Source organism: Bos mutus, chromosome 29, assembly GCF_027580195.1.
Source record: "Bos mutus isolate GX-2022 chromosome 29, NWIPB_WYAK_1.1, whole genome shotgun sequence".
NCBI classification, from domain to species: Eukaryota; Metazoa; Chordata; class Mammalia; order Artiodactyla; family Bovidae; genus Bos; species Bos mutus.
Genome location: NC_091645.1, coordinates 4,779,691 through 4,851,779, shown reverse-complemented (window position 1 = coordinate 4,851,779; position 72,089 = coordinate 4,779,691). Strand labels below are relative to the sequence as shown.

General features: G+C 39.7%; 1 protein-coding gene across 4 annotated transcripts; it reads left to right on the top strand.

The window, feature by feature from the left end:
- Positions 1–16,506: 16,506 nt before the first annotated feature.
- Positions 16,507–68,474, top strand: NAALAD2 (N-acetylated alpha-linked acidic dipeptidase 2). Of its 4 annotated transcripts, XM_070365090.1 has the most exons (20): positions 16,507–16,612; positions 17,675–17,786; positions 26,322–26,508; positions 28,284–28,385; positions 29,358–29,483; positions 33,119–33,305; positions 38,787–38,880; positions 40,021–40,119; positions 44,782–44,867; positions 45,289–45,408; positions 45,513–45,595; positions 49,014–49,077; positions 50,490–50,557; positions 51,165–51,256; positions 54,124–54,214; positions 56,541–56,805; positions 59,220–59,301; positions 60,483–60,575; positions 67,145–67,345; positions 67,452–68,474. In XM_070365090.1, the coding sequence occupies exons 1-19, from the start codon at positions 16,531–16,533 to the stop codon at positions 67,332–67,334; spliced, it is 2,223 nt and encodes a 740-aa protein (XP_070221191.1). In that variant the 5' UTR covers positions 16,507–16,530; the 3' UTR covers positions 67,335–67,345; positions 67,452–68,474. The 4 variants fall into 4 exon arrangements, with proteins under 4 accessions (XP_070221191.1, XP_005908096.3, XP_070221192.1 ...); XM_005908034.3 differs by having other exon boundaries at positions 67,145–68,473; XM_070365092.1 differs by having other exon boundaries at positions 16,524–16,608; positions 67,145–68,473.
- Positions 68,475–72,089: the final 3,615 nt, after the last annotated feature.

Genomic DNA, 72,089 nt, shown 5'->3' with positions numbered 1-72,089 from the left:
AGCATATTCCTCATCAAACATTAAATCTATGCATTTATATCATTTCAATTTATTAATTCACTTATAACTGTTTGGACTCATGATTTCCAGTTCTATTCAGTAAGTTATAATTAGCTACAAGTATTATTTTTTCTTGTTAGTCTGTCCCAGGTTTGATCAATAGCATCCCTTCAAGATGTCCTCCTCCCTGTCCTTTTGATGTGTGTCCATTATCATTCTTTTTTTTCAAAATATTTATCTATTTGCTTGGCTGCATCAGGTCTTAGTTGCAGCATGTGGGATCTCTGCTGAGAGAGGAATCTTTCGCTGTGAGGTAGGGATTCTCCAGTTGTGGCTCTATGGCTCACCGATTTAGCTGACCCATGGCATGTGGGATCCTCCTCGACCAAGGATCAAACCTGTGTCCCCTTCATTGGCAGGCAGATTCTTATCCACTGTATCACCAGGGAAGTCCACAAAGCAAATTTTAAAGTAGAAGGTAAACAGGAATCACCTCACTCTAAACTCTGTATTTTTATACCAGTTTTAAATTTGATTTCCTCAAAACTAATACAATAAGGAAAGGTATAACATTTAGGAGAGTTGATTGGCCATGAAAGTTGAGTTTTTCTCCTTGATTATATTTTGCTCATCTCTCATCTGGACTTCTGCAATAGCCCCCATATAACTGTTGTTCCTGCACCAACACTCATCTCTCATCTGGACTTCTGCAATAGCCTATGGGGTCTATTACCTGAGGCCCTAAAACTACTTTATGGGGGCTGCTATATGGGGGCTATTACCTAAGGCCCTAAAACTACTTTATTTAGTTTTAGGGCCTTTGCAAGTAGGTTTAATTGCCACTCTAAGGAGTCTGAATTTTGTTTTTAAGTTTCATGAGAAAGCTTTGAAAGATTTTAATGATAACCTGATCTGACTGACTCTGTAGAGTCTTCTTCGTAAAGTAGCAAAAGAGTGTTGGTGCAGGAACAACAGTTATATGGGGGCTATTGCAGAAGTCCAGATGAGAATAAGCAGCAAACGATACAATCATAGGGCAGCAATGTCCAAAGAGAGCTTGTGCTGAATAATGATGTCAGAGCAAAGGCCCATCCTTCTTCTCTGATGAGTACCTATGAGGCCATTCCTACTTCTCATGAAGTAGGGGTGGAGTGGTGTCTCTTCAGGCCAATAAATTGCAAGGTCAGAATCTTTCTTTCCTAAGCAATACCAAAAACGCAACATACTGATGTTAGGATACTGGTTTTATAGTATTCTTGCTTACCACACAAAAAAGACAACAACAATTTCAGAATTATGGCCCTGGGATCTAGCTATCTTCTAAGTTGATGTTTTTTAATACTTTTGAAGAAAAACTTGTAACAATGTACAGTTGGCTATAATCATCCTTCAATATTTTTTTTAACACATTCAAAGTCCATCTTTACTTTTTTATTTAGTTTTAGGGCCTTTTATCCTATTTTCAATATGGAAGCTACACTAAAATATTTTGATCCAGCTTAAAGGAATTTTTTTAATTTTCAGTGTTAGTTGGATATTTATTTTTGCTGTGGAAGGACAACCCGTGTTTTAATAAATGGGATAGATGGACTGTTAAAATTTTGGTCTTTCTAAAAGCCAGAAAGTATTCACTGAACATTATTTCATGTCCCCTTGGACCTGTGGCTCTTCCCTTGATCTTATTACTATGAGCTTTCATGTAGAATGCCTTTTTTTCTCATAGTAAGGCTATTCATGAATAAGTTAAAGAGGTTTTCAGATGATTGAGTGGTGAAGTTATTGCAGACTCTGGTTCAAACATAGAAAGAGGGTGAAAGAGATCAAGGCTTAGTCAGGTCCGACTCTTTGTGACCCCATGGACTGTAGTCCACCAGGCTCCTCTGTCCATGGGATTTTCCAGGCAAGAATACTGGAGTAGGTTGCCATACCCTTCTCCAGGGGAGCTTCCTAACCTAGGGATTGAACCTGTATCCTGTGTCTCCTGCATTGCAGGCAGATTCTTTACCCACTGAGCCATTGGGGAAGTATTAATAGTAGTATTATTAAAAGTAATAATAATAGTGCCTGACAGCCTTTCTCAGGGTGGTCTGAGATTTAGAGAGCAGAGAATAAGCACTATATCATCAATACTGTCAATGCTGTTTAGAAAAATATCGAGCTGATCTTTATTAAGGATAGGGCTTGCAGAATATGAATTATACTGCAATTATTATAAATTGTCCTTGGTCACTCTAGCTGGTCAAGAAGTATCAGTTCACTGGAGGAAAAACATGAAATAATTTTAGCTTTTCCAATTATAAAATTGTTGACTACCCCCTTTTCTGCTGTTTTGTCTGGTTAGCAAACCTTGGGCAGTACTGTGGAAGAAGGCAAGGGATGCTCTTAGCCTCCGGCCATTGACCAAAGCCTTCATCTGTAGGCCTAGGCCATGCTACACTAGCACTGGGAGAGCACAGTACCACAGGCCCCGCTTTGGGATTGCCTGGACCTTTGTGATGCTGCAGTCTCTGTTGATGTGGTTGTTTCCTGGTCTCTCTGCATGTGGTCCATGTATGTTTCCTTAGTGTTTTCTTCCCTTAAAGGGAGGCAAGATCCAAAAGCTAGATCAAGTAGGTTTAATTGCCACTCTAAGGGGTCTGAATTTTGTTTTTAAGTTTCATGAGAAAGCTTTGAAGGATTTTAATGATAACCTGATCTGATTGACTCTGTAGAGTCTTCTTCATAAAGTAGCAAAAAGTGTTGGTACAGGAACAACAGTTATATGGGAGCTATTGCAGAAGTCCAGATGAGAGATGACTATGGCTGGGATTAGACAAATACTAGTGAAGCAGCTGAGTCATGATATATTTTGATTGCAGAACCCATAGAACCTAGTGGTGGATTTGGAAAAAGGTGTGAAAGAAGAGTATGCCAGAGGTATGCCATGATTTGGGGCCAGAGGTATGCCAAAAATCTATAAGACAGCCATTAAAACAACTGCAGAAAGCTGGGAGAGAACTGTGGTGTTCACTTGGGGACAAGGATGTGAATAATCAGCAAACGATACAATCACAGGGCAGCAACGTCCAAAGAGAGCTTGTGCTGAATAATGATGTCAGAGCAAAGGCCCATCCTTCTTCTCTGATGAGTACCTACGAGGCCATTCCTACTTCCCATGAAGTGAATTTTTTTATGGTTTTATGACAACGGGTGTCATCAAGTAAAAACAGATATCTGGTAAAATGGAATAGAGAAAGTGCTGTTAGAAGGAAGATCAAACGTCTAGAGAGCTTTGTTCATGATGTAAAGATACTGAAGCCACACAGGGACTGAGGATGTAAGTGAGGACAGAGGATGAGCATGTTGGAAGAAAAAGCATGAGGGGTCCTCTGATTCTAGCACTGTTATGTGAATGCTTCCATAGAAAATAGGCTAAGGTGCATGTTAATGATAAGGAATGAGAAAAGGAAAGCATGGCTTAAGGGCCAAATAATATAACTTACCAGTGTGAGGATTCCACCTGGAATGTAGCATTGTGGTACACACACTCTCTACTGACAGGATGGCGTGGGTGGTGGTCCGCTCTGTTTTACACTTTAACTTGGGTCTTTTCTGGATTCTGCATTTACTGCTAAGTACAGTAATTGTGACATCAGGAGGAAATCATCCAATCATGGTTTTCTGCTTTTCTTTTTAAATTTCTTCTCACTTATTTATATGAATCTTTTATACTTTTCATACTATATTCTTGTCTCACTTCTTACCCATTCTACAGGTTATGGTATACTGTACAAAATATTAGCATTCTCAAATTTTACTTTAAGTTTTAATCTACTTTAGGGCAGTTTTTTGACCCAGAATTTTAGAAATTATCAATAGGAATACATCTCTTATCAAGAATCTCAGCCATTGTGACATCAACTTACCACATTTTTAGAAAGGGAATGTTGCTATCTGGATGACCAGATTAACATATCACCCTGTGATGTCATCATATGGGCTCAATAAAGGACAGAAATAGTATGGACCTAACAGAAGCAGAAGATATTAAGAAAAGGTGGCAAGAACACACAGAAAAACTCTACAAAAAAAAAAAGATATTCACAGCCCAGATAATCACCATGGTGCAATCACTCACCTAGAGCCAGACAACCTGGAATGTGAAGTCAAGTGGGCCTTAGGAAGCATCACTATGAACAAAGCTAGTGGAGGTGATGGAATTCTAGAGAGCTCTTTCAAATCCTGGAAGATGATGCTGTGAAAGTGCTGCACTAAGTATGCCAGCAAATTTGGAAAACTCAGCAGTGGCCACAGGACTGGAAAAGGTCAGTTTTCATTCCAATCCCAAAGAAAGGCAATGCCAAATAATGTTCAAACTACTGCACAATTGCACTCATCTCACATGCTAGCAAAGTAATGCTCAAAATTCTCCAAGCCAGGCTTCAACAATACATGAACCATGAACTTCGAGATGTTGAAGTTGGATTAGAAAAGGCAAAGGAACCAGAGATGAAATTGTCAACATCTGCTGGATCATCGAAAAAGCAAGAGAGTTCCAGAAAAACATCTATTTCTGCTTTATTGATTATGCCAAAGCCTTTGACTGTGCGGATTACAACAAACTGTGGAAAATTCTGAAAGAGATGGGAATACCAGACCACCTGACTTGCCTCTTGAGAAATCTGTATGCAGGTCAGGAAGCAACAGTTAGAACTGGACAAGGAACAGACTGGTTCCAAATAAGAAAAGAACAGACTGGTTCGTCAAGGCTGTATATTGTCACCCTGCTTATTTAACTTCTATGCAGAGTACATGATGAGAAACGCTGGGCTGGAAGAAGCACAAGCTGGAATCAAGATTGCCAGGAGAAATATCAATAACCTCAGATATGCAGATGACACCACCCTTATGGCAGAAAGTGAAGAAGAACTAAAGAACTTCTTGATGAAAGTGAAAGATGAGAGTGAAAAAGTTGGCTTAAATCTCAATATTCAGAAAACTAAGATCATGGCATCCAGTCCCATCACTTCATGGCCAATAGATGGAGAAACAGTGACAGACTTTATTTTTCTGGGCTCCAAAATCACGGCAGATGGTGACTGCAGCTGTGAAATTAAAAGATGCTTACTCTTTGGAAGGAAAGTTATGACCAACCTAGACAGCATATTAAAAAGCCGAGACATTACTTTGCGAAGAAAGGTCTGTCTAGTTAAGGCTATGGTCTTTCCAGTAGTCATGTATGAATGTATAAAATATATATGTATATGAATATAAAGAAAGCTGAACACTGAAGATTTGATGCTTTTGAACTGTGGTGTTGGAGAAGACTCTTGAGAGTCCCTTGGAATGCAAGGAGATCCAACCAGTCCATCCTAAAGGAAATCAGTCCTGAATATTCATTAAAGGACTGATGCTGAAGCTGAAGCTCCAATACTTTGGCCACCTGATGAGAAGAACTGACTCATTGGAAAAAACCCTGATGCTGAGAAAGATTGAAGGTGGGAGGAGAAGGGGACAATGCAGGGTGAGATGGTTGGATAGCATCACTGACTCAACGGACACGAGTTTGAGTAAACTTCGGAAGTTGGTGATGGACAGGGAGGCCTGGCGTGCTACAGTCCATGGGGTTGTAAAGAGTCAGAGACACGATTCATCGAACTGAACGGATATTTGTACAGTGAGCATCTTGGTGATCCCTCTTCTATGAAAGATAAAGCAACATCTTCAGACAAAACATATAATTTGATGCTAAAAATTATTTATTTTCTATAGAATCCTAATTATTGGCATGTTTCTTAAGAAATTTACGTATAGTGTTTTATTAATACACAAGTCACACTTTTTCAAACCTTGCTGTGACCCATTTGATGGGATTTGGACTTTGAAGTTACAAGATTACCTCTTCTAGGTTGGTAGAAGAGGAGGAAAAATATTACATAGGAACAATTTACAGGTAGCTCAAGTGGTAAAAAATCCACCTGCCGAAGTAAGAGACACAGGCAGGAGACACAGGTTCAATCCCTGGGTTGAGAAGATACCCTTAAGAAGGAAATGGTGACCCACTCCAGTATTCTTGCCTGGGAAATCCCATGGACAGAGGAGCCTGGCCAGCCATAGTCCATGGGGTTACAAACAGCTGGACATGACTGAGAACACAGGAGTAATTAAACTTTATGAATGAAAAAGATACTGAGTTCTGCCTTGTTAGAGCCCCTGAATACTGAGCAGAACAAATGTGATAATGGTTTTACTGAGAGATTGATTTTTCAATATTTAAAATTTTCTATATTTTTTTCTCCATTTTTTAGCTGCAGGAAAGACCAAAAGGGGTTAGCATACACCAACAGTGTTGCTTTGTTAAGTGTGCTTTGTAAGAAGCAAATATCATCTAAGTTGCTAATAATTAGAAACGGTGATAGAAACATTCTTTTATATGCTTAATTAAGAAGATGGAATAATGAATCTCTATCTATATTTTAGAAAAGGCCAAAGCCCTGCTGAACTAGATAACTGGACTTTATACAATGAATTGCCAAGATAAAGCAGGCAGATGCCACCACTTAAGGCATCGACAACCTTCATATTTAAGGTAACACTGCTCCTTCTTAGAACTTTTTATGTTTAATTACGTATTCAATATTTGCCTTCTCACTGTTGTAGGCTTTCTAAAGGCAAGGACCATATTTAGAATTTTCACAATATCTGAAATGCTGTAGGCTCATCAAATGAGTGAATAATCTAATTTTAATTTGGGAAGATTAATTAAATTGGGAAACTGTTAATTAACACACTGATCTCTTTTATTAGTCAACATTTAATTAGCTATAAAAATTGGGATATGAGTAGGAAAAAACAATTTTCACAAATAACCTAGTAATTTTTTTTCTTAAAAATGAGAAAACCAAACAAAATTTAATAACATGTATATATGGGAGAGGGCTTCCCAGGGGGCTCAGTGGTAAAGAATCTGCCTGCTAATGCAGGAGATGCAGGAGACGCATGATATTTTCGATCCCTGGGTTGCAAAGATCCCCTGGAAGACGAAATGGCAACTCACTCCAGTATTCTTGCCTGTAGAATCCCATGGACAGAGGAGCCTGGTGGTCTAGTCCATGGGGTTGCAAAGAGTCAGACACACCTAAGCAGCCTAGCTCACATGCATAGATAAGAGAGACCCAGAGGAATTCAGTAACTCCCCAAAATGGTCAAAACCCTCACCTTGAACACCATCCTTAGCTAAAGCCATTGGGGGCAGTGGTTTGGGGACCTCAGAGTTGGGGAGGGGGGAAGGCCACTCACATGGAGATAGAAAGCAAAAGATTAGTAAAAAAAAAAAAAAAAAATGTCGGGCAGAGACAATGGGATATAGAGAGGAATTTTAACAGCCTCTCCCTGTCTACCATACCAAGGAGTTCATCCTATGGTTATCTATGGTGATGGCTGCATTCCTGGGTCAGCTCCTCTGTTTACATTCTTTTAGGAAGTTAGGGGAAGATCAAAGCTTATTCCTGAGCCTTTGGGGGCCTTGATATTCATCTAGAAATAGTGTAGGGGTCAATGTGAAAGTCAAAGTGAAGTTGCTCAGTCGTGTCCGACTCTTAGCGACCCCATGGACTGCAGCCTACCAAGGTCCTCCATCCATGGGATTTTCCAGGCAAGAGTACTGGAATGTGTTGCCATTTCCTTCTTCATAAGTGGCAAATTTTGCTCTCCTACAGTCCTACCTTCGAAATATTTTTAAAGACATTTCACAGTCCAGAAGTCGATAGATTGCTTTATCTCACTGAGTCAGTTTCTTAGTTTTGACAATAAAGTCATGTCAGTTACTCATTTCAGGAAGCACTGATGCAAGCAGGCTCTTAAAGTTAGGCCTATAGGATATAGGCAATCAAGTATTTAATAAGATGCATTTCTATGGAGACAAAAGTAAAACAAGGTTTAGTGATTAGCGGGAGGTGGTTTAGTGATTAGTGGGAGGTGGTTTAGTCACTCAGTCATGTTCGATTCTTACAACCCCATGGACTGTACCCCGCCAGGTTCCTCTGTCCATGGGATTCTCCAGGCAAAAATACTGGAGTCGGTTGCCATTTTCTTCTCCAGGGTATCTTCCCTACCCAGGAATCAAACCCAGGTCTCCTGCATTGTAGGCAGATTCTTTACCGACTGCACTGTGAGGGAATGATTGGAGCAAATTATAAACTCAATATCTGAGTCTTGAGAGTTTCTACTTGAGAAGATTTGGACAGGGAAGCCTGGCATGCTGCAGTCCATACAGTCGCAAAAAGCTGGACATGACTGAGTAACTGAACAACAACAAAAGCAAGGCGAATAGGCAGCTCACGCTCAGAAACACCAAATTCCCCATTTATCTGGGGAAGAAGTTTGTATGGATAACATTTGCGGTGAGGGCTACAGGTGTGTGGCTTTATGCTGATCAGTTGGTGGTGAGGTAACAGGGTGGGCTGCAGAAATCTGGCCCTCGGCCAGAAGTTGCCAACCTCCACCAGGGTGGGGGTCTCAGAAGAATGTAAAGGTATTGTTATGTATATAACATAGGTTCCAGGAGTTACCATCCTCCACCTGGGTGGGGGTCTCAGAAGAATGTAAAGGTATTGTTATGTATATAACATAGGCTCCAGGAGTTACCCTCCTCCACCCAGGTGGGGGTCTCAGAAGAATGTAAAGGTATTGTTATGTGTATAACATGGGTTCCAGGAGTTTCCATCCTCCACCTGGGTGGGGGTCTCAGAAGAATGTAAAGGTATTGTTATGTATATAACATAGGTTCCAGGAGTTACCATCCTCCACCTGGGTGAGGGTCTCAGAAGAATGTAAAGGTATTGTTATGTGTATAACATAGGTTCCAGGAGTTTCCATCCTCCACCTGGGTGGGGGTCTCAGAAGAATGTAAAGGTATTGTTATGTGTATAACATAGGCTCCAGGAGTTACCCTCCTCCACCCAGGTGGGGTCTCAGAAGAATGTAAAGGTATTGTTATGTGTATAACATAGGTTCCAGGAGTTACCATCCTCCACCTGGGTGGGGGTCTCAGAAGAATGTAAAGGTATTGTTATGTGTATAACATAGGTTCCAGGAGTTTCCATCCTCCACCTGAGTGAGGGTCTCAGAAGAATGTAAAGGTATTGTTATGTATATAACATAGGTTCCAGGAGTTACCCTCCTCCACCCAGGTGGGGGTCTCAGAAGAATGTAAAGGTATTGTTATGTGTATAACATAGGTTCCAGGAGTTTCCATCCTCCACCCGGGTGGGGGTCTCAGAAGAATGTAAAGGTATTGTTATGTATATAACATAGGTTCCAGGAGTTACCATCCTCCACCTGGGTGGGGGTCTCAGAAGAATGTAAAGGTATTGTTATGTATATAACATAGGTTCCAGGAGTTACCCTCCTCCACCCAGGTGGGGGTCTCAGAAGAATGTAAAGGTATTGTTATGTATATAACATAGGTTCCAGAGGAACCAGGAACCTACCCCAAGGCAGCACTGTTATTTCTAGACTGTCCTCCCTTGTTTCTGTATTCCCTCCCTTCCTTAGATTGCTGTTGTTCAGTCCTTGAGTTTTAGACTCTTTGCAACCCCCTGGACTGCAGCACGCCAGGCTTCCCTGTTCTCCACTATCTCCCAGAGCTTGCTCAAACTCATGTCCATCAAGTCGGTGATGCCATCCAACCATCTCATCCTCTGTCGTCCCCTTCTCCTCCTGCCCTCAATCTTTCCCAGCATGATGGTCTTTCCCAATGAGTCTGCTTTTCGCATCAGATGGCCAAAGTATTGGAGCCAACAGTTTGAACCTGCCCTTTGGAACTCAGGGAAGGTCACAGAGGCTGAATGAAACCGACTTCCTACAAATAAGAAATGGGGGCCACAGAAAGGGTTTGTACCCCGAAGCCCCACAGCATCCTGCTCTGTTTCATAACAGGAGATATACTATCCTTTTAATGTTCTACTCAGTGGACACCTTTGCTCTGACAGCAAAACTGCTTTGGATAGGAGGAATCCAGTCATGAATTGCTAAAGATTGCCTCAAGAATAAAAAAGGGTGGATTCAGGCATCCTGATTACAAGGAAGGCTGTTTTGCAAACCTTGATATCATTTTTTTATGCTATGCTAAGTCACTTCAGTCATGTCCGACTCTGTGAGACCCCATAGACGGCAGCCCACCAGGCTCCCCCGTCCCTGGGATTCTCCAGGCAAGAACACTGGAGTGGGTTGCCATTTCCTTCTCCAGTGCATGAAAGTGAAAAGTGAAAGTGAAGTCGCTCAGTCGTGTCCAACTCCTAGCGACCCCAAGGACTGCAGCCTACCCGGCTCCTCCGTCCATGGGATTTTCCAGGGAAGAGTACTGGAGTGGGGTGCCATTGCCTTCTCCGTTTAAAGAGATAAGCTAGGGTAAACAGGACTGGAGGGAGAGGTTAGGGAGGATGACAAAAAACTAGCATCAGTTAGGGTACAAGGCACTTTCTGTGGTTAATCTTATTAATTTGAACCTATAACATTCTTGACAACCCACTCCGGTATTCTTGCCTGGGAAATCCCTTGGACAGAGGAGCCTAACAGGCTACAGCCCATGGGGTCGTGAAAGAGCCAGACAGGAATTAGCAACTAAACAGCAACATTCTAGTGAGATGGGGGACACCCGCAGTTGCAGAAGAAGAAACTGACAGTTACAAACATTTGGAGACTTGTTCTGGTAAAGGAAAAGAAAAGAAAATCCCACCAGTTTCCATGTCGTATGTGGTTAAGAAACTGATGTGTTAAAATTACTTGAAAATTGCTAGTTTGTGCAGAATGTGAATATCAACTAAGGCCTCAATATAGATGAAAGTAAAAGTGAAAGTCGCTCAGTCATGTTCGACTCTTTGAGCCCCTAAGAACTGTAGTCCATGGAATTCTCCAGGCCAGAATACTGGAGTGGGTAGCCTTTTCCTGCTCCAGGGGATCTTCCCAACCCTGGGATCGAAACCAGGCCTCCCACATTACAGGTGGATCTTTACCAGTTGAACCGCAGATCAGATCAGTTGCTCAGTCATGTCCGACTCTTTGCGACCCCATGAATCGCAGCACGCCAGGCCTCCCTATCCATCACCAACTCCCGGAGTTCACTCAGACTCACGTCCATTGAGTCAGTGATGCCATCCAGCCTTCTCATCCTCTGTCGTCCCCTTCTCCTCTTGCCCTGTGAAAAGAAGAGAAGCGAAAAGCAAAGGAGAAAAGGAAAGATATAAACATCTGAATGCAGAGTTCCAAAGAATAGCAAGAAGAGATAAGAAAGCCTTCTTAAGCGATCAATGCAAAGAAATAGAGGAAAACAACAGAATGGGAAAGACTAGAGATCTCTTCAAGAAAATCAGAGCTACCAAGGGAACATTTCATGCAAAGATGAGCTCGATAAAGGACAGAAATGGTATGGACCTAACAGAAGCAGAAGATATTAAGAAGAGGTGGCAAGAATACACAGAAGAACTGTACAAAAAATATCTTCACGACCCAGATAATCACGATGATGTGATCACTGACCTAGAGCCAGACATCCTGGAAAGCATCACTACGAACAAAGCTAGTGGAGGTGATGGAATTCCAGCTGAGCTATTTCAAATCCTGAAAGATGATGCTGTGAAAGTGCTGCACTCAACATGCCAGCAAATTTGGAAAACTGAGCAGTGGCCACAGGACTGGAAAAGTTGAACTGCAAGGGAAGCCCAAAAAGGCATTCTGCATGAAAGCCTATAGGAGTGAGAGTGCCTAGTTGTGTGCGACTCTTTGTCACTCTTTGGACTGTAGCCTGCCAGGTTCCTCTGTCCATGGGATTTTTCAGGGAAGTATACTGGTTGTTACTCCTGCTAAGTCGCTTCAGTCGTGTCTGACTCTGTGCGACCCCATAGATGGCAGCCCACCAGGCTCCCCCGTCCCTGGGATTCTCCAGGCAAGAACACTGGAGTGGATTGCCATTTCCTTCTCCAATGCATGAAAGTGAAAAGTGAAAGTGAAGTCGCTCAGTTGTGTCCGACTCTTTGTGACCCCATGGACTGCAGCCCACCAGGCTCCTCCATCCATGGGATTTTCCAGGCAAGAGTACTGGAGTGGGGTGCCATCACCTACTCTGAAGTATACTGGAGTGGGTTGCAATTACCTTCTCCAGGGGAGCTTCCTGACCCAGGGACTGAACCTGTATATCCTGTGTCTCCAACATTGCAGGCAGATTCTTTATCCACTGAGCCATCGGGAAGATAACAGATAAATGTTATCAAAATGGAAAATACGAATACCAAACAAAGCACATCATAGTCAATTAGCCTATAAGGAAAAAAACAGTAGGACTTTTATTTTTGTTTAAATTTACCTCATCCTTGGACTGTAGCCTACCAGGCTTCTCCATCCATGGGATTCTCCAGGCAAGAACACTGGAGTGGGTTACCATTTCCTTCTCCAGGGGATTTTCCCAACCCAGGAATCGAACCTGTGTCTCCTACATTGGAGGCAGACGCTTTAATCTCTGAGCCACCAGGGAAACCCAAATTAAAATTTTAAAAAATGTTTATTTTTCTGACCATATACACGTTAGTACAGTTCAGTTCAGTCGCTCAGTCGTGTCCGACTCTTTGTGACCCCATGAATCACAGCACATCAGGCCTCCTTGTCCATCACCAACTCCCAGAGTTCACTCAAACTCACATCCATCAAGTCAGTGATGCCATCCAGCCATCTCATCCTCTGTCGTCCCCTTCTCCTCCTGTCCCCAATCACTCCCAGCATCAGAGTCTTTTCCAATGATTCAACTCTTCACATGAGGTGGTCAAAGTACTGGAGTTTCAGCTTCAGCATCATTCCTTCCAAAGAAATCCCAGAGCTGATCTCCTTCAGAATGGTCTGGTTGGATCTCCTTGCAGTCCAAGGGACTCTCAAGAGTCTTCTCCAACACCACAGTTCAAAAGCATCAATTCTTCGGTGCTCAGCCTTCTTCACAGTCCAACTCTCACATCCATACATGACCACAGGAAAAACCATAGCCTTGACTAGACGGAACTTTGTTGGCAAAGTGATGTCTCTGCTTTTGAATATGCTATCTAGGTTGGACATAACTTTCTTTCCAAGGAGTAAGCGTCTTTTAATTTCATGGCTGCAGTCACCATCTGCAGTGATTTTGCAGCCCAGAAAAATAAAGTCTGACACTGTTTCCACTGTTTCCCCATCTATTTCCCATGAAGTGATGGGACCGGATGCCATGATCTTCGTTTTCTGAATGTTGAGCTTTCAGCCAACTTTTTCACTCTCCTCTTTCACTTTCATCAAGAAGTTCTTTAGTTCTTCTTCACTTTCTGCCATAAGGGTGGTGTCATCTGCATATCTGAGATGATTGATATTTCTCCTGGCAATCTTGATTCCAGCTTGTGTTTCTTCCAGTCCAGCATTTCTCATGATGTATTCTGCATATAAGTTAAATAAGCAGGGTGATAATATACAGCCTTGACGTACTCGTTTTCCTATTTGGAACCAGTCTGTTGTTCCATGTCCAGTTCTAACTGTTGCTTCCTGACCTGCATACAAATTTCTCAAGAGGCAGATCAGGTGGTCTGGTATTCCCATCTCTTTCAGAATTTTCCACAGTTTATTGTGATCCACACAGTCAAAGGCTTTGGCATAGTCAATAAAGCAGAAATAGATGTTATTCTGGAACTCTCTTGCTTTTTCCATGATCCAGCAGATGTTGGCAATTTGATCTCTGGTTCCTCTGCCTTTTCTAAAACCAGCTTGAACATCTGGAAGTTCACGGTTCACATATTGCTGAAGCCTGGCTTGGAGAATTTTGAGCATTACTTTACTAGCATGCGAGATGAGTGCAATTGTGCGGTAGTTTGAGCATTCTTTGGCATTTCCTTTCTTTGGGATTGGAATGAAAACTGACCTTTTCCGGTCCTGTGGCCACTGCTGAGTTTTCCAGATTTGCTGGCATATTGAGTGCAGCACTTTCACAGCATCATCTTTCAGGATTTGAAATAGCTCAACTGAAATTCCATCACCTCCACTAGCTTTGTTCGTAGTGATGCTTTCTAAGGCCTACTTGACTTCACATTCCAGGATGTCTGGCTCTAGATGAGTTATCACAACATTGTGATCGTCTGGGTCGTGAAGATCTTTTTTGTACAGTTCTTCTGTGTATTCTTGTAAGATGTGATTGGTGTTGCAAATAAGATGGTAGGTGTTGCAAGTAAGATTGTAGGTGTTGCACGAGGGCATCAGAGGGGAGACACACTCAAACCATACTCACAGAAAACTAGTCAATCTAATCACACTAGGACCACAGCCTTGTCTAAGTCAATGAAACTAAGCCATGCCTGTGGGGCAACCCAAGACGGGCGAGTCATGGTGGAGAGATCTGACAGAATCTGGTCCACTGGAGAAGGGAATGGCAAACCATTTCAGTATTCTTGCCTTGAGAACCCCATGAACAGTATGAAAAGGTAAAATGATAGGATACTGAAAAAGGAACTCCCCAGGTCATTAGGGGCCCAATATGCTACTGGAGATTAGTGGAGAAATAACTGCAGAAAGAATGAAGGGCTGGAGCCAAAGCAAAAACAATACCCAGCTGTGGATGTGACTGGTGATAGAAGCAAGGTCTGATGCTGTAAAGAGCAATATTGCATAGGAACCTGGAATGTCAGGTCCATGAATCAAGGTAAATTGGAACTGGTCAAACAAGAGATGGCACGAGTCAATGTTAACATTCTAGGAATCAGTGAACTAAAATGGACTGGAATGGGTGAATTTAACTCAGATGACCATTATATCTACTACTGTGGGCAGGAATCCCTCGGAAGAAATGGAGTAGCCATCATGGTCAACAAAAGAGTCCAAAATGCAGTACTTGGATGCAATCTCAAAAACGACAGAATGATCTCTGTTCGTTTCCAAGGCAAACCATTCAATATCACAGTAATCCAAGTCTATGCCCCATCCAGTAATGCTGAAGAAGCTGAAGTTGAATGGTTCTATGAAGACGTACAAGACCTTTTAGAACTAACATCCAAAAAAGATGTCCTTTTCATTACAGAGGACTGGAATGCAAAAGTAGGAAGTCAAGAAACACCTGGAGTAACAGGCAAATTTGGCCTTGGAATACGGAATGAAGCAGGGCAAAGACTAATAGAGTTTTGCCAAGAAAATGCACTGGTCATAGCAAACACCCTCTCCCAACAACACAAGAGAAGACTCTACCCATGGACATCACCAGATGGTCAACACCGAAATCAGATTAATTATATTCTTTGCAGCCAAAGATGGAGAAGCTCTATAGAGTCAACAAAAACAAGACCAGGAGCTGACTGTGGCTCAGATCATGAACTCCTTATTGCCAAATTCAGACTGAAATTGAAGAAAGTAGGGAAAACCACTAGACCATTCAGGTATGACCTAAATCAAATCCCTTATGATTATACAGTGGAAGTGAGAAATAGATTTAAGGGCCTAAATCTGATAGATAGAGTGCCTGATGAACTATGGAATGAGGTTCGTGACATTGTTCAGGAGACAGGGATCAAGACCATCCCCATGGAAAAGAAATGCAAAAAAAGCAAAATGGCTGCCTGGGGAGGCCTTACAAATAGCTGTGAAAAGAAGAGAAGTGAAAAGCAAGGGAGAAAAGGAAAGATATAAGCATCTGACTGCAGAGTTCCAAAGAATAGCAAGAAGAGATAAGAAAGCCTTCTTCAGCAATCAATGCAAAGAAATAGAGGAAAACAACAGAATGGGAAAGACTAGAGATCTCTTCAAGAAAATTAGAGATACCAAGGGGACATTTCATGCAAAGATGGGCTCGATAAAGGACAGAAATGGTATGGACCTAACAGAAGCAGAAGATATTAAGAAGAGATGGCAAGAATACACAGAAGAACTGTACAAAAAATATCTTCACGACCCAGACAATCACGATGGTGTGATCACTCATGTTAGTACAGTGGTGCCTATATACAATATTCGAATGAATAAATATAAAATATAAGCATTAAAAAAAAAAAAAAATTGATGCGTTATCACGGAGCAGGCAGAACCAGAGATGCTTCCCAAGCTTGAGCAGTTAGAAATTAGATTTCGGCAGGGGGTAATCAACAGGGAAGACAGAGCTGTGGTTAAATATTATTGACTGCGGAAATTTGGCAGTTCCTGGAAAGAGGTTGGTAAGTAGAGTTTATTAGGGGCATTTTTCAGCGGCCTGCCCGCGAACGCAGACTTTGCCCGGGGTGGACAAGGTGGACGGAGCCTGCCACCAAGAAGCATGTCTCCTCCCCCGGCAGGGTCGTTTCTGCCTCGTCGAGGCCTCCGGGCGACCGCAGGGACCGGCAGCTAGGGGCCGGCGTCCCTCCGCCTCCGGAGCCGCGCGGAGGCTGGCGGGGCCCTGAGGACCCGCCCAGGGGACCGCGCTGGGCGGCCGCCTGGGGGGCCCTCGCGCGCCCGGCCGCGCGCCGCCGGCTCGCCCGCGCTCCCGCGGCGCGCCCCCGCGTCCGGCCCCTCCCGCTGCAGTCCGAGGAAGCCATGGCCACCAGCGGGCGCCGACCGTACCTGTGGATATTCCTGGCCGCAGCGCTGGCGTCCTTCCTGGCTGGATTTACGGTGGGTAAGTGTGCTGACCGCTGCCCCGGGCGCCAGGCGCCCCTCCACTCTGCGGCCTGCGTGGAGAGAAGAACGACAGCCTGCGGGAACGGCCGCGGCGCCGCGTCCCAGCCCGACTGGAAGCCGAACGCGATGCATTCCGGCATGCCGAGCTCGGGGCTTCCCTGGTGGCTCAGCGGATAAAGAATCCGCCTGCAATTCAGGAGATCCCATTTGATTCCTGGGTCGGGAAGATCCTCTGGAGAAGGGATAAGCTACCCACTCCAGTATTCTTGGGCTTCCCTGGTGGCTCAGCTGGTAAGGAATCCGCCTGCAATGCAGGAGACCGGTTCCATCCCTGGGTTGGGAAGATCTGCTGGAGAAGGGATAGGCTACCCACTCCAGGATTCTTGGGCTTCCCTGGTGGCTCAGACGGTAAGGAATCCACCTGCATGTGGGAGACCTGGGTTCGATCCCTGGGTTGGGAAGATCCCCTTTAGAAGGGAACGGCTACCCACTCCAGGTTCCTGGCCTGGAGAACTCCATGGACTGGACAGTCTATGGGGTCTCAAAGAGTCGGACACGACTGAGAGCCTTTCGCTTACTCAGGTTACTGTTAAGAGCCGTTGTAAAGAAAATTTAGAGTTGCCATTATTCGCAGGGGTCAAAGAGATTGTTTCGTTTCCAAGAGTCGAAACTTGTAACTGCCCTTCTGTGATCATTTATTGCAAAAATCTCTGGGGAATCCTCCCCGTGTGTCAGCCGCTGCGCTGTGAAGCAGACCTCCTTGGGAGAACAAGAAAGATAGAGGCCCGTGCTCTAATACATAACACGAGGAAAATGACAAGATTCTCTCTCATCTAAAACTCCTTTAACCAACTCAGAATTACACAGCGGAATTTGAAGGTTTTCTGCATTTAGTTTGAATTCTTCGCACCGCCGCCGGTGATCTGTTTCTCTGCTGAGGGCTCTTTGTGTTGTTGCTGTTTTTTGACTTTTGGGGTGGGGGGACTTTTAGTTTTTATAAAAGTCAAAAGCACTTATTGTGTATGTAATATGCATATGTCCCCACCCCCACCCCCCACAGGTTGGCTTAGTAAGCCCCTCAAAGATACGGCCACTTCAGCAGACAGTCACCAGAATTTAAGGTGGAAACTGATATCTGAGATGAAAGCTGATAATATAAAATCATTTCTTCGGTAAGTTTGTTTTGAATAAGTGATCTTAAAAATAAGAATTTTGACACAATGCAGAGTGAAAACTGTTTGAAAACTGATTATATTGATGTGGGTAACCTTTGTGTGAAATGATATAATATCATATTAATTCCTGGTAGTTTAAATGTCCCTTTATACCACTCTTAGAGTAAAATCTATTTGAATGATGCCGAAGTCTTTCTTCCCTGACTTCGTGTGCAAAAAAAGTCTTTGGTTTCTTTATTAAGAGATGTTCCAACTTCATGCACTTTGAAGGGCAGCTGAACGTTACTCTCTGTTCCCCAGGCCTGGGTCTAATCAGGGAATTTATTTAAATGTCACATTCTATCAGGAAGACTCAGATGGTGGTAAACTTTGATTTAGAGAGAAAGAGATTAAAGTTTCAGATTCCGTTCACCAAAGATTAAACCTTTGTCCCATCTACAAACTTAAGGGACATAAACAGGACAGAAAGAAAGCAGAAGGATCAGTGCAAAACCCCCAGTGTCTTAGCAAGAGAAAGAATGACATTCAGGGGAGTGATTATGAAGTTCTTGAAGACAGCTATTGTGACATTTATTTCACTAAAGAAAAAAAAAAAAAAAAAACAGTTTTATTGAGGTATAAGAAAATTAGAGACACCAAGGGAACATTTCAAGCAAAGATGGGCTCGATAAAGGACAGAAATGGTATGGACCTAACAGAAGCAGAAGATATTAAGAAGAGATGGCAAGAATACACAGAAGAACTATACAAAAAATATCTTCACGACCCAGATAATCACGATGGTGTGATCACTCATCTGGAGCCAGACATCCTGGAATATGAAGTCAAGTGGGCGTTAGGAAGCATCACTACAAAGCTAGTGGAGGTGATGGAATTTCAGTTGAGCTATTTCAGATACTAAAAGATGATGCTGTGAAAGTGCTGTACGCAATATGCCAGCAAATTTAGAAGACTCAGCAGTGGCCACAGGACTGGAAAAGATCAGTTTTCATTCCAATCCCAAAGAAAGGCAATGCCAAAGAATGCTCAAACTACCGCACAATTGTACTCATCTCACACGCTAGTAAAGTAATGCTCAAAATTCTCCAAGCCAGGCTTCAGTAATATGTGAACTGTGAACTTCCAGATGTTCAAGCTAACTTTAGAAAAGGTAGAGGAACCAGAGATCAAATTGCCAACATCTGCTGGATCATGGAAAAAGCAAGAGAGTTCCAGAATAACATCTATTTCTGCTTTATTGACTATGCCAAAGCCTTTGACTGTGTGGATCACAATAAACTGTGGAGAATTCTGAAAGAGATGGGAATATCAGACCACCTGACCTGCCTCTTGAGAAATCTGTATGCAGGTCAGGAAGTAACAGTTAGAACTGGACATGGAACAATAGACTGATTCCTAATAGGAAAAGGAGTACGTCAAGGCTGTATATTATCACCCTGCTTATTTAACTTATATGCAGAGTACATCATGAGAAACGCTGGACTGGATGAAGCACAAGCTGGAATCAAGATTGCCAGGAGAAATATCAATCACCTCAGATATGCAGATGACACCACCCTTATGGCAGAAAGTGAAGAAGAACTGAAGAGCCTCTTGATGAAAGTGAAAGAAGAGAGTGAAAAAGTTGGCTTAAAACTGAACATTCAAAAAACTAAGATCATGGCATCCAGTCCCATCACTTCATGGCAAATAGATGGGGAAACAGTGGAAACAGTGGCTGACTTTATTTTTGGGGGGCTCCAAAATCATTGCAGGTGGTGACTGCAGCCATGAAACTAAAAGATGCTTACTCCTTGAAAGGAAAGTTATGACCAACCTAGACAGCATATTAAAAAGCAGAGACATTACTTTGCCAACAAAGATCCATCTAGTCAAGGCTATGGTTTTTCCAGTAGTCATGTATGGATATGAGAGTTGGACTATAAAGAAAGCTGAGCGCTGAAGAATTGATACTTTTGAACTGTGGTGTTGGAGAAGACTCTTGAGAGTCCCTTGGACTGCAAGGAGAGCCAACCAGTCCATTCTAAAGGAAATCAGTCCGGAATATTCATTGGAAGGGCTGATGCTGAAGCTGAAACTCCAATACTTTGGCTACCTGATGCAAAGAGCTGACTCATTTGAAAAGACTCTTATGCTGGGAAAGGTTGAGAGCAGGAGAAGAAGGGGATGACAGAGGATGAGATGGTTGGATGATATCACCAACTCAATGGACATGAGTTTAGGTAAACTCCAGGAGTTGGTGATGGACAGGGAGGCCTGGCATGCTGTTGTCCATGGGGTCTCAAAGAGTTGGACACAACTGAGTGACTGAACTGAACTGAGCTGAATTTCCATAGAATATACGGCATCCATATAAAGCTTATAATTTGAGAGTGTTGACATATGAATAATACACTCAGCCAACCTCCTCCTCAATCAAAAGACAGAAAAATTATATCATGGCTTTGCAGTTTATTCCTCCTTCACTCTCTATGGATTCCTTTTTATTGTCTAATATTTTATTTAAATAGAATCATACAATATGTGCTCTTTTATGTCTTTCACTCAGCATAATGAATGATTTTGGAATTCAGCCAGGTTGTTGATTGTATCTGTGGAGTACATTGCTTTTTATTGTTGAGTATTATTCTGTTGTATCAGAGAAGGCAATGGCACCCCACTCCAGTACTCTTGCCTGGAAAATCCCAGGGGCAGAGGAGCCTGATAGGCTGCAGTCCATGGGGTCTCGAAGAGTCGGACATGACTGAGCAACTTCACTCTCGCTCTTCCCTTTCATGCATTGGAGAAGGCAATGGCAACCCACTCCAGTGTTCTTGCCTGGAGAATCCCAGGGACGGGGGAGCCTGGTGGGCTGCCGTCTATGGGGTCTCACAGAGTCGGACATGACTGAAGCGACTTAGCAGCAGCATTCTGTTGTATGGATGGATCAATTCAGTTCAGTCGCTCACTTGTGTCCAACACTGTGACCCTATGGACTGCTGCACGCCAGGCCTCCCTGTCCATCAGCAACTCCTGGAGTCTACTCAAACTCATGTCCATCGAGTCAGTGATACCATCCAGCCATCTCATCCTCCGTCGTCCGCTTCTCCTCCTGCCCCCAATCCCTCCCAGCATCAGAGTCTTTTCCAATGAGTCAACTTTTCAAATCAGGTGGCCAAAGTATTGGAGTTTCAGCTTCAACATCAGTCCTTCCAATGAACCCACAGGACTGATCTCCTTTAGAATGGACTGGTTGGATCTCCTTGCAGTCCAAGGGACTCTCAAGAGTCTTCTCGAACACCACAGTTCAAAAGCATCACTTCTTCGGTGCTCAGCTTCCTTCACAGTCCAACTCTCACATCCATACATGACTACTGGAAAAATCATAGCCTTGACTAGACGGACCTTTGTTGGCAAAGTAATGTCTCTGCTTTTGAGTATACTATCTAGGTTGGTCATAACTTTTCTTCCAAGGAGTAAGCGTCTTTTAATTTCATAGCTGCAATCACCATCTTCAGTGATTTTGGAGCCCAAAAAAATAAAGTCAGCCACTGTTTCCACTGTTTCCCCATCTATTTGCCATGAAGTGATGGGACCAGATGCCATGATCTTCGTTTTCTGAATGTTGAGCTTTAAGCCAATTTTTTTACTCTCCTTTTTCACTTGCAACAAGAGGCTTTTTAGTTCCTCTTCACTTTCTGCCACAAGGGTGGTGTCATCTGCATATCTGAGGTGATTGATATTTCTCCAGGCAATCTTGATTCCAGCTTGTGCTTCTTCCAGTCCAGCATTTCTCATGATGTACTCTGCATATAAGTTAAATAAGCAGGGTGACAATATACAGCCTTGACGTACTCCTTTTCCTATTTGGAACAAGTCTGTTGTTCCATGTCCAGTTCTAACTGTTGCTTCCTGACTTGCATATAGGTTTCTCAAGATGCAGGTGAAGTCGTCTGGTATTCTCATCTCTTTCAGAATTTTCCACAGTTTATTGTGATCCACACAGTTAAAGGCTTTGGCATAGTCAATAAAGCAGAAATGGGCTTTATATAGGGCAGGAATTTAAAATTTTGATAAAGTCCAGTTTTTGTCTTTTGTTTCATACTTTTGTGTTCTATCTAATTTAGCCTATGAGAAGTTGTGAAGATTATTTTTGAAGTTTTATGATTGTAGCTTGTGTATTTAGGTCAGTGGTCCACTTCAAGGTAATTTTTGTGTGTAGTTTGATATGAGTTGATGATTTTCTAAATACAAATATGTAATTATTCTTACAAGATTTTTTAAAAAACTTTCCTTTCCCTTTTGAATAGCTTTGATAGATTTGACTAAAATCACTTGACCATAATGGCTTGTTTTTGGATATTATATTTTCTTCTGTCATTGTGTCACTCAGTCATGTCTGACTCTTTCCAACCCACGTACTACAGCACACCATGCTTCCCTGTCCTTCACTATCTCCTGGAGTTTGCTCAGACTTGTGTCCATTGAGTCGATTATGCCATCCAACCATTTTATCCTCTGTCACCCACTTCTCCTCCTGCCTTCAATCTTTTCCAGCATCACAGTCTTTTCCAATGAGTCGGCTCTTTGCATTAGGTGGCCAAAATATTGTAGTTTCAGCTTCAGCATCAGTCCTTCCAGTGGATATTCAGGGTTGATTTCCTTTAAGATTTCCTTTTAGTCTTGCTGTCCAAGGGGCTCTCAAGAGTCTTCTCCAGCACCACAGTCTGAAAGCATCAATTCTTCATTGTCAGCCTTCTTTATGGTCCAACTCTCATGTTGGTACATGACTGCAAAAACCACAGCTTGGACTACATGGACCTTTGTCAGCAAAATATTTTCTTCTGTTGATCTATTAATCTCAGTACCATGTTGTCTTGTTTGGTATAGCTTAATAGTAAGTTGAGTAAAATGAGATAGAGTTAATCCTACATATTTTGCTTTTTAAAAATGGCTTTGACTATTTTATTTGCATTTTCAAATAAATTTTTTTTTAATTTTATTTTTAAACTTTACATAATTGTATTAGTTTTGCCAAATATCAAAATGAATCCATCACAGGTATACATGTGCTCCCCATCCTGAACCCTCCTCCCTCCTCCCTCCCCATACCATCCCTCTGGGTCGTCCCAGTGCACTAGCCCCAAGCATCCAGTATTGTGCATTGAACCTGGACTGGCATCAAATAAATTTTAAAATCAACTTCTCAATTCCTACCAAAGAAAAAAATACCTGCTGGAACTTTGATTAAAATTGCATTGAATTTGTGAACCAATTAGAAAGAGTAATTTAATCTCTTCATTCATTGTAGGGATGTACTGTGTGTGTTAGTCGCTCAGTCGTGTCCAGCTCTTTGTGACCTTGTGGACTGTGGTCCAGTCCCTGCTAGGCTCCTTTGTCTATGAAATCCTCCAAGCAAGAATACTGGAGTGGGTTGCCAATTCCTTCCCCTGGCGAGCTTCCCAATCCAGGGATCAAACCCAGGTCTCCTGCTTTGCAGGTGGATTCTTTACTATCTGAGCAAACAGGAAAGCCTTAGGGATGCACTACAGTTTACTCAGTAGATCCACCTGCCAATGCAGGAGACACAAGGGAAGCGGGTTCATTCTCTGGGTCAGGAAGATCCTCTGGAGGACGAAATGGCAACCCATTCCAGTATTCTTGCCTGGAAAATTCCATGGTCAGAGGAACCTGGTGGGCTGCAGTCCACCGGCTTGCAAAGAGTTGGACACAACTGAGCAAGCACACACACACGTGCATATGACCGTATTATGACTGATAAAACAGGGGAAAAATTTAGTTGAGATCCACTACAAAGTTTTCCCCTGTTCAAAGAAACACAAAAGAGGAAATAACTTCTCCTGAACATTGTAGCCTGAATATATGATGTGTGGAGCTGCAATGCCTATCTTGGGACCATAAGGAGAAATTCAGTAAAGTTGTTCCCTGATGCTTTTTTTTTTTTTTTTTTGCACTTCTTTCATTTTGGTGGGTTGATGAAAATGTGGGAGGCAAACCTTAATGATTAATCCTTCACCTTAAATGAAGGGAATATACTTACCTTACCCTCCCCCCCATTGTAAGAATATTATTTACTCACTAAAGGAAATAAAACAATAATGAATTATGTGAAGTAAAATTTTAAATATCCCCAAGCCCTGGTGGTTTTCTTGTGCACTCAAAAACTTCTGTCTACAAACACATTAATACTTCTTTAAAAAAGTTAGTTTATTTTGTTTGATTGCATCGGGTCTCGGTTGCAGCCCACAGGCTCTTTTTGTGGCATGGGGGCTTCTCTAGTTGGGGTGTGTGGGCTTAGTTGCCCCGTGGCATGTAGGATCTTAGTTCCCTGACCAGGAATCAAACTGGCATTACTGCATTGCAAAGTGGATTCTTTTTAGTTTTCTTGGCTTTCCCTTCATGGGTCTCTCTATTTAAGACCTTTGTTTTGGATTGTCAGCATCTGGCTTGGCCCTTTGAGGCTTCCTATCAGGAATGCTTTAAGTCAAAATGCACGTGTGGGAAGGTGGATTATTAATCACTGGACTAAAAGGGAAGTCCTGATACTTCCCTCCGCCCCCAAATATTGTATGGTATTAAATGTCAGTAACTTGCAGCTTTGATTTAATGATAATAGATGTGGAAAGCTTCACAGAAAAGAAAATGATTGAAGTATCGTAATGAATAGTTAACAGCTTACAGCTGGGGAATGTAAATAACTAGGAGTGGTGTACAGGGATATTTACGTAAGTAGGATGATACTTTTGTCTAAGAGAAGATCTTGTGCAGAGGCTAAAAAGGGTGGTGATTTTAGGAGACCAATTAGCATATTAAATGATAAGAGTGAAGAAGTTTATAAGGTGAGTGGTAAGAAATGAACCTGGAAAGTGGATCAGATTAAAAAAAGGGTCCAAATGCTATGTCCAATGTGAACTTTATAATGCAGAATATAAGGAGCCATAGAAGGATTTTAAGCAGTTGATCAGTATGATCAGATGAATGATTTAATTCCACAATGGATCTTCTGGACCCAGGAATCAAACCCAGGTCTCCTGCATTGCAGGCAGATTCTTTACCAACTGAGCTATGAGTGAAGCCCTACTAAATTATAAGCAACTTATTTAACTGCTCTCTGTTAATGTATTTGCAAAATGCAGATAATGGAAAAAGGGTGGTTAGGATTAAATCAGAAAGCCCATGTGAAATACCTCATCGGGTTACTGGCATATAGTAAGTTTTCAGTAAGTACTGATTTTGCTTTACTCTCTGTCTTTTTTGGTTGTTCTATGATTGACTAAAACACCAGTGTATAGAAGTATAATTGGGCTACTTACGGAGGGAGGGGGTTTGGGAAACTTTTAAAATATTTACCTCAAGCAAAGTGAATTTCATTTGAAACTATGTTTCTGAAGTTACTTAACTGTTGCAAATCATTTAGACTCAGAACCAAGAGATCATTGCCCAAACTCAGTTCAGCAAATCTGAATTATGTAATTCCTGGATAACAGGCAAGTACTGAGCATTTGGAAATATAAACATAAAGATGCATGAACTTGAATTTCATTGGGATAAATAAACAACTGTATACAGTAGGGTGAAAACAGTGCCAGAAGTGCAGGCTAGCACAGCTGCCCGGCTGGTGTCTGGCAAACATGATGATCTTAGTTTGAGAATATCTTCACTTTCTGATAAGCAGCAAGAAGTTAGCACCGGTGGCGTAGGGATGTGCCATCCTTCCCTCATGTTTGCTCATCCCCGAATCCCTGCTGACTGTGTTCAGCACCAGATGTGTTCTTTTCTGAGGAAGCACTGTCCGGACCAGCTCAACAACGAACTGACCCGAGGGAGCAGAGCCACAGAAGAATAAGGAAAAAGAAGACTCAGAAATGAAGTGGGGATCAGGAGGCTGATGCCATTCACAGGCAAAAGCGCAGATCCTAACCCTTGCAGGCCTTTTATTGTTAACTTCTCCTTCCTTGCTTGTGCTCTAGAGATATCTGTTCTTTAGTCTCAGATGTCAAACCTTCAGGCCTTTCATGCTTCTGTTTAGCCCTTTGGCTAGTGACTCCCTTTCTCAGCAACCCCCTCAAGGCTCTGGTGACTGGTTTTCCATCAGTCACATCAGTACTTCAGCATCTTGTTTTCAAGATATCTTTCCATGTTGTACATTTTACTGCTCCCAGCCCTTCACCTGGGGGTGATATAAGAATATATATAAGATATAAGAAAATATATATATATTTTATATATATATATAAGAATATATATAAGATATAAGAAAATAAGAAAGTCATTCTTATTTTTCAAAGAACACCTGTTAATTATAGTACAGGCCTGTGCATAGCATATTCCCTACAAGCACATGTGAAAACTGCAGTTACACACAAATATTTAAAAACTGGCATATCTAGAAATCCCTAGCTGTGTTTTTTATATCTCGGTTATAGAAATGATACTTAACATCTAAAATATGAGTTATGCATCTAGAAGCGTTCTTAGGACATTTTCTGAATATAGTCTTTGAATCCCACTTTAATTTTATTTTCATTTCAGTTCGTTTACAAAGCTACCTCATCTGGCAGGAACGGAACAAAATTTATTGCTTGCCAAGAAAATCCAAAACCAGTGGAAGAAGTCTGGACTGGATTCAGCTGAGTTGGTGCACTATGATGTTCTCCTGTCTTACCCTAATGAGACAAATGCCAGCTACATATCAGTCACGGATGAACATGGAATTGAGGTGACTGATGTACAATATTGTATTAGTTTCAGGTGTACAGCAAAGTGATTCTGTTTTATGTAAATTTTCTTCAGATTATTTCCCATTATAGATTATTATAAGTTATTGAATATTGTTCCCTGTGTTACATAGTAAAACTTCGTTACTTCCCTACCTAATGTATCTGTTAATATCTGTTAATGTATCTGTTAGTGTATCTGTTAATCCTGTAGTGCATGCTAAGTTGGTTCAGCTGTGTCTGACTCTTTTTGACCCCATGGATCATACCCTGGGAGGATACTCTGGCCATGGGATTCTCCAGGCAAGAACACTGGAGTGGGTTGCCATTTCCTTCTTCAGGGGATCTTCCCGACCCAGGGATCGAACCCAAGTCTCTTATGTCTCCTGCCTTGACAGGAGGTTCTTCACCACTAGCACCACTTGGGAAGCCCCAGAATACTGGAGTAGGTCTTCATTTCATTCTTAAGGGGATCCTCCCAACCCAGGGATCGAACCTGTGTCTCCTGCCTAAGTCTCTTGCGTTGTCAGGTAGATTCTTTACCACTTGAGCCACCTGGGAATTGTTAATCCTATACTCCTATTTTATTCCTTCCCCCATTACTTCCCTGGTGGCTCAGATGGTAAAGAATCTGCTTGCAACACGGGAGACCTGGGTTCGATCCCTGGGTTAGGAAGATTCCCTGGAGGAGGGCGTGGCAACCCACTCCAGTGTTCTTATCTGGAGAATCCCATGGACAGAGGAGCTTGGCGGGTTACAGTCCATGGGGTCACAAAGAGTTGGACACGACTGAGCACAGCACATCCCTTTCTTCTTTAGTAATGATGTTATTTTCTATGTCTGTAAACTTTCTCTTTTGTATATAGATGGATCCATGTTATTTTTTAGATTCCAAATAAAAGTGATGTATTTGTGTCTCTGACTTACTTCACTTAGTATGATATTCTCTAGGTCTACCCCTCTTGCTTGCAAATGGCAATATTTAATATGCTTTTATGGCTGAGTAACATTGCATTGTATATGTAAACCAAATCTTATTAAACCAGTTGTCTGTTAATGGGCACGTGGCTTGTTTCCATGTCTTAGCTATTGCAAATAGTGCTGTTTCAAATATTTGGGTGCATGTACCTTTTCAAATCAGAGCTTTTGTCATTTCTGTATATATGCCCACAAGTAGAATTGCTAGATCATACAGTAGCTCTATTTTTAGTTTTTTAAGGTGCCTCCATACTGTTAGGTCGGAGAAGGCAATGGCACTCCACTCCAGTACGCTTGCCTGGAAAATCCCATGGATGGAGGAGCCTGGTGGGCTGTAGTCCATGGGGTTGCTAAGAGTCGGACACGACTGAGTGACTTCCCTTTCACTTTTCACTTTCATGCATTGGAGAAGGAAATGGCAACCCACTCCAGTGTTCTTGCCTGGAGAATCCCAGGGACGGGGGTGCCTGGTGGGCTTCCGTCTATGGGGTCGCACAGAGTCGGACATGACTGAAGCGACTCAGCAGCAGCAGTAGCAGCATACTGTTAGGATAGTGGCTGTACCAATTTACACTCCCACTAACAGTGCAGGAGAGTTCCTTTTTCTCTACACCTTTTCTGGCATTTGTCTTACATTTCTCTGATGCTTAGCGATGTTGAGCATCTTTTCATGTGCCTGTTCACCATCTGTATGTCTTCTTTAAAGAAATATCCATTTAGGCCTTTTGCCCACAAAATGTATTATTCTTTAATAGCAATCTGAAATGTTTCTAACTTTATGTGTTTCAATTCTTGCTAGATTTTCAATACATCATACACTGAGCCACCACCAGTTGGATATGAGAATGTTAAGAATATTGTACCACCCTATAATGCCTTTTCACCTGCGGGCGTGCCAGAGGTAAGATAAAAGACATTCAGTTCTTTAAGCCTTTATTTAAAAATATCTATGTAAAGGAATAAAACCAAGAAAAGTAGGTGGATCATACATGTTAATTCATACTTTAAGACTCCATCCTCTACATAACCTCCCTAAAAACAATTTTTAGAAAAGAAATACTTGAGAACCAGACCCTGATAAGCACATGCCATTCTTTGAAATAACTCAGAAACTGCTGCACATGTCTTAATTCAGTAAGGGCAGTAGGTAGTTTTCAAACTTTTTTCCTTTGTCCATTGTCTGACTTTGTTATAGACTTGTAGATCTAAATTGATAAATCATACCACAGAAGTTCTAATAATAACTCCACCCATAAATACCATGGTTGGAAATAACGTAGCTACTTTTATTTATAGTATTCCCCATACTCAGTGTACACTAGTAATTTCTTCAAACATTTAAACACTGTTTAAATATTTTACATATTATCTCTCTTTTTTTTTTTAACTTTCAGGATACTGAAATATTTTAAAAGATTTCTCCAGAATTAGCATGGGTGTGTTTATTAAGCCCAAGACAAGAAAGATAACTTTTTATTATGATGCAGTATTATGGAGCAAGGAGAAGGCAATGGCACCCCACTCCAGTACTTTTGCCTGGAAAATCCCATGGATGGAGGAGCCTGGTAGGCTGCAGTCCATGGGGTCGCTAGAGTCGGACATGACTGAGCAACTTGACTTTCACTTTTCACTTTCATGCATTGGAGAAGGAAATGGCAGCCCACTCCAGTGTTCTTGCCTGGAGAATCCCAGGGACGGGGAAGCCTGGTGGGCTGCCGTCTATGGGGTCGCACAGAGTCGGACACGACTGAAGCGACTTAGCAGCAGCAGCAGCAGCAGCAGCATTATGGAGCAAACTTCTATTTTGGTTTTCTCTTTAGCAGTGTTTTGTATTTTTGCTGTTGTTGTTTGTTTTTATTTTTATTTCCAACAGGGGGAGCTTATATATGTGAACTACGCTCGTACTGAAGACTTTTTCAAACTAGAAAGAGAGATGAACATCAACTGCACTGGAAAGATTGTTATTGCCAGATACGGGAGAATCTTCAGAGGAAACAAAGTACTTTGTTATTTGCTTTTCTAAAGGGAAAAATAATATATAACCAGTAAATATAAATGATTTACATCATTTGCATTATGGTTTCCAAAAATTGCCATTGGTTGGTTTAGTCACTGAGCAGTGTCCGACTCTGTGTAACCCCTATGGACTGCAGCCCACCAGGCTCCTCTGTCCATGGGATTCTCCAGGCAGGAATACTGGAGCGGGTTGCCATTTCCTTCTCCAAAATTGCCATATATATATATATTTATAAATTTGTTATTTTCATGGTTGCACAGAAAAATCCTGGGGTTTTATGTGTTTGCTTGTCTTTTGTCATTGTTGTTTTTGCTACCTCGTCTATCTGGAAAGGGAAATTATTCTTCTTAGTTTTACTACCAAAGCTATGTTGTTTTTTTATTAAAATGATGAAATTTTATATAAACTAAAAAATGAAAATTCATATATTACTCAATTCATTCATTGCCCAGATGTAATCAATTCTTAATAGGTCTTTTCAGGCCTAATTTTGTGAAATATGAATGTATGTCTTTATATACTCATTTTACGTAATTTCTTCTTTTTTCTTAACAAAGAGGGCATCAGATACTACATATTGTATAAATTTATTTTTTTCACTCAATAATAACTCAGAGGTCAGCACATTGAGAGTTATATAATAAGATGGTTAAGAGTATAGGGTGCTATATCTGTGTAACCTGGCTTCTTGTCTGGTGCGGGTTCCCTATGCTCTAGATCTTTTCCTGTGAGCAAGTTACTTAACCTCTCTGTGCCAGTATCTCTTCTTACGTGAAATAGAAATGCTAATAATAACATTAATCTCCTAGAATCCACAGTAGGATTTATCAACCTTACATTTGAAAGCATTTAGGATAGTTACAAGTACTGAGTAATTTCTTGTAACTGCTTATTAAGTAAAACTTCATTTTGTAAAACTCTTTGTTTGGCTGTACTGAGTTTTAGTTGCAGCACACAGGATCTCTAGTCATGGTGCTTGAGCTCATAACCAGCATGTGGGATCTAGTTCCCTGACCAGGGATCACGCCTGGGCTCCCTGCATTGGGAGCTCCGAGTCTTGGCCACTGGACCATTAGGGAAGTTCCTCCCTCATCATTGTAGATGGCTATGTAATATTTTACAGAATTATTAAGCAATTTATTTAACTATTCCACTTGCCTTAAATTTGTTACTGTTACAAATATTTATATTGTGAGCATCATTGTCCATATGTACTTGAACATTTGTATGAGGATTTTGGTAATATAGATTCACTCCTAGAAGCTGAATGGCTAAATCATAGTGTACAGTTGAATCAAATCTATGGCAACATAGATTTGAACTGTGTGAGTCCACTTGTTCAGGGGTATTTTCAATGGTTAATAATAGTATTATACAGTTACTACATGGGCTTCCCAGGTGGCACAGCGGCCTGCTAATGCAGGAGACACACAGGAGGTATGGGTTCAGTCTCTGGGTCAAAATCTCCTGGAGTAGAAAAGGGCAACCAACTCCAGTATTCTTGCCTAAAAAGTCCCATGGACAAAGGAGCTTGGCAGGCTGCGGTCCATTGGGTTGCAAAGAGTTGAACAGGAATGGGGAACTATGCACATATTCAGTTTCTACAAGGTCAGAGGTTGGTTGAAACCACAGATGCAGACAAATGGAGAATACAGAGAGCCAAGCCTAAGTTATTCTTGGATTAACCCTGCATTGTTCAAGGATCAGTTGTACATTATTTCAAAAGTTTGATGGGCATCATAGATTTGTACTTCAAAAAAGTTGTATCAGATTTTACTTTTTCTAATCTTTGTCTGAATACTGGGAAGTGTTTTAGCTGATTGATGGTTATCTATCTTTCATTATACTACTTCTGGTAATCAAGAATTCAGTATCTTACAGGATACATTTTCCTATTTGTGGTCAGTTTGAATTGTTAGAAAAATATTTAAAAAACACTGGGCGATGTTTCAGACACTAAGTTCTGGGTAGCTTTTCTTCTTTTCTTTCTCTTCTCCTCTTCTGCCCTGGCTCTCTGCAGTGAGATGATGGAGTGTTAACCATTGGACCATCAGGGACTTCACCTGTGTAAAATTTTAAATTAGCTTTCTCAGCTCCACAGACATTTACATCATCTTAAGTGTGTGGTCTGGAGGAAGCACAAGCTGGAGTCAAGATTGCCGGGAGAAATATCAGTAATCTCAGATATGCAGATGACACCACCTTTATGGCAGAAAGTGAAGAAGAACTAAAGAGCCTCTTGAGGAAAATGAAAGAGGAGAGTGAAAAAGTTGGCTTAAAGCTCAACATTCAGCAAACGAAGATCATGGCATTTGTACCCATCACTTCATGGCAAATAGATGGGGAAACAGTGGCTGACTTTATTTTTCTGGGCTCCAAAATCACTGCAGATGGTGATTGCAGCCATGAAATTAAAAGACGCTTACTCCTTGGAAGGAAAGTTATGACCAAGCTAGACAGCATATTGAAAAGCAGAGACATTACTTTTCCAACCAAGGTCCATCTAGTCAAGGCTATGGCTTTTCCAGTGGTCATGTATGGATGTGATAGTTGGACTATAAAGAAAGCTGAGCACTGAAGAATTGATGGTTTTGAACTGTGGTGTTGAATAAGACTCTTGAGAGTCCCTTGGACTGCAAGGAGATCCAACCAGTCCATCTTAAAGGAGATCAATCCTGGGTGTTCATTGGTAGGACTGATGTTGAAGCTGAAACTCCAGTACTTTGGCCACCTGATGTGAAGAGCTGACTCATTTGAAAAGACCCTGATGCTGGGAAAGATTGAGGGCAGGAGAAGAAGGGGACAACAGAGGATGAGATGGTTGGGTGGCATCACCAACTCAATGGACATGGGTTTGGGCGGACTCCGGGAGTTGGTGATGAACAGGGAGGCCTGGCATGCTGCAGTTTATGGGGTCGCAAAGAGTTGGACACAACTGAGCGACTGAACTGAACTGAAGTCTGTTTTTCTAAATGTTGGAGAGTATGCATGCTCATTCGCCTTGGTCATGTCCAACTCTTTGTGATCCAATGGACTGTAGCCCAGCAAGCTTCTCTGTCCATGGGAGTTTCCAGGCAAGAATACTGGAGTGGGTTGCCATGCTCTCCTCCAGGGGACCTTCCCAACCTAGAAATAGAACCCACATCTCTGTTGCCTCCATTGCAGGCAGATTCTTTATCACTGAGCCACCTGGGAAGCCCCAAACACTGAGGGGTAGATAGTTAAAGTGAGTTAGACAAGGTCCTTGTTCTCAAAAAATAGTAGTAGAGAAGAAAGATATTTAAAAGTTATTTTACAATGCTTTGATCCATCTTGTAATATAGTCATATACAAAATATGGAAGATGTGTAGAAAAGAGAGACATTAATTTTGCAGTTTTAGGTATACTAGGAATGCTTCACAGAAAAGGTAATAACTTGTTTGGAGTTATGTTGAATAAATGTGAGTTGTTAAGTCTACCTGGGCAGAAATCGTATTGAAGCCTAAAAGAACTGATTGTTACCAGTGTGATAATAAAAGTGCGTAAGTTTCCTTATGTTATTAAATTGGTTTTATCTTACAAGGATAAGTCAGTCTTTTGCCATTTCTACATTATGGATTGCTTATTGCCCCTGCAGGTTAAAAATGCCATGTTGGCAGGAGCCAAGGGAATCATCTTGTACTCAGATCCAGCTGACTACTCTGCTCCTGGGGTGGAGCCATATCCCAAAGGGTGGAACCTTCCTGGAACTGTAGCCCAGAGAGGGAATGTGTTAAACCTGGACGGTGCTGGTGACCCCCTCACTCCAGGCTATCCAGCTAAAGGTAATAGATGAGCCTGTTATGGCCCACTCATTTTTGCAAAAATATTACTTGTCCTTACAGAAGGTGTAAAAGTAAGCATCTATAGAATACCATTAAAATTGTGCACAATTGTATTTTGGATTGCTACTGCTAGGAATTTAAAAGAATTTCCCTTTTATTATTTCAGCTTTAAGTTTCCATGAGGTGTGGACGTGGAGGGGGTAGTAGACAGTTCAGTTCCCTTCTGCCTTTAGTAGAGGTTGAAGAACACATGTCCAGAGTAATACTATTCTTACCAAACTAGAACTTAGGGTTTCTGAACTGTGTAATGATTTTATATTTCTACAGATCACATATTTTTATTTTTGAAAATATCAATGAGTTTTTTTGTGTGATTTAATATGTAAAATGTGAAAGGTTTTCACATTTGGGTAACCATATCCACAATCAAGATAATGAACGTGTCCATTACCCTGAAAAGTTTCATCTCATCTTTTTGTGATGCCTTCCTCTCAACCCCACTCCCTCCCTGCCAATCCCTAGGAACCATTGATTTGCCTTCTGTCTAGTATAATAATTTTGAACTTCAGCTATGTTGACGTCTGTGTCAATATTTCAGTTCTTTTTGTCGTGGTTGTTGAATGGTATTCCATTGAGTGGATACTCTACAGTTTGTTTGTTTACTTTTTCTTGGGAATTTAGATTGCTTTAAGTTTTGGAGATATTATGCATAAAACTTCTACGAACAGTTGTATGCAAGTCTTTATATGTATATATACTTTTGTCTCTCTTGAGTAAATGAATAGAAATGGCTTGGCTGGATAACATGATAGATGATTTTCAGATTGTTTCCAAAGTGCTTGTACCATTTTGCATTCTAGCAGCAGTGTGTGAGTGTTCCATTTGCTGCATCCTTGCCAGCACTTAGTATGGTTGATCTTTTTAACTTTACATTCTAATCGATACGAAAGTCTCCAGGTTACAATTCTTTTTTAAAGTTTTGGTAGCTATTCTGGTTCCTTCCCATGTGAATTTTAGAACTGGCTTATCAATTTCTACCAAAAAGTCTCCTGGGAGGTTGATTGAGGTTGAATTAAACCTATAAGTCAGTTTTGGGAAAATTGATATTTTAAAATATGGGATCTTCTGAGCCATAAACATGGTACAGCTCTCAATTTACTTAGGTATCTGTAACTTTCTCTCAGCCCATTTGTTGTTTCACTGTACAGACCATGTGTATCTTTTTTCACATTTATCCATAATAATTTCATAGTGTTATTCTTTTTTTAATTACATTTTAAATTTCGATTTCCAGTTGACCGTTGTTAGTAAATGGAAATGTTGTTTCTAGAGGAAACATACTGATCTTGTGTATTGATCTTGTATTCTGTAAACTTATCAATAATTAGTTCTGCTAGGTTTTTTTGGATTCCATCAGCTTTTGTATAGGTGATCATGTCATATGCACATAAAGAGAGTTTTATTTCTTTGTTTCTGTTCTGGATGCCTTTTCTTTTTCTTTCCTTATTGTAGTATCTGGTACTTCTAGAACATTGCTGTAAAAAGTTGTTAGAGCAGATATCCTTGCCATGTTCCTGTCCCCAAAGACTGTCCCTGTCTTTCTCTGTTAAGTAGGATCTTAGCCATAGGGTTTTTTTTTTTCTTTCAGATTTTATAGATTCTTTTAAATCTGATAAAGATTGAGGAAGTTCACTTCTATCTTAAAGTGCTATGAATTTTTATCTTAGCACATTTTTCTCATTTGACTAGCAATGTGTAGTGAATGTTGTCAGATTCTTTTACTGTACCTAATAAAATGATGTTAAATTGTTCTTATCTATGTTTTTCTTCAATTATACATATTGATTTGGTGGGGGGGTGCACCCCGTGAAGCTTACTGGATGTTCTCGAATAAGGTATTAAAGGCAGGCCATGCTTGTAAAGACAGAATCCTAATCACTAGGCTACCAGGAAATTCCCCAGATTGATTTTTGAGTGTTAAACCAAAACAACCTGGGATAAACTCTAATGGAACATTCTTTTTTTTTTTTTTTTAAATTATTTATGACTACAGTCTTCATGGCTGTGTGCAGGCTTTCTCTAGTTGCAGTGAGCGGGGGGTTCTCTCAAGTTGCAGTGCACAAGCTTCACACTGCAGTGCCTTCTCGTTGCAGAGCACAGACTCTAGGTGCACGAGCTTTAGCAATTGCGGCACTCAGGCTCAGTAGTGGTGACACAGGGGTGTAGCTGCAGCATTTTCGAACTTCCTGGACCAGGCACCGAACCCTTGCTGCTGCACTGGCAGGTGGATTCTTAACCACTGGACTGCCAGGGAAGTCCTCATTGTATTATTCTTCTATGTAATACTGGTATATTACTGGAATTGTGCTAACAATTTTGCTAAGAATCTGTCTTTAATAATAACGGATATTCTCCTATCAATTTACTGTCTTGTAATATCTCTGTCTCGTTTTGGTAGTAGTAACATTGACTTCATGGAATGAATTAAAAATTACTTCATAAGACTGTTCTATACATCAGTGTCTCTTTTGCTGTCTCGTACACAGGGTTATTGTTACCATCTTTCTAAATTCCATATATATGCGTTAGTATACTGTATTTATGTTTTTCCTTCTGGCTTACTTCACTCTGTATAATAGGCTCCAGTTTCATCCACCTCATTAGAACTGATTCAAATGTATTCTTTTTAATGGCTGAGTAATACTCCATTGTGTATATGTACCACAGCTTTCTTATCCATTCATCTGCTGATGGACATCTAGGTTGCTTCCATGTCCTGGCTATTATAAACAGTGCTGCGATGAACATTGGGGTACACGTGTCTCTTTCCCTTCTGGTTTCCTCAGTGTGTATGCCCAGCAGTGGGATTGCTGGATCATAAGGCAGTTCTATTTCCAGTTTTTTAAGGAATCTCCACACTGGACTCTGTGGGAGAGGGAGAGGGTGGGAAGATTTGGGAGAATGACATTGAAACATGTAAAATATCACGTAAGAAACGAGTTGCCAGTCCAGGTTCGATGCACGATACTGGATGCTTGGGGCTAGTGCACTGGGACGACCCAGAGGGATGGTATGGGGAGGGAGGAGGGAGGAGGGTTCAGGATGGGGAACACATGTATACCTGTGGCGGATTCATTTTGACATTTGGCAAAACTAATACAATTATGTAAAGTTTAAAAATAAAATAAAATTAGAAAAAATGCAATAAGGAAAAAAAAAATAAAATAAAAATAAAATTAAATTTAAAAAAAAGAAGAAAAAAAATCTGAATAAATAAATAAATAAATAAAAGGCCAAAAAAAAAAATTACTTCATCTTCTTCATTTTTCTGCAAGTGTTTATGTAGAATGAGTTTGATTTTATCTGAAAACATGGCTCAGTGGTAAAGAATCCACCTACTAATGTAAGAGATGCCAGAGATGCAGGTTTGATTCCTGGGTCAGGAAGATCCCCTGGAGGAGGAGATGGCAACCCACTCCAGTATTCTTGCCTGGAGAATCCCATGGAGAGAGAAGCCTGGTGGGCTGTAGTCCATGGGGTTGCAAAGAGTCAGATGTGACTGAGCAACTGAGTGTGACATGGCATGATGTAGAATCCTTCAGTGAATCGATATGGGCCTGGTATTTTGTTGGTAGGAATGTTTTTAATTGCAAATTAAATTTCTTCAGTAGGTATATGGCTGTTTACATTATGTATTTAATCTTGAGTGAGATTTGCTAGTTTAAGATTTTGTCCATTTCATCTAAGTTGTTAAATTTATGGGCATATAGTTCTTTGTAATATTCTTCCTTTCTTCTCTCTCTTTCTTTCTTTTCTCCAGGTACTGGAGTGCTATTCTCTTCTTTATTTCTGATATTGATGGTTTGTATCTCTTTTCTTTTCTTGATTTGTCTTGCAAGGGATTTATCAATTTTGTTAATCCACTCAGAGAACCAGCTTTGGATTTCGTTGATAATTTCTATCATTTGTCTGTTTTCTATTTCTAACATTTCTGCTGTGGTCTTTAGTAGGATATATCCTTTCTTCTGCTCATTTTTGCTTTATTTGCTCTTATTTTTTCAGTTTCTTAAAGTAGAATTTGATGTAACTTGTTTGAAACCTCTCTTTTTTCTAAGATAGTTGTTTTAATGCTCTAGAAAACTCTATTTTGGCTGAAACCACAAGTCTCAATTAGAATTTAAGCCTGACAATACTTTTCATCTTCCTTTAAGGAGAATATTGTTATTATTTGAGTAAGAAATTTTCACTTATTCCCAATACCACTTAGTTCAGTCACTCAGTTGTGTCTGACTCTTTGCAACCCCATGGACTGTAGCACACCAGGCTTCCCTGTCCATCATCAATCCAGAGTTTACTCAAATTCATGTCTGTCAAGTCAGTGATGCCATCCAACCATCTCATCCTCTGTCCTCCCCTTCTCCCTCTGCCTTCAGTCTTTCCCAGCATCAGGGTCTTTCTCAATGAGTCAGTTCTTTGCATCAGGTGGCCAAAGTATTGGTGCTCCAGCTTCAGCATCAGTCCTTCCAATGAATATTCAGGACTGATTTCCTTTAGGATGGACTGGTTGGATCTCCTTGCAGATCAAGGGACTCTCAAGAGTCTTCTCCAAAACTACAATTTAAGAGCATCAATTCTTTGGTGCTCAGCTTTCTTTATAATCCAACTCTCACATCCATATTTATCCACCAGAAAAACCATAGCCTTGACTAGATGGACCTTTGTTGGCAAAGAAATGTCTCTGCTTTTCAATATGCTGTCTAGGTTGGTCATAACTTTCCTTCCAAGGAGTAAGCGTCTTTTAATTTCACGGCTGCAGTCACCATCTGCAGTGATTTTGGAGCCCCCCAAAATAAAAGCCACTGTTTCCCCATCTATTTGCCAAGAAGTGATGGGACAGAATGCCATGATCTTAGTTTTCTGAATGTTGAGCTTTAAGCCAAATTTTTGACTCTCCTCTTTCACTTTCATCAAGAGGCTCTTTAGTTCCTCTTCATTTCTGCCATAAGGGTGGTGTCATCTACATATCTGAGGTTATTGATATTTCTCCCAGCAATCTTGATTCCAGCTTGTGCTTCATCCAGCCCAGCATTTTGCATTTCCTTCAGTTCTTATTTTACAGTTCTTTCTAGTTTCAGAATCTGGGACACATTTTCCAGGTATTTAGTTGACTGAAGCTTCTCTAAAAAGGATTCAAGATATCCTTAAGGAAATAAAATATTCATTACATGAAATGTCAAAGCAAATATAGGAATCTGTAATCCCTGTAATTGATTTTATATTAAAATGCAAATGATTTAATTTCTTACTGTCAAATTTAAATAGACCATATTAGATAAAACAGTCAGTCACTTTGGGGGAACTTTAAAAGTTTGGATGTAATATCAAACATATAGCAAATCTGCATTAGTAATAACAGGAATTCTTTTATACCCTTTGCTCAATTCTTCAGTTGTTTTCCTCTTATGCAATTGATTTCTGCAGAGTACACCTTCAGACTTGATGTTGAAGATGGAGTGGGAATTCCCCAAATCCCTGTACATCCCATTGGATATAATGATGCAGAAATATTTTTACGGTATAGTTTTCCAGTTGTATTTGAGAATAAGATCTATTACACTAAACATCTATTTTCTGTTCTAAAACCTACCTATGTTAAAAGTGAAGTCTTGTATCAGAATTGACTCCTAAAGTAGGGAATATAGAACACATCTTTTTTTCTGTAAGGAAAGAGCAGTTTATTAACTAAGAAATAATAAGAAAACAGTCCTGTATTTGCTACAAATGAAAGTCTCAAAAGGAAAAACTATGTCTAAAGATAAAAATATTGACTTGAGATTTTTGAAGTAGTTAGGTTATCTTAGGTATTTGTATTTGACCTGCATTTCAAAAATGTGCTGATACCCACAACTCACTGGATTTGTAAACTTATACCAGTTACCCAATCTTTCTCCAATTCAGGTTCCTTCTCTGAAATGAAGACAGAACTAGTTTCTACCTGATAGAGTGATTATGAGTAGGTGAAATCATTATATAAATATCATAGGAAAAACATTCAGTCAGTGTTTGCTATTACCGTATTGTGTAACTGTTGGTTCTTTTTCAGATTTCCTAATGTCTATTTTTTGTTTAATGTATGTGCAAATGCCATTCAGTAATGTTTTTTGAGTGGCTACTATGTAACCAGCAGCTTTTCTAGAAATTAATTTCTTCTTCTCCTTAATTTCATATGTTTAGGATTTCTTGAACCTAATGCTTTCCTATGTAAATAATTAAAGTCAGAAGCAGAGAGGCTGATGCACTGATGTTTCCCATTTCCCCTCACTATTTTGGTTGTTTTTTCCTTAGCTCTTTTTTTGGTGGGAGGCTGTGCTGTGAAGCACATGGGATCTTAGTTCCTCAACCAGGGCTTGAACGCAGGCCCAGGCAGTGAAAGGCCAACTCATAACCTCTGGACCGCCACGGAATTCCTCTCCTTAGCTCTTACCACTAGCATAGCAACATTTTACTTATGTTTCTCTTGCTAGTTATGGTTCTCTTGCTAGGATGTAAGCTCTGCAAGGGAAGGAAATTTTACAGTTCCCAGCACTTAGTAAATCCTCAATATATATTTGTTAAATGTTTGAATAAAACCTCATCAACTTACTTTGTGATTTCTTTTAGAAATTGTGATGCTCAGCCTTTTTTTTTTTCTGTCATTTTCATTTTCTCTTGACAGCTATTTGGGAGGAATTGCTTCACCAGATGAGAGCTGGAAGGGAGGTCTTAACGTGAGTTACAACATTGGGCCTGGCTTTGTAGGACACGATTCTTTCAGGTAGTTTTATGTTACTTTAGTATCCTACTAAAAGTTTACATATTTAGTGGAAAAATGTCAAGATAAGTGTTCTGCCAGTTTTGCTTTGCTTATATTTTTTTTTCTCATTTTTCATAGTGAATAATTATCGTTTAGAAATACTTAGAGCTTCCCTGATGGCTCAGATGGCAATGCAGAACCATCTGGGTTCAATCCCTGGGCTGGGAATATCCCCTGGAGAAGGAAATGGCAACCCACTCCAGTGTTCTTGTCTGGAAAACCCCATGGACACAGGAGGCTGGCAGCCTCCAGTCCAAGAGGTCTGCAAAGAGTTGGACACGACTGTGTGACTAAGCAAAAGAATTACTTATGGAATGATGTATTAAATTCTTCTTCCAACAGGGATATCACAACATTTGTTTTTTACATCTCAAAAATTGCTACATCTGAGTTACAGGTTTAACATTTTAAGTCTCCTCTCTTTTTTCTAAAGTATTTATTTGGCTGTGGCAGGTCTTGGTTGTAGCACGTGGTATCATCCCTGACGAGGGGCTGAGCTGGGCTCCCTCCACTGGGAGCGTGGAGTCTCAGCCACTGGAACACCAGGGGAGCCCCTTAACTTCCCTCTGTACCTAACGTTTTTAAAGAGCTCTTCAGATAGCTGTCAAAATGCTACACATGTGAAGCACTAGCTTAACCTAAGGGAAGGAGTAAAAGAGAAGACAGACAGGTTCCAGCCTTTTTAGTGATCACTTCCTGTGTGTGTGGGTTAAATAAGTTAAAATGGGTATGCACATAACTGTTATAAGGCTCAATACACTTATTTTAGTTATTATTGTTATCAACCCATGATAGCACTTTTGAGGAGGCATGATCACAGAATATGTTTCATTGAGCTTAATTTTACAGAAAGAATAAGTTTTCCAGTGGATCAAGTTAGGCAGGAAATGTCAGTGGCAGAGAACAGCTTGTCCAGAGTTGTACAACATCATGGCATGATCAGAACTTTAAGTACTTTGATTTGCTTGAAAGGTAGAGAGGAAGGGAAACTTAAAAATTGATGAATTGCAGAAAATATAGCTGTTTTTATTGAGACAAAATTATTAAGTCAGTCTTGTTTGCTAGAAATTTACTTAACAATATGAAATTATATTTTGAGAATGTCTTTTAATTTCTATTAAAAGTTTTATTTCAGAACTTTTAAATTATTGCTGCTGACAAGTGTTCAGCCAAGTCTGACTTTTTGCAACCCCATGGACTGTACCCTGCCAACCTCCTCTGTCCATGGGATTTTTCCAGGCAAGAATACTGGAGTGAGTTGCCATTTCCTTCTCCAGGGGATCTTCCCAACACAAGGATAGAACCTGTGTCTCTTGCATCTGCTACATTGGCAGACAGATTCTTTACCATTAGCACCACCTGGGAAGCCCTTTAAAGTATTAGGAGTTCTGTTTTATTTTATAGGAATTTTAGAAATATTTTTATGTAAGTGTTTATCTCTCTCAATTAGAATGGACTTTTTTTAATATAAGAGACTTCATTATCTAATTATTAATACTTTCGAGGTACACAATGAAAGATATATGCCTTTCTGATTTATAAACAGAAACATACAAACACGGAGAAATCAATAAACACATGGCTACAGTCACAGTTCAAGAGTAAGCTCAGAAACAGACCATCTCCCTGCTGAAGACATCAAAAAGCTGTCCATCTTCACCATAAGCAAAAATCCCTGTTTGATTTGAACTCAAAGTGGGCAAATACACTATTTAAAAAAAAATAAATTGCTAAAAACAAGACTCGGTATCATTTCTTATCTAAGAGATCTTTATAATAATGCATTGATCAACTTATAGAGATTACCAAATGGTAAGACCTGAAACCAAATTCTTTACCATTGCCACCACAAATGGGATGTAACTTATCTGCTATAAGCAAACTAGAAACATAAACAAAACACAGAATCAGTAGGAAAAAATAAGTTGGAGATACAGAGATTCAGGCAAGTTAAAATTTTATTGCTGCTTGGAATGTACATCTGAAAGTCAAGGAAGACGTGTCTGGGTTTAAGCTACCCATTCTTGGCTCTCCAAGAAGAATCCATTGTACATCTTGGTGGGACTTCCAGAAATGATAAAGGATTATTTTTTTTAAGTAAAACCATAATTCTCGTACGAATATAAAATGAGTTTGTGTAAAAATTTTATTTAATGCAACAAGGGAACCTGAAAGGAGTTAAAAGCTGGTTCAAAGGAGAATTCAAAGATGATACAAAAAATGAGCTCCTTAGGAATGCTGCAGTGAGTATGCTTAATAGCTGAAAAACTGATTTCTTCCACATTAGGAAAGGAAAGTTTATGAGAGAAATTGTGCATTTCAGTGGACATGAGTTATTTGTATTACCAGATTTCCACAAGTTAAATTCTGTCTCTGTAGAGTTTTTAAATAGTCTTATCAAAGACTTTGATAGGCAGAAGTAACTCTGATATGTGAGCTGAGTTTGTTCTCAGATTTCTCCAGTATTTCCCTATATAGGAGGATATTCATTCCTTTCACAAATATTTATTGAGCATTTACTGTACCCTGGCACCATTCTGGGCACTGGGGATTCAGCAGTGTACAAAACAGGCAAAAACCCCTGCCATCTGGAGTCTATATTCTTGAATTCAGTTTATTTGGAACGTAATGAATTTGAAGTGATAGCAGGACATTATGGGCCATTATGTGTAATTTAATCTTATAGGCAACATCCCTTTAGGAATTAACTTGTAATAAAATGCAACATGTTCTTCCCTGTTGCAAGGCGGGGAAGGTAAAGGCCCATCTGAGTCAAATTGCCCCCAGGGCAGGTCTTGTGATGGTGCCAGATTGGAGGCTCAGGTTTTGGAAGGCTCAGATAGAGCACAGGGGTTCCTTGTGTCTGTATGGCTACATCCCTGGCTGATGTCATTGTCATTCAGGTTCCTGGCAAGTCAAATTCCCTCAGCATAGAATCCCAAATTGAAGATCAAATTCCTCTGGAAATCATTTCTGTCGATGGTAAAGCAGGAGATGCCCCAAAGTCAATCTCCCAAGTTGTCCAGAATTTCAGGAACTTCATTTGCAGAGCCCACAACGTTCTTGCTGACCCACTGGAAACCATAGCAGTATTTCTCTAGGTAATTCTTTTAGGTACTTCTGGAGTCAGTGATACTAAAAACTAGAAAAATATAAAGATTAAAGATGTAGATGAGTTTCTTTGAGAATCTGAGCAGATAGCTAGTTTATTTTCCGTTTAGATTAAAATAGATTGTCTTCTCTCATTCCTCATTGTTGCAGCATTCTTTTATTTTCTTCATTTAATTACATATGTCAGTGAAGTTGGGTTTCTTACTAATAGATCTTAGGCTCATATATTTAGAAACATGCTAAAGAATACTTTTGCTTTTTGCTATTAATTTCTATCATTCAGAAGCAAAAATAAAATCTTTTACTAAATGTCTTAAAATGCAGAACAACACCCACTGATTAGTTTTCCCCTAAAGGCACTTTTTAGTTGAATACTATTCATGAATTGTATACACATTCAGAATCACAATGTACTTTTAGGGTGAGAAACACCAGAATCTACACTTAACAATATACAGGATTTGATGTATTAGTTCTTGCATTCAAAAATGAACTAAAAAGTAGAAAGTTCTGGGGTTCCCTGTGCACTTCCTATGAGCCTGCCATAGGTTAAAAATTTTTGTTCCCCTCTGATAAAGAGGCTCAACATTTTCCCATGTCAGTTTGGCTTTATAAAATGTAAATAGCATTTTTTTTTTTTATCATTTTCTGATCTTGATTGTACTTTCCTGTGAATTCTGATTTGGTTAATTACAACTGATGAATGAATATTTAAAAGGAAGGCCCAGATCAGAATCAACAGTGATGGCCTGGAACAGTTTCATCATATAGCTATCTTATACACTTTAGCAGGTGTTTCTCAAACTGCCATTTAACAATAAAGTTTATCATGTTTCTTGTAGGCAGCACTCAATCAGCTCTTTAACAGTATACTGATGGACCATTTTGATAATCTTGGAAAATGTTAACTGAATATCAGGAATTAATATTACTATAAAACAAATTAAAAATAAGCTTCTCCAGAGACTTCCCTGGGGGTCAGTGGCTAAGACTCTGAGCTTACAATGCAGGGGGCCCAGGTCCTGATCAGATCTCACATGCCACCACTAAGATCTGGTGCAGCCAAATGAATAAATACATATTTAAAAAATTAGGCTTCTTTGACCTTTAGTAGATAATAGGCTCTCTCCCTTATTTTTGTAATTGTGTAGCATGTATTTAAAAATTTTAGAATGAATATACAAGCTGTGTTTAATAATAGAATATTTTGAACTTTAAATATCAACAATAGAGCTATGAGGGAGGAAAAATATATTGATGTTTGATTTTTAAAATTTGAATTTAATGTGCATGCTTCAGTACACAGGAGTAAGATGTCATGATATCTGCAACTTACTTGCAAATGGCTCAACAGTATTACAGTTATTTCAGTTTGCATGGTGGGTATTTGGGAAGTTATTGCCCTGTTATACAATTTTCCGTACTTTTGATATTTCTTATAACAAAACAGTGGAAGAAAGCTGCTAGACATAATGCTCCTTGTGAAGTAATTTGTCCCCTTTGAAATTCTAGGAAGGTTAGAATGCATGTTTATAATATCAATAAAATTACACGGATTTACAATGTAATCGGAACTATCAGAGGATCTGTGGAACCTGGTAAGTTGATGGACTATTGTAGTTGTTTGGCTTTATAAGATTGCAAGAAGGTGTTAGTCCATGGCTAATTTTTTCCTGGCTGATGTGAAATGACTAACTTTGGAAGAAAAAAGTATAATTCTAAAAGAAGACTACTTTATGGTGTTCATTTCTATGGGGAAACTCAAGAGGAAGTTTTTTTTTCTGATTAGAACATAACATTTTTAATATGCTTTATTTTTAGTGTGATTTTAGTTTCAGAATAAAATTGAGTACTAGGTACAGAGAGCTCACATGTAACCCTTGCTCCCCTCAAACCCCATGTGTAACATCTTGTACTGTGGTGGTACGTTTATTAGAGGAAGTTTAATTTAAAATCATAAGTTGTACTCTTTATAAATGTATTCAAAGTTGAAGTTCTTTTGAACACATTTTTTCCCAGACAGGTATGTTATTCTGGGAGGTCATCGGGACTCCTGGGTATTTGGAGGCATTGACCCAACCAGTGGGGCTGCTACTTTGCAAGAAGTTGCCCAGAGTTTTGGGAAACTGCTCAGAAGTGGTAAGTAGTGTTTCTGTGGTAGGTGATGACAAAAACTGACGAACTGAAATTTCCTTAGCTTTTAGGCGGATATACCTAGTTATGTGTGTTAACAATGATTACAGGCTGGAGACCAAGAAGAACTATCATTTTTGCCAGCTGGGATGCAGAAGAATTTGGACTTCTGGGTTCTACAGAATGGGCTGAGGTAAATAAGACAGAAGAGTTCTTGTTTTCTTGGTCAACAGGCAACAAATATTTATATCTCATGACTGAAGTGACTTAGCCTGCATGCATGCATCAGAGAAGGAAATGGCAACCCACTCCAGTGTTCTTGCCTGGAGAATCCCAGGGACGGGGGAGCCTGGTGGGCTGCCGGCTATGGGGTCGCACCGAGTCAGACACGACTGAAGCGACTTAGCAGCAGCAGCAGGATAGTCACAAATAGGTTCCATTACCTAATATGGTTTTAATTTTGATAAATAGTCAAGAGAATTTAGGAATTAGAGTTTGTTTTTACTTTCGTAGCAGATTGGCAAAACAGAATATCCTCTTAATTACTGGACTGTGAACAAATTTATTACTGTCAAAATATTTTAGTTTGTATTATTTGTTTTGTAAAAAATATGTATGTTCAGAAAGTAGTTAAAACTAGCAGGCTGTTTCTGACAAATGACTTAACTTGTCTAAAAACTGATACAGATCCTTGGAGTTACTTTTCAAGTTTTTGAAGTTTCTTTGGATTTCTTCTATCTAAGAAAACATCAGATGTTCTATTATGGTGACTATATTATAATTTCACATTTATAGATTTGATACATAATTGTAAACATGGGTTTATTTTACCATTCATGAAAGTGCCTGATTGTGGAGTATAAGATGATAATTTTGTAAATTGACTTATTTTTTGCTTCAGCTATGATTAATTCTGTCACTGACTCTTGATGCTTTAAGTGTCTCTCCTAGGCTCCCCTCTGTCATCTTCTTCCCTTAGCCTCTCTGTCCAGTATCTCTAAGTTCTTAAATGTGCAAGGTAAGCTCAGAAGGCAAGTGTGCCGAAAACAATTTCCCTCACCATCCTCTACTTTATAAGTCCAGATTTTGTAGAATTGCTTTAAAGCATGTCATGTATTTCTTGCCATCTATTGTTTCCTTCTGACTCCTTTCCTCTTACTTTACTTAAAAAAAAAATGAATTAAATAAATACGGAAGTAAAATCACACACAGTTACTTGTATCACTTATGCTTTGTTCCATTTATATTGCAGAGTTTTATTATTACGCTGATATTGTGAATATGCATTTTGGAATAGACTTAACTGTAGATGAATAATTTCTTAGGAATACATGCATGTATAAATATATATTTCAGTTCCTATAATTTCAGCAGCTTAAAATGAAGATAAAACAAATCCAAGATATAATATGCCTTGCATTAATTTAAATACATGTGGGTTAAAAGACAGTTTCGATACTGTTTCTAGTTTTCTGCCAGATTCTTGATCACATTCCACAGCATCCTTACCTTCTTAAATATAGCTTAGGAATCTTCTTTATTTCTACTGTAAGTATGTTATAATGGGGACTCTGACTCTATTTATCTATAGCAAAGTCAGCTGTCACCTGACCTGTGGGGGCAGCTGCAGAGATAAGAATCCTCATTTGTGTAATAACCACTCACAGCTTTAAATGTTTTTATTGTGACGTATTCTTATATGGTAGCAAGCTAGAGAGAGTAGAGAGGTCTCAGCATATTCACATATGTGTGTGACACTAGCCTTCCTCTGCTTTATCTTATAGGGTGAGTGTATCAGACAGAGAGAAAGAATGTCTTCTCAGTCCTGTTGTCCATCCTCTCTCCCTCTAGTGTTTTTCTCTATTCTCTGCTTTTTTTTTGTTCTTTTTCTTCATCATACCTTAAAAAAGTTTTAGATAAACGCAAATTTTCAACTATTCACTTTAAATGATAAATTTACATGGGTATATCCAGTTTCAGTGGATCTCACACTTCTATGTATATGTAATGATTGCTAGAGATTCAGTTCAGTTCAGTCTGACTCATTGCGACCCTATGGACTGCAGCACGCCAGGCCTCCCTGCCATCACCAACTCCCAGAGTCCACCCAAAGCCATGTCCATCGAGTCGGTGATGCCATCCAACCATATCATCCTCTGTTGTCCCTTTCTCCTCCTGCCTTCAATCTTTCCCAGCATCAGGGTCTTTTCAAATGAGTCAGTTCTTCACATCATTTGACCAAAGTATTGGAGCTTCAACTTCAGCATCAGTCTTTCCAGTGAATAATTCAAGACTGATTTCCTTTAGAATGGACTGGTTGGATCTCCTTGCAGTCCAAGGGACTCTCAAGAGTCTTCTCCAACACCACAGTTCAAAACCATCAGTATTTCAGCACTCAGCCTTCTTTATAGTCCAACTCTCACATCCATACATGACTACTGGAAAAACCATAGCCTTGACTAGATGGACCATTGTTAGCAAAATTATATCTCTGCTTTGTAATATGCTGCCTAGCTTGGTGATAGCTTTACTTCCAAGGAGTAAGCGTCTTTTAATTTCATGGCTGCAGTCACCATCTGCAGTGATTTTGGAGCCCAGAAAAATAAAGTCTGACACTGTTTCCTCTGTTTCCCTATCTATCTGCCATGAAGTGATGGGACCAGGTGCCATGATCTTAGTTTTCTGAATGTTGAACTTTAAGCCAACTTTTTCACTCTCCTCTTTCACTTTCATCAAGAGGCTCTTTAGTTCTTCTTCACTTTCTGCCATAAGGGTAATGTCATCTGCATATCTGAGATGCAGGTTATTGATATTTCTCCCAGCAATCTTGATTCCAGCTTGTGCTTCTTCCAGCCCAGCGTTTCTCATGATATACTCTGCATACAAGTTAAATAAGTAGGGTGACAATGTATAGCCTTGATGTACTCCTTTTCCTATTTGGAACCAGTCTGTTGTTACATGTCCAGTTCTAACTGTTGCTTCCTGACCTGCATACAGGTTTCTCAAGAGGCAGATGAGGTGGTCTGGTATTCCCATCTCTTTCAGAATTTTCCACAGTTTATTGCGATCCACACAGTCAAAGGCTTTGGCATAGTCAATAAAGTACAAATAGATATTTTTCTGGAACTCTCTTGCTTTTTTGATGATCCAGCGGATGTTGGCAATTTGATCTCTGGTTCTTCTGCCTTTTCTAAAACTAGCTTGAACATCTGGAAGTTCACGGTTCACGTATTGTTGAAGCCTGGCTTGGAGAATTTTAAGCATTATGTACTAGCATGTGAGATGAGTGCAATTGTGAAGTAGATTGAGCATTCTTTGGCATTGCCCTTCTTTTATTCACTCACAGGGCATGGGAACTGCACTCTGATAATACTTTTGCCTCAGGGCTCACTGCTATTGCTATAAACAGTAACTAAGCATCATAATGTTTTTCTTGTTTAAATGTATCAATGTTGTCAACCAAGCAGTTAACAGCATTTTCTCAGAAATTATTGTCAAAGGTATGGGTTTTATAGAGGTATTTGTAGACCCCTCTTATACCCAATTAATCTATTTTGTTTATATTCCCACAAAATGCTGTGAGTGAAGTAACAACTTTGCTTCAACTATAGGAGAATGTAAAAACACTCCAGGAGCGAAGCGTTGCTTATATCAACTCAGATTCATCTATAGAAGGTAAATTTTATTTTTGATTGTTATTAAATAGTATACCATCATTTAAGTCTGTACATTCAGTTTGTAAACCAAGGTTTTCCTCTTCCTATGCGATACCTCAATACCTTCATTTTCCATTTTACTAGAGAGAAAATCATTATAATTCAAATGAATCAATGTGATTCGTAACTAAATGATTGATCCTAATTTCTTTATATTTGCCTATTTTGAATTACTAGTCTTTAGCAGCCTTGATGGGAGGGGAGTTTGGGGGAGAATGGATAAATGTATATGTATGGCTGACCGCATTTGCTGTCCACCTGAAACTGTCACAACATTGTTACTTGGCTTTAAAATAAGTTTTTTTTTTTTTAAAAAAGAATATTTTTATTAAACACACTATGTGTTTTGAAGATTCGAGATATTTTAGAGGGTGGTTAAACTTTGTATTGAATAACATTGAACTACCTGAGGTGCCAAAAAAAGGAGAAGAAAATCTCTAGTATGTCATTACATTCTTCATGTGGAGATAGTAAAAGGATTGGACTAAAATATTTCAGAAGAAATATTTTACAGAATATTTTATACAGAAATACCTCCTGAATGTAATGAAACAGATTTGAAGGGAGCAAAATCTACACACTTCCTTTGACTCTAATATGTGACATTTGTATCTCCAGGCTTTGTATTATTATTTCTAGATACATGTCAGAGCACACTTACTAGCCACTGACATGCTCTGGTCTAATGTCTGCTGTATACTATTGTATTAAATGAGTGAGGGAATTCCCTGGGGTGGTCCAGTGGTTAGGATGCCACGCTTACGCTGCTGTGGGCCTGGGTTTGATCCCTGGTTGGGAAACTATGAATGAAGAGAATGAATACTGTGGCCTTATTCCTTCCTTTGCCGAAGTCCCCCTGAGTGATACTGCCTTAGTGAAGAATGACTCACTGGTACTGTGGGAGCTGCCGCCTTAGCAAACTCCAGTGTCCTAAGTGTGTCCTGCAGCCTCTCTCGCCACTGAAGAATTATTTCCATCCTATTTTTGTTGTTGTTGTTGTCTTAAATAATAGTCTTTATTTTTACACAAAGTGCTGCAAAACGAGGCAGTTCCCCAAGGGTGACTTGGAGCTAGAAATTCCATCCTGAGTGTGAAAGTGTTAGTCGCTCAGTTGTGTCCAACTCTTTGCAACCCCATAGACTGTAGCCCACCAGTCTCCTCTCCATGGAATTCTCCAGACAAGAACACTGGTGTGGGTTGCCGTTTCCTCCTCCATGTTTCCACCCTATTTTTAATTCTCTGGGAATGATGCATTCAATTTGAAGTTTATAGTATCTTGTTTGTACTTGGAAAATAAAGTTAGAATTAAATATAGATTGGAGTTTCATTTGGAAGTATTAAAATACTTTATGTGTCTTGTGTATTTTTCAGGCAATTACACTCTCAGAGTTGACTGTACACCCCTTCTTCATCAATTGGTGTATAAACTAACAAAAGAGGTATGTAGTAGATGTGTCTTAATTTTTTCTGATGGACAGTAAATAACTCTTATTTTCTAAGTTGGTGATACTTAGAGTGGAGAAAGGAACGGAGAGTATATGTTTGTAAGTATATGTTTAATGAGGGTAATAAAAAATGTTTGTGTGTGTATCCCTACATAAGTTCTTATAGTTCCCAACTAGAAACCTGAGGTCATGTAGCTTATTAAAACCCATTAAATTCCAACATTGTTTAAACACAGACTTTCTGAAATTAACTGCTCCTTTTCACCCCACCTGCCCTGCAAAACCAGGACTCATTGACAGTTTCAAGCTCAGCTCTTTAATGTCTGTCTGCTGTTCTAAGGCCTCATTGTAGATCATCTTGGACAATCTCCTAAGTACATGGCCAGGTTACTACCAAGTACAAATTATAAATGAATAGGAGTTTGGGCTGGGATTTTTTTTTCCCCTGCCATTTGTAAAAGCATATTTTTCTATAAAGAGTATAATACACAAATGTTCATGTAGATAAAAGTAGAAGTTGATGTGAAATAACATGTGCTTTAATATTGGCAAAAATGTAATTGTTCTGTCTCTTTTCTTAATATTTGACTTATCTTTTCAGATCTCCAGCCCTGATGATGGTTTTGAGAGTAAATCTCTTTATGAAAGCTGGTTAGCAAAGGACCCTTCGTCAGAAAGTAAAACTTTGCCTAGGTAAATCATTTGTATGCACGTTTTCTACCACAGGATCAGTTGAGTTCCCAGACATGCAATTGTTTCTCCAGACATGCAATTCTCAGATGTCTCAATGGTTTGAGAATATTTTTGCAAATATTTAGTAAAAGATTATTAGGTATTACTTTGCATTCTTGTATAAAATTACATTCAGATATGTATTAAATAAGGGCTTCCCAGGTAGACACCCTGCCAATGTAGGAGACACAAGAGATTCAAGTTTGATCTCTGAGTTGGGAAGATCCCCTAGAGGAGGAAACAACAGCCCACTCCAGTATTCTTGATTGGAAAATTGCATGAACAGAGGAGTCTGGCGAGCTACAGTCCATAGGGTCACAAAGAGTCAGGTATGGCTCAGCACATGAATTATATGTATTAAATATATTAATAAATATAACTTTAAATGGTAATGATGAAGTAAAAAAAATGATGGGTTATTTCTTTCTAAATTTATTAAGGTGCATTATCAGCATCCACCAAGTTATGTCTTTACCTGTAGTTAGTTTAGAATTTGTGCAAGAATTAATTTTTACTTCTCATTTGTACAACAGCTGTCGTGCACTTATTTTGTATTTATATTTGTTTTCAACTGCTATGCTTTCTAAAACCAGCTGTTGGTAACAATTCATAGCAAATAAGGCTTGTGAGAGTTTAAATGTATCTTCATTATGTTTTATTTACTTATCCAGAAATAAGAAAAACACTAGAGTAAAAGATTAAAAAACATCCCAAGGTCTCAATCTCAAAAACACATCTAATAGTTTGGAAGTATATAGTTAGGTTCTTAATGTCTACATAATTTTATATTCTGTTTTACTGACATCATTTTGAGTGAAAATCTTCTATGTCATTACATTATATATAAATATATATGTATGTATACACTGGCTTCTTAATTATATGCAAAGAAATATAATTAGATTTATTTTTGAAATATACTAGGGCACATTTAGAGTCTTCGTGATCTTAAATGTAGACTTTCTCATGACAGTTTTCATACTAGACCACAGTTCTCTGAGGGGAGAGATCATATCTTATTATTTGTTTTTCCCTCAAAAAATACCATAAATGCTGAGGCCATAGTTACCCATGAACTTCCTGATATTCCAGCTGGTTTTAGAAAAGGCAGAGGAACCAGAGATCAAATTGCCAACATCCGCTGGATCATGGAAAAAGCAAGAGAGTTCCAGAAAAACATCCATTTCTGCTTTATTGACTATGCCAAAGCCTTTGACTGTGTGGATCACAATAAACTGTGGAAAATTCTGAAAGAGATGGGAATACCAGACCACCTGACCTGCCTTTTGAGAAATTTGTATTTGAGAATTTGCAGGTCAGGAAGCAACTGTTAGAACTGGACATGGAACAACAGACTAGTTCCAAATAGGAAAAGGAATACGTCAAGGCTGTATATTGTCACCCTGCTTATTTAACTTCTATGCAGAGTACATCATGAGAAATGCTGGACTGGAAGAAGCACAAGCTGGAATCAAGATTGCCGGGAGAAATATCAATAACCTCAGATATGCAGATGACACCACCCTTATGGCAGAAAGTGAAGAGGAACTAAAAAGCCTCTTGATGAAAGTGAAAGAGGAGAGTGAAAAAGTTGGCTTAAAGCTCAACATTCAGAAAATGAAGATCATGGCATCCGGTCCCACCACTTCATGGGAAATAGATGGGGAAACAGTGGAAACAGTGTCAGACTATTTTTCTGGGCTCCAAAATCACTACAGATGGTGACTGCAGCCATGAAATTAAAAGACACTTACTCCTTGGAAGCAAAGTTATGACCAACCTAGATAGCATATTCAAAAGCAGAGACATTACTTTGCCAACAAAGGTTCGTCTAGTCAAGGCTATGGTTTTTCCTGTGGTCGTGTATGGATGTGAGAGTTGGACTGTGAAGAAGGCTGAGCGCCAAAGAATTGATGCTTTTGAACTGGGGTGTTGGAGAAGACTCTTCAGAGTCCCTTGGACTGCAAGGAGATCCAACCAGTCCATTCTAAAGGAGATCAGCCCTGGGATTTCTTTGAAAGGAATGATACTAAAGCTGAAACTCCAGTACTTTGGCCACCTCATGTGAAGAGTTGACTCATTGGAAAAGACTCTGATGCTGGGAGGGATTGGGGGCAGGAGGAGAAGGGGATGACAGAGGATGAGATGGCTGGATGGCATCACCGACTCAATGGACGTGAGTCTGAGTGAACTCCGGGAGTTTGTGATGGACAGGGAGGCCTGGCGTGCTGCGATTCATGGGGTCGTAAAGAGTCGGACATGACTGAGCGACTGATCTGATCTGATTTGATAGTTACCAGGTTGCCAAATTTGGTGTCACTGCCCAACTCTGGTTGTAGTCAGTACAGATTTATAGTTTTATCATAGGTATAAACAGATGTAATAGGGAAGTTCCTTTTTTTCCACATTTTAATCAACTTTATTTTCTAAAGTTTAAAAATAAATTTTAAAATAAATTAAAGTTTATTTGTTATTTTAAGTAATAAAATAAAAAAAGTTTTCATTGTTTAAAATCAGCATATCATCGGGGTGTTGTTGTTTAGTTGCTAAGTCTGGTCCAACTCTTTGCAACTCCATGAACTGTAGCCTGCCAGGTGCCTCTGTCCATGAGATTTTCCATGCAAGAGTACTGGTTGTGGGTTGCCATTTCCTACTGCAGGGGATCTTCATAGGAAAGTTTTCTTGAGGTTGGTATACCTTTTTTAATTTTTGCAAAGGTACCATATAGTTCCTTGCAGTTGTTGGGACAGGATTCATTGTCCCATCTATTTATATTATCTATTTTTGCATTTATTTATTCATGTGTGTGTGTTATATTTTACATTTAGAATTAACAAGCTGGGATCTGGAAGTGATTTTGAAGCTTATTTTCAGAGACTTGGGATTGCTTCAGGAAGAGTCCGTTACACTAAGAATAGGGTAAGCCATCTTCTTTATTTTGGATACATAGCACTTAATCCCCTTTCTTTTTGTTAGGAATTCTGTCATTTAGTGGTTGGGCACTGGGCACGGTGCCCTGGGAAGAATGCCAGGGATAGAGCTAAGACTGTAGGTCCTACTGTAGATAGACTGAGAAATAATTTGTGTTATTTTGTGAATGTTCACTGCCAGGGTTATTCAGTGAAGTGGTAATTGACAGAGTAATGCCAGGTGCTTAGCTGGTTATCACTGCCAAGAGGTTTGCATCCTTCTTCTGATGCAGGTGTTGTTGGAAAATTTAGTTCTTTTCTGGTCTGCCCCATTGCATCTCAAGCACATTGATGGTATGTAAGTATATGGGTTAGGCAAACCTATACCATTTTTGTCTATGTTATAAGTTATGTCATAAGTCATATTGAAGATTACATCAGTACACTTAGGTTTGTCAAAAATTTTACTAATTTTCTGATAAGTGCAATATGCCAACAACATGCTTGTCTAGAATACATATCCCTTGCAAATTTGACTATCCAGAATACAACTAAGAACAGGGAAGTAAGCAAAAACAGCTGCAGAATAACCCAAAATAAGTGCATAAATCAGTATACTGCTACTCATTACACTTCATTCGTAAGAGATGTACTTTTGGGAATTCCCATCAATCAGACTCCATGCTTCCCCTGCAGGGGGCACAGGTTAGATCCTTGGTCGGGGAATAAAGGTCCCACATGCCATGTGGCACAGCCAAAAATTTTCTTTTAAATATCAAAAGACATATACACAATGGAGTATTACTCAGCCATTAAAAAGAATACATTTGAATCAGTTCAACTGAGGTGGATGAAACTGGAGCCTATTATACAGAGTGAAATAATCCAGAAAGAAAAACACCAATACAGTATACTAACGCATATATATGGAATTTAGAAAGATGGTAACGATAACCCTGTATGCAAGATAGCAAAAGAAACTCAGATGTATAGAACAGTCTTTTGGACTCTGTGGGAGAGGGATAGGGTGGGATGATTTAGGAGAATGGCATTGAAACATGTATAATATCATATAAGAAACAAATCACCAGTCCAGGTTCGATGCAGGATACAGGAAGCTTGGGGCTGGTGCACTGGGATGACCCAGAGGGATGGTATGGGGAGGGAGGAGGGAGGAGGGTTCAGGATGGGGAACACGTGTACACCCGTGGCAGACTCATGTTGATGTATGGCAAAACCAATACAATATTGTAAAGTAATTCGCCTCCAATTAAAATAAATATTTAAATTAAAAAAATATAAAAAAATAAAAAAAATAAATATTTAAATTAAAAAAAAAAAAATAAAAAGACAAAAACTCACCACACTGTACACTTAATGTTGATGAATGTTATTAAATTACACCTCATTAAAGCTGCCTTTAAAAAAAGAAAAGAGAGGCACTTTACTCTCTTTCAAAGCCTGTTCACTTTTGTATTCTGTCATCATTCTGAACAAAGTGATCTAGTTTCTAAGACAATGCAGATTAAAAGCAGAATGTTAGATAAATGGAAGGAGATAGATACAAAGATTCCTTTCAGTGATATTAAAAGCAATAAAAATGATAGGTTTATATCAAAGAAACAGGTAAACTAATGTTAAGAAAAGCAGATCTAAGTAGTCAAAAATATTTACATGGGGTACCACCCTGTAACAATTTGTTTATAATGATAATCCTTAATTTTGTAACAAAGATTAGGTGGCATGTGGATATACATTACTTGGGAATGCAGGCGAAAGGCTTAAAGGTACAGGTGACCTTTAAACAACTCAGGAGACAGAGGTGTTAACCCCTGGAGAAGTTGAAAATCATGTGTAACTTTACATTTGGGATCCTATAGTATGTATTTATTATAAAAAAAAAAATCTGTGTATAAGTGAACCCCTGCAGTTCAAACTCATGTTGTTAAAGCGTCACCTGAATAATCCTCCAGTTATTATCAATTACTGAGCTGCACAGAACCTTTCATTCTCAGTCAATTGATTTCTAACTGTGCTGATATTCGAGTATGTACTCCTTAATTGTCAGCAAAGCAATGAGGAAAATTTTCAAGAAGCAGTATTTTAAATGAAGATTATATGAATTACTAAGTGAATAATGGTAAAATTTTAAGTTGGTGAACATTTCATGGTGAACTCTTAGTGAATTAGCCTTAAGTTTCTCCTTTATTGTGATGAAACTCAGCGTACCATATGGTTATGTTTTTTAATGGAAGCATTTTATAATTCCATAAAATATAATTTGAATATTTAATATTTTTCTATACTTGATCCCTCTCCACCTTTTTTTTCTCCAGAAAACAGATACTTACAGCAGCTATCCAATATACCATACAATTTATGAGACATTTGAGTTGGTAGAGAAGTTTTATGACCCCACGTTTAAAAAGCAGCTTGCTGTGGCTCAGCTACGAGGAGCATTGGTTTATGAGCTTGCAGACGCTAAAATCATTCCTTTCAATATTCAAGACTATGCAAAAACTTTGGAAAACTATGCAAGGAGTATCTATAATTCATCCAGGAAACATGAGCAAGCATGTAGAGGCCATGGAGTATCATTCGGTAAGAAATGGTTGGGCAGGTATTTTACAGTCGTCAAGTTAGAGCTTTAAAATATCCTCTCCTGTCATCAGTGCATACAGTTTCATCCTAGAATTTATCCCCACTTCATTTCACCATTCTGCCTTCTAGACAAAGAACTTTAAACACCTATTACACAGTGCCATTTAGTTTGATATGTGTAGGATGAATCCATTGTGCTAAGTTTGTGCTGCAAACATTGGGCTGATAAATATTTTCCCTATATTGCTGCCTTTAAAAATGCTTTTATTGTTATAAGTACAATACTATTATAGTGTAACAATATTACAGAAAGATGGGGAAGTAGAGAAAGCCACAAATTCCGCTACATATATGTATTATAATTACTACCATTATTATTACAGCATTTACCTATTAGTGTTTTCCTACATGGAAGATTTTTACATAGTTTTCAGCATTCCTTCCTTTTCTATCTTGCCTTTTTGTGGTTGCTGTTTCACACCAAGTCTCTCTTGGGAAGCAGTGATGAAATTTATTATAGCACAGAGTAGTGTAGGAGCATTAAGCATTGTATCTTAAAGTAGTTTCCTGGCTCAGATCCTGGCTCTAATATTTAGTCACTGTCAGATCTTGGGAAAGTTACTTAACACCTTTACTGTCCATTTTATTGTGAATAAAATAGGAAAATATGTTTCCAAGATCGTTGTGGAGATTCAGTTGGTTGGTACATAGAAATAATGGTGACTGACAGTGCTCATAATGTTAGCTATTATTACTGTTTTATTGTAACCATTCTCTTTTACTATTCTGGGAGTACATCTTCTTTGTATATATAAAGTTAACAAACACTTACTGAGTGTCTGCTGTGTGCCAAGTGCTCCATTATTTCCTGGAAGATAGAAAGAAGTTTAAGAAATAGTCATTGTCCTCACAGAGCTTATATTCTCATGGAGAAGGAGAAGACCAGACACAGGAGATAAGCTGTTAGAGGGATACATGGAGAGTACTCTAAGGGCCCTGAAAATGAGTACTGGATGGTCAGTAATGGCTTCTGAATATAGTCACATAGCAATTAGTAATCTTCAGAAAGAGGATTAGCAGCAATACTAAGATCTAGAAACTGAAGCAAAGAAAAATTTAGAAAATGGTGCTTACATCATTATGACTCTACAGTCACTGCAGTGATGGGGAAAATGAAGAGAGATGAAACGAAGAAGCAAGCAGAGCCTGAAGCAGGATGGGTGTGCGGAGTCCTGTGGCTGTCCAGCATCTGTTTCTCTTCATAAATGCCCCAATTTCTTTCTGGTGAATTAGCCTTTACTAATTTTTATTATGGAGGGTCCAACTGAGAGACAGATTAAACAGTTGCAGCAGAAGGACTGTGTACAAAGTTGATGGATAGATGGATATACAGTTCTCTACATCCTGCTTATCAACTCATTGCATTGTCTTATATTCCTAAGACTCTACTAAAACTGCTGTTTCCAAAGGTTTCATTTACTTATGCCACTGAATCCTAGGGACACGTTTCAATTTTTCTCTATTAATATTTTGACTTTTGTGTTTCATTTGAAATTTAAAGTTTCTTCAACACTCTTTTCCCTTAGCTTTCATAATAGCTACTATTAGATTGTTTGATTTGTACATAATATTAAAAGCAGCAACAATAATTGAAGGCCAAAAAAGGACCTTATTTCTTCTATTGAATGTACTTATACTGAATGCATTACTTACTAGCTTTGTAGTCTCACAGAGATCCCATGTTTGGAGCTGTAATACTTTATCTATAAAATGAATATTGAATCCCCTGCATTATAGGATTAATGCAAGAAGCAAATCAATAATGTATAGTAGTATCCAGTTTTGAAAAGATGGAAAATGATAAACAGGTTGTTATAAAAATGATACACTTTCCTAATCTCTTTTCTTAGAAATTTTGTGAACTAAAGATTGATCAGACCAAACTGGATCCCAGTTCTCAGAGTTTGAATGTATCAGCTTGTCTGTCACAGGTTGCCTTAAATAAGATCTTAAATGTACTACTTAAAAACTAAAAATGACATTATTTTATTCTGTAATAATTATAGGAATGAAGCTCATTTATAGTGTCTGGCATACAGTTGTCCCAATAAAAAAGTACTGAAAGAATAAATAAATGAATGCTGAGTTTCTGATAAATTGAGTTTTTATGTCCTAGACTCTTGAAATTTGTTATTTCCTTCAGAACCAATTTTGCCATTTTAAATTTTATACATTATTTCTTTGTTACAAGATATCCTAATACATTCCAAGGATCTACAAGAAGACTCAGTAGAAAAATAGTTTCAATACCTATTGAGTCATAGCAAGCTAGCATGGGGACGGCGGGAAAGTGAAACTGAAATGTGAAGCACTTGTGGTTAATAATTTCACCTCTATTCTTCTATTTTTTAAAGAGTCCTTATTTTCTGCTGTGAAAAACTTCTCAGAAGCCGCTTCAGATTTCCACAGAAGACTTTCACAAGTTGATCTGAATAAGTAAGTTTCAAATGTAAAGCTATCTACTGTTTTTAAAAGCAGTGTGGTTAGTGGAATGAACTGTGTGCCCTCAAAGAAGCATTCAATTCAGAATCACTGCTACTCAGATTATGGTCTTCCAACCAGCAGCATCAGCCTCACCCAGGAGCTTGTTAGAAAGACAGAATATCAGAGCTCGTGCCAGACCCGCTGAGTTGGAATTCTGCAGTAGACTCTCCAAGTATTCACATTAAAGTTTGAGGCACGTTGCTACTGAAAGATAAAAAACTCATCCCATGGCGGGGGCTAAGGAGACATGTCTTTGGAAGTTTGCATAGTAAGAATTCTGACTGCTGCTGGTAATTCATAATTCTGAGGGTTTAAGTGCATTCATAACCCATTTTACTACAGTCCCAAATAGTCCTGTGAACAGTGTAGAAATTCTTTCTTATACTTTTTTTTTTGCATGTCCTTTAACCTCTTACCACTTGAAAGTTGAAAAATAATTTGAATTATACTCAAAGCATTATTTAACAAGCATAAACTGCACCACCTCACACTTCATATCACTTTTCTTAATATTTTTAAAATTCACTCAAACAAGGTTTCCCACCTCCCATGCAGGCAGAAAGCTGTGTCAATCATTGTGAGGGGTCTTTCTCTCTCCCTGGGGTTGTAGGACAACCTAGGGAACTTGTGCAGCACCCCAAAAGATTAAGTTGGCAGATTCCAAGTGTGGAGGGGCTCCCTGCCCACGAGGTACAGCTGTCTGTCTCCCTGCTTGGAGACTCCTGCAAACTCCCTTCATTCTGTGTTGTTCAGCCTTTACTCTGCTACTGTCCTCCATGGTGGAACTGAATGACTTATCAAGAATAGCTTGGCAGTCCACGCTGTCTATCTTTGCAGGGGTGCTGGCTCTCCTGCAAACAATTAAAAATGTCTTTCACTTCTTTAGGGAAAGTCTGTGGTCTTGAAAAAGAAATCAAACCATTTCCTAATCAGTCTCTTTGTCTATTATAAATAATAGAAAGATGTGCCTGCTGTTATATGCAGCTTACCATATGAGCCTGGGTATTTAATATTCATTTTCTTAGAAGTCTGTGATTTAGAAGTTTATTTTCCCCATGCCTTATCCTTATTTAATAGTTTGAAATGTGGCTTCATGGTAAGGATTTTAATTATCTATTTTTGTATTCTCAAAGCCCCATGGTAGTGAGAATCATGAATGACCAGCTGATGTTTCTTGAAAGAGCATTCATTGATCCTCTTGGTTTACCAGGAAGGCCGTTCTATAGGTAAGGAGGTAACAGGTATTGCACTAAAGGACACCAAGCATGTCACTCCGACCCAAACCAGCGTTCCTGGAGGTCTGCTTTAAACTACTGTGAGATGAGTGGAAAGTGGATATGTATACTGAAGGAAACACGGGTGAGATTATGCTGGTGGCATTAGTGGTGAGGAACCCGCCTGCCAGTGCAGGTAGACGTAGGAGACGGGGGTTCGATCCCTGGGTCGGGAAGATCCCCTGGACGAGGGCACAGCAGCCCCCTCCAGTGTTCTTGTCTGGAGAATCCCATGGACAGAGGAGCCTGGCAGGCTACAGTCTATAGCATTGCAAAGAGTTGGACACATCGGAAGTGACTTAGTGTGCATGCAAGACAGTATACTTTTTTTTTAATTTATTCAGCTGGGCCGGGTCTCAGTTCCATCATGCGGGCCCTTTGTCTGTGCACACGGGCTTTCCAGTTGTGCCACACAGGCTCAGAAGCACATGGGCACTGTAGTTGGGGTGCGTAGGCTTCGTTGCTCCACAACACGTGGGATCTTAGTTCCCCCACCAGGAATTGAACTCCTGTCCCCTTCATTGCAAGGCTAATTCTTAACCACTGGGCCACCAGGGAAGTCCCTTAACAGGGTAATCTGTAATATCAGAAAAATTAATTTCATATCCTGTATTGCTTTGCTACAGATATAAATGGCAAATGATAGTTGAAAAAGACTCTTTGTGACAAAATTTAAAAGACAGAATCTTAAAGGGGATCTTATAGCTCATGTGGTTCAACTTTCTACATGAATCTTTTCTGTAGGATTTCAGGAAAGTGGTTATCCAGCCGCTGTTTGAATCTTCCAATGATGGGAGACTTGTTACCACATGAGAAAGTTCATTCAATTATAAGAAAGATCTACTTAATAGAAAGTTTTCATCATGAAGATATATTTCCCCATAATTTTCTCCCTCTGACCTTGTACTGCTCTCCAAGTCAAGTAGAATAGTCTCGATCTATTTCCATATAGCATTTAGGGTTTCAGAAGATGGGTGCCATAGTTTCTCGTAACGAATTGTATTTTTTCCCAGTGTCTTGGCTGCTTTTGGATAGTCTCCAGTTTGTCAAAGTGCCTTTTAAGCTGTGGTTCCTTGGTAAAAATTAGAAAGGCCCTAGAGTCAGAAATCTATGTTCTAGTTCACTTGGCACATGTGTGATTTACAGCAAGTCATATCTAGGGCTTGCTCATCTGAATTAAGAGGGTGATAACAAGCTATTTTACAAGGCTGTTTATAGTCAAGTGACACAAACAAAATATAGCTCTACATATTGCATTTCTTATAAATATTAGTAATTAGTGTTAACATTTAATTGATTATAATCCTAGGCATTTAGAACCCATCTCTGCCAAATACCAAGCATCAGCTGGGCAAATTACTTCTCCAAGACTCAGATTCCTCAGCAGTAGATGGAGATTACTGTGCTTATACCCCATAGGTTTATAGATTTAAGGCTTGCAGAGGATTTAGCTCAGAGAGGGATACACTGGGTACATACTTGCTGTTTTTAGTATGTGTGTTGCGGAAGTGAGCACAATAGTTGCTGTTTTTATAAAATCTTACATATTGTAAAGATAAATGTTTATTGATACAAATAAAACAGCAGCCATCAGTTAAGTATTTACATAAAACAAAGATTGAAAGCCAATTTATAGATTAATCTTTTTTTGCCTATGAGTCCATCTTTATATATATATTTTCAATTTATATGATTTATAAGCAGAATATCTCATTTTCAAATTCAGGCTCTATGGAGTTCCACAGAATAAAAAGGGGCAGTTCTAACACCTAGATGTGTCTGTTATTTCCTTCAGAGAAAATCAGAGATGAGAGTTTGGTGTTAAATTTTGAATGCAGTTATGTACACATTTGGTTGTTTATTTATTCATTTATATTTACATAAATGGAATCATATATCACCTTGCAACTGCCTTTTTGGGTAACAATTTATCTTAGAGGTTTTTCTGTGTCAGTATATATACTTTTAGCTATTCTCATCTGTTTCATTGTTTTCCATTATATGGCTTGCATGTGTAAATTTTTAGTCCTTATTGGGTTTTTAATTAATTTGTTTTTTCCCCCAATTACTACTATTAGAAAAGTACTGCTATAAAATATCCCCAAGACCTACTTGAACATTTAATATTTCTATAATCAGTACCTGGGATTTCAGGGTCAAAAGGTTAAACACATTTTAAATTTGATTAAGTAGCTGACAAACTGTCCTCCAATTTAAAATATATATTGGGAACTGTTCATTGAACATGAAGGCTGTATTCTAAAGTGAGGGAGAGGCAGTTCAAGACGAGGAGATGCAGACCTCACCGCTCCCAGACACAGAACCGACAGCCACAGATGGAATGGTTTCATCTGGGAAAAAAGAAAACAAAAGCCCTGAAAACTAAGTGAGCAAGTCCTCCATGTCAGGTGAAGAAGTGTGGGTGTGAAAGGGGTAGAGGAGGCTCCTGACCAGTCTCACCGCAAATCCCACTCCACTGTGTGGTTGTAGCAACCAGCCGTCAGGAGGGAGCTCACAGACCCGGAGCTTCCCTCTGGGGAGCAAAGGGTTTGTCCCCAAATGAGCCACCTCACCTGTGCCTGAGGGTGAGCCTCCCCGATATCTGGCTTTGAGAACCAACGAGGCTGCATCTGTGAGACCAAAGGGATGCACAGAAGCTAGAAATAGCTTGGGACAAAAGAACTCTGCTAGATCACCTGCCACTGGCCCCAGCACAGAAGCAGCCCTTGAGTATCCCCCAGATTCTATGTGAAAGAGGTTCATTTGTTGATCTTAAAGCACTGGCTCGAGGGACAGGGACCAGTTAGAACCCTCTCTGGGGTGGAGGCTGGTGGGTACTCTGCTTTCCTCTGCCTTGCTGAGGCTGTGGGCACCATCTTTCCCCTCTTCTTTCCTGAAGGCGATGGTCTTCATGCAGTCCCTCTGCTGAGCTCCAGAGCACCAGTATCTCCAGAGGGAAGCTTTTATCTGCATGTGGTGGTACTCTGGCTTCTGTACCTGGTGTCCTGGTTTTTCCAGCTGTCGCCAGCAGACACTCCTTGATTGCTTGGCTCGAGGTTGGGAGGGTGAGGGGGGCTTGCATTCCTGAATCCCATGGGGCTGTAACAATTGGAGAGCCAGTTCTTGCCAGACAGCAGACTGAAACACACCCCAGGTCTTTCTGAGGAAGAGGCTCCTTTGCCTGGCCAAGAGCTTTGGCCTGAAGGGCAGGGTTTCACTCCAACATGCTTCTAGAAGTCTGCAGGGCTGCCCTCGGGTAGTGAAGGCTGGTGGAAGTGCTCTCTGGTCCTCCTCTGCCTCACTCCAGCTTGACCCTGTCTCAGAAGGTAGCTTATACCCTTTTCTGGTCCTCCGATTTTTGAAGCTGCTACTGGGGATGCCTCTACATTTTCTGACTCTGGTGACCAGAGGGAAGTATGCTTGCAGCTCTCAAGGGGATAGATAGGAAAAGAGAGGCAACAGACCCAGGGGCTGTCTTCTGGGGAAGGAGGCCCATAATCCTGTAAGCACAGCTCCAGGTTGAGGGGCAGGACTCTGATTCCACCCATGTAAGTGCTGGCTGTAAAGCAGAGAGAGACCCAGGAGGGCGGTGCTGTCTTCACACTCTCTCTCTGCCATGGTCCGGGAAGCCAGCATCTCTTGGGGGAGCTCTTAGAGATGTCTGGTGCCTCAGCTTCTGTGGCTACTGCCCGAGGGGTGCCCTGATCCCGTGGCTCTGGTGGCCAGACAGGATTGCTTTCCTTGGTCCCACAGGGTTACGATGATCTCAGAGTCAGTGCGCGGGAGGCTACCGCCTGCAGTCACTGCACAGATGGCAGACTGAAACACAGCCCGTCTTTCTGTAAAAGAGGCCTGTTGGCTTGTCTTAGAGCTTCATCCCAAAGCACGGGGTTTTAGGCTTCCCAGTGGCGCTAGTGGTAAAGAACCTGCCTGCCAGGGCAGGAGATGCAAGAGATGTGGGTTCAGTCTCTGGGTCAGGAAGATCCCTTGGAGGAGGGCACAGTAACAGTCCAGGATTCTTGCCTGGAGAATTCCATGGACAGAGGTGCCTGGCAGGCTACAGTCCATAGTGTCGCGAAGAGCTTGACACGACTGAAGTAACTTGGCACACAGGCACCAAATAGAAGGCACGGAGTTAAAAGAAAGAATACCTTAATGCAACTGAGAAATGCACTGGACGGGTTCATTAGCAGACTAGACAAAGCAGAAGAATCAGTGACTTGGAACACAGGCAGTGGAACTCACAGAGCAACAAAAAGAAGGGTTTTTTAAAAGTGATGACCGTTGAAGGGACCTCTGGGACAACATCAGGTGAAGCAATGTGTGTCTTATAGAGGTTCCAGAAGGAACTGAAAACATCCCTAACCTGGGGAAGGAAACAGACATCCAGATCAGGAAACCCATAGAGTGCGAATAAGATGAACTCAAAAGATACCCACCCTAAGACAAGCTGTCATTAACATGTCAGGAAAGGTGTTAACAGAACAGTGGAACTCCCCTGGTGGTCCAGTGGTTAAAACTTCATGCTCCCTCTACAGGGGGCATGTGTTCGATCTCTCATCAGGGAACTTAGATTCTGCGTGCCATGGCAAGGCTGATTTAAAAAAAAAAAGTCTCAACAAACTGGATACAGAGGCAATGTGTGTCAATATAACATAGCCCATATATGACAAAACCACAGCTGCCTTTATGCTCAATGGTGAGAACCCCAAAGCATTTCCTTTAAGATCAGGAACAAGGCAAGTATGCCCACTCTCACCATTTTTATTCAACGCGGTATTGGAAGTCCTGGCTGTAGCAGTTTGGAAAAATAAACAAAGACATCCAAATCAGGAAGAAGTAACTGTCACTATTGCAGAAGAAAATCCTAATGATTCCACAAATAAACTGTTGGGTTGGCCAAGAAGTTCATTCAGGTTTTTCTGAAAGGTCTATGGAAAAACTCAAATGTACTTTTTGGCCAACCCAATGTTAGAATAAATGAAATCTGTAAAGTTATAGGACACAAAAATCCTACAGGAACCTATGGTGTTTCTATATACTGATGATAAGAAGAAAAATTAAGGAAACACCTCATTTACAATTTTATCAGGTTTTCTTGATTCCTGAATCAATAATATTGTACAATACTCTCCCTCTACAGTTCTCCAGAAGATGGCATATGTACTAAGTAATATCTGTGACCTGTATCTCTAGTATCTCAGCTTACATATAGGTCAGACTATTAATATTTATAAACAGTTCAGCATGTATACTTGTTTCATTAAGGATGATCCACTTAAGACCATACTAAAATTCAAGAGCCAAAGCAATAAATCCTGATATACTCTGGGAAATCTAAATGATGACATTATAAATGTCTTCGATCATTAATACTTACAGAGACTTCTATATTTTGTCATATAGTAGCTTTACATTCTGAAGTAGCTCTAGGGTTTGACTGTTAGGCCTAATTCCTTTTTTTTTTTTTTTTTTAAAAAAGAAGGGATCTGAAGCACTGCCCCCGGCCGCCCGCAGCTGCCTTTAATTTACTTTGTCTGCGCTGGGTCATCATTGCTGCGAGCAGTCTTTCTCTGCTTGTGGTGAGGGGGGCCACTCTGGTTGCAGTGCCTGGGCTTGCTGCGGCGGCCTCTCTCGTTGTGGAGCGTGGCCTCTGGGCTGTGCAAGCTCAGGAGTGAGTGTGGGCTCAGTAGGTGTGGCACACGGGCTGGGTTGTCCCGCAGCATGTGGTGTCTTCCTGGACCAGGGCTTGAACCCATGTCCCCTGGATTTCCTTAATTACCGGACCACCAGGGAAGTCCAGGCCGAATTCCTGATAAAAGTGATTAATCCAATATGTCCCTTTCTGCAAGGTAGAATTACATGCAGTGGGGAGAGAAGTGGCTTGATCTCCTGAGTTACTTACGAGATGAAGCAGGAAATCAGGTCCAGACTTTCCTTCTAGATCAGAAATAAGTGTGTCTTTGTTGGCAACCCATATATAGCTGCTTTGCCTTTGTGGAAGGGGCTTCGTTATCCTTACTAATTATGATATTTTTGAAATACATGCTACTTTGCTTGTTTCTTTTTAATTCTGAAGAGTATTGGGAATAACTGTCCTTCTTGTGGAATCTTTAAAAAAGGCAACACAAATGTAATTATTTTTTTAATCTCTTATTAAAAAATATCCATAAATTATCCATGCTTTGTGGATGTGTAGGCAGTTAGACAACTAATGCCTGTAATTTACAGGAAAATATCTGCTTATTTCCAGCTGCTTGGGTTGATAACGTGATATGATTCACTAGACGGATCTTATCAACTCCTTTCTTTGCTTAAAATTGTCCCATTGCCTAAGTGTCTCAAACAACAACATAAGGTTTTACTTTGGAGTAACAAAAGTAGATATCAGGAGGAGACACAATATTTCATTATGAATGAGATCTAACAAAGACACCACAAAAAGAGAAAGGAAAAGCATGTGAAATGTAATGTATGAGTACTCTTTAGCTCAGCCTGTTCTCTGTGTTTTTTTCTGCTAGGCACATCATCTTTGCTCCAAGCAGCCGCAACAAATATGCTGGTGAATCATTTCCTGGCATCTTTGATGCTATGTTTGATATTGAAAATAAAGCAGATCCTCATTCAGCCTGGAAAGAAGTGAAGAAACACATTTCTATTGCAGCCTTTACAATCCAAGCAGCGGCAGGGACTCTGAAAGAATTCTTATAGTAAAGTCTCAGGTAACTGGCTGCCGTTAAAAGTCTGAGGATAAAATCCATCTTTCTGTTAACACATGAAGCCAGAGCATGCTAAAATTTTGCTTTTCATGTCATGTTTTGACTTTAGACTTCCAGCTTGTTCATCTGTAAAGAGATTTTTGGCTCTGAAAATTTAAAACTTCATCATCAAAGTGCTAATCCAATAAAACAAACCAAAGAACTTCATCATTTGTAGTAGAATGGAGTAAGAAATGGCAACCCACTCCAGTATCCCTGCCTGGAAAGTACCATGGACAGGGAAGCCTGGCTGACTACAATCCAAGGACATGACTGAGCATGGACATGCATGCATATGGAAAAAGAGATAAAGTAAATGAAAATTCCCTAAAATAAAATATGGCAAGGAACTTAAACTCTTCAGACATTGTTGGCTAGAATGTAAAACAGTTCAGCCACTTCAGAAAACAGTCTGGCACTTTTTTATAAAGTTAAATATATACTTATAGCTCAAATTCTACTTCTAGATATTTACTAAGGAAAAGTAAAAACATGATCACCAAGACTCTTAGCATGTTTGTTGCAGCTTAATGTGCAAATAACTGTAAGGAAAGATTGAATGCATGAGGAGAAGGGGATGACAGAGGATGAGATGGATGGATGGCATCACCGACTCAGCAATAAAATGAAAGAATTGCCAGTCCACGTAACATTATTGGCAGACATTGTCGAGGGCAAGAAGCCAGACGCAAAAGAATGCTTAGCATGAGATTCTTCTTAATACACGAAGAAGCAAAACTAATCTATGGTATTAGAAATTAGATCATTGACTGCATGGGTCAAATAAGGGTCAGGGAGGTTTGTGGCACAGAGGGAAGTTTCTGGCATTATGGGAGTTTTCTCTATCATGATCTGGGTGATGTTTACACAGGTATACACATTTGTCAAACCTCATCAAATTGTACACTTAAAATGTATAACAATGATAAATGTTATTACCAATAAACAAAATCTGGCAAGCAAATTGGAATAGCTTCATTTTCCATCTTTTCTCATAATTTTTAGTAAGTCAGTTGTTGAAAAAAAAACATTGGGATTCTACCTTTCTCTCTGCATTACCAGATCTAACAAATACCTTAAAATTTAGCAGAATACATCAATTTTTTTCCTAAAAGCAAAGTGATTGAATTGTCTCCTAGCTTGCTTTCTCTTTATCTTAACATTTAAAAATAAAATTATATAAATATGCATGTAATACTGATATATATGTATATACACATATATAAATATATACATTTTTAAGCTTTAAAAATCCTTCTGTGAATGGAGAGTTTGTGGCTAAATTTACACCCTCCCTGCCTTTCTCCTGCTGCCTCACCTTCTGTGAAATCATTATGGAGTACAAATGGTAAAGAAAAGTGTAATAGCCATGCTTTTGATAGCTTCAACCCTACTGAATAATATGTCTGACAGGTGAAAATAGTTGACCCTTGAAGAACATGAGGGTTAGGGGTGCTGACTCTGTGCAATTGGAAATCCATGTGTAACTTGCCAGTTTGGTTACTCCATATCCTTGTTTCTGCATGCATGCATTCAACCAACTTCATGCATTCGTGAAGGACTGTTGCATGTATTTAGTGAAATCAGGTAAACAGACCTGTGCAGTTGAAACCTATGTTGTCCACAGGTCTGCTGTAGTTGCCACAAATCTTCATACTCAGTCCTGTTGAACAGAATCATACTAGCTTGTACAAACTTTCATGAAGGGCCTAATGATTCAGAATTGTGGGTAATCTAAGATGAAAGCTTCCTAAAGCTTAGTTATTCAATTATTTTGCCAAAAAGAGAATCAAAATCAGATGAACCCTCATAGGCAGGCAGGCACACTGACTACAATCAGAAGCTTTAAAGGGCAATAAAAGGTATTACTTATGAAATAAAAATTTATAAATCATATTGCTGCTGCTGCTAAGTCACTTCCGTCGTGTCTGACTCTGTGTGACTCCATAGACAGTGGCCCACCAGGCTCCCCCGTCCCTGGGATTCTCCAGGCAAGAACACTGGATTGGGTTGCCATTACCTTCTCCAATGCATGAAAGGGAAAAGTGAAAGTGAAGTCGCTCAGTCGTGTCTGACTCTTAGTGACCCCATGGACTGCAGCCTACCAGGCTCCTCCATCCATGGGATTTTCCAGGCAAGAGTACTGGAGTGGGTTGCCACTGCCTTCTCCGAAGGAGTACTTACATAGCAATAATCACTCTACTTATAATAAATTCAGTTCTTTAGTCAAGGCATGGAGTGGCTGGATGTATTACAAAGACCTAACTTTTTCAGCTCTAAAGATACACATAGGCTCAGGGTAAAGATTTGAGTGTAAGAGGATATTCCGTGCAATTGGAAAGCAAAAGAAAGCAGGTACAGCCAGACAAAACAGACTTGATGCCAAAAATAATAAAAGACAAAAGGTCACTGTATAATGATAAAAAGGTCAAAATATCCAGAAGATACAGCAGTCATAAATATAAACCCCACATTGGTACAATGAAACTTGTTAAGCAAATTCTAACAGAGCAAAAGGGAGAGATAGATAATGCAATAGTACTAGAGGCTTTCAATATCACACTGATAAGTGACCACTGATAATCCACATAAAATCAATAACAAATACTGAAATTTAACCATACCTGTAACAAATGACCTTAATAGACATATAAGATTTGAAATGAGCAGCAGAATATACATCTCAAGTGCACACAGAACATTATCTAGGATAGATCATATGATATGAAAAGAAATGAAAGCAAAAACACATCTCAATAAATACTGAAATCATGACAACTGTCTTTTTGGATAGCAATGGTGTGAAACTAGAAATCCACAAGAGGAAAGCTGGAAAATCTACACATACATGGAAAACAAACAAGACACTCCTACTAAACAACCAGTGAGTCAGAGGGGAAAAAAATTATCTCACAACAAATGAAAATGGAAATATAACCTATCATGGGATGCAGGTAAAGCAGTTCTAAGAGGACAGACTATAGCAAATAAGTTCATATATTAATTAAATCTCAAAAAAACCACAAAAACAAAACCAAAAAAAACCCTGACTTTATACCTCAAAGATCTAGAAAAAGTTATCAGGAGGAAGGAAGGAAATAGTCAAGATCAAAGTGGAAATACATGAAATAGAGACCAGAGGGGGGAAAAATAGAATTAACAAAATTAGAGCTGACTCTTTGATAGATAAACAAAACCAACAAAACCTTTTACCAGACTAGAAAAAAAAAAAAAAAAAAACTCAGAAATGAAAAGGAAGACACTACAGAAATATTAAAGACCATATGAGACTATTATGAACAACTATATGCCCACAAGAGAGCCTAGAAGAAATGGATAAACTATAAACACAAACTACCAAGACTGCATCAGGACGAAGTGGAAAATGTGAACAGACCAGTAACAAGCAAAGAGGTTAAATCAGTGATCAAAAGCCTCCCAACACACTCCCGGGACTGGATGGCTCCATTAGCAAATTCTACCAAACATTCAAAAGAAAATTAATATCAGTCCTTCTCAAAGTCTTTCAAAAAGTGAAGAGGAGGAAACACTTCCAAATTCATTTTTTGAGGCCTCTAATTACCCTGATTCTAAAGCTAGAAAAGAACACTTAAAGAAAACAATAGAGCAATATCCCTAAGGAGTTTAGCTACAAAAACATTCAACAAAATCTTAAGACACAAAGGGGTTACACATCATGATCAGATGGGATTTATTCCTTGTATCCAAAGATGGTTCAACATGCAAATCAATAAATGTAATACATAACATTAATAAAAGATAAAAACTGCATTAGTATTTCAGTAGATGCAGAAAAGCATGTGATAAAATACAACATCCTTTAATGATTAAAACTCCCTAGGCAGACTGGGTATAGAGGTACATACCTCAACATAATAAAGGCAATAGATAACAAACCCACAGTTAACAGATACTCAGTGAAGAAAAGCTGAAAGCCATTCCTCTAAGATTGGGGAAACAAGGCAAGGAGGCCCACTTTCACCATCCTGTTTCTATAACCCAGGGTTTCCTGCTCTGGCTAGAACAGATCATTTGAAAGTTTGTATGGACACATAAGAACCTGAATAGTCAAAACAATCTGAGAAAGAAGAACAGAGCAGGAACAATCACATCCCCTGACTTCAGGCTATATTACAAAGCTACAGTAACCAAAATAGTATGGTAGTATCAAAAAAACAGACAAAACACACAGGTCAGTGGAACAGCATAGAAACCCCAGAAATAAACCCATGTTCTTATGGTCAATTAATCTATGACAAGGGAGGCAAGCATATACAATGGAGAAAAGATAGTCTCTTCAATAAATGGTGCTGGAAAAATTGGACAGCTACATGTAAAAGAATGCAATTAGAACACTCTAATGTCATACATCAGAGAAGGCAATGGCACCCCACTCCAGTACTCTTGCCTGGAAAATCCCATGGATGGAGGAACCTAGTAGGCTACAGTCCATGAGGTCGCTAAGAGTCAGACACAACTGAGCGACTTGACTTTCATTTTTCCCCTTCATGCATTGGAGAAGGAAATGGCAACCCACTCCAGTATTCTTGCCTGGAGAATCCCAGGGATGGGGGGCCTGGTGGGCTGCCATCTATGGGGTCGCACAGAGTCGGACACGACTGAAGCGACTTAGCAGGAGCAGCAATGTCATACATAAAAATAAACTCAAATTTACTCAAGAATAAAT

Coding starts and splice junctions, on each gene's coding strand:
- NAALAD2 (XM_070365090.1), top strand. CDS start 16,531: ATGGCCACCAGCGGGCGCCGACCGTACCTGTGGATATTCCTGGCCGCA. Junction 29,484..33,118: donor GAATCTTCAGAGGAAACAAA/GTACTTTGTTAT, acceptor TTGCCCCTGCAG/GTTAAAAATGCCATGTTGGC. Junction 56,806..59,219: donor AGGCCATGGAGTATCATTCG/GTAAGAAATGGT, acceptor TATTTTTTAAAG/AGTCCTTATTTTCTGCTGTG.